Below are 72089 nucleotides of genomic sequence, written 5' to 3'. Positions count from 1 at the left end.
CCCCCGCCACACCTTCCATGGAATCATGTGGCACCATGCAATCGTGCACCCCGGAACCCTTCTCGCCAACTAACTTACTGTGGATAAAATTAATTCGAGAAGTACTCGCCGACCCGTGGTCACCAAATCATTGCCCCCAAGATGCACTATGATTACAGACGGCGGTGACCTTGTCCGCCCTAACAGACCCTCCATAAAATTTTGAAACTGGTCAATACAGAGCCCGCCCCTTCCGTAGAAGGTCACCCTGTACCCGTATTCCCCAGCCACGTGAATCATGTCACCTGCTTTGAATACGTCTGCGGCACGCCTCACGTATGAGTGGCCGACGACCCACACCACTCTTCTCTCAGCCGGTGATCTTTGACCGCTGGTTCCCAGGTGTCGGGTCAACTGCACAGTCCGCCCCGCAAAGCCTGCTCGCGAAACTGAAAACCAAACAAAAACAAGAAGCGTGAGTGCATGACATTAGCTTCACAACATGTGCAACCGCACATACCTCTTATAACAATTCGAGGACCAACGCCCCAACTGTTTCACTTTATCCACACTCAAACCCCTGGCTGTAGCTTCTGTAGCAGCACCTATCCGGAATGAGTGGGTCCCAAAATCGCCCGGGTTCAAGCCCGCTGCCGCGATTGCCATTGTCAACACCCGCTGAAACTGAAACCTGGTCAGTGGGGTGGCGTCGGTATGTCTCAGCAAGCTCCCCCCCCATGATGCCGCCCTCTGCGCTAAATACTCCTCCACGCATTTCACCGGGCACATGGGAGACCCAGGAATCCGCTGAACTATCACACTGTCTCCGATCGCTCCCTGATCGCTCTTGGATCTGGCAATTGAGACTACCATTGTCACCCCCTTAATTTGAATGTGTTTTCGACACAAACCTCCCCCCGTATCCTGCTTGTTCCTTGCTACCAATTCACTTACCCGCATAGCCCCATGGAATGCTAATGCAAAAGCGGCCCGGAACAGCACTGTCTCTGATTGAGATGAACATGTCGCAGGAAGTACGGACATTAATAGGGACAACCTTTCCAAACCTATCGGGTGCCTCTCATCCACTCTGCGACCCTCAAGGCGTTGCCACCCACGCAGCGCCTTCTGTACCAGAAAGGACGCTGTGGGGTCCTGAATGCCATGAGCCCGTGCCATGAAAGAAATGGCGGCCCGGTGCCTATTGGCCGTAGCCACTGATTTGCCTGCCTGATGTAAAGATACCAGAAAGTTCAGGACATACTCTTCCTGCCCTCAGTGCTCCCCCCTTGCTGAACCCAAAAAGGACCAATAAGAACGGAACGCCCCTTCATATGCCTTCCTTGTCCTGGGTGCTAGACTCTCTCCCACGAGGTTTTGTAATCCGGGGCACCGAGAGACCAGAGAGCTTCGGGAAATGGTGCCGCCACCGAGTCTGCTGAGGGCAGAAAACCCCGGAAGGCCTGCATATGGGAACGAGAGAGCGCATCAGCTGCCTGGTTTAGTACCCCTGGCACTTGTCTTGCCCTAAAGTGGACGTTTAGTCTCATACATAGCAGGACAATTTCCTTCAGTAATCTCAAAATCCATTTGCAGCGTGCTGCCTGACTATTGATACACTCAACCACGGTCATATTATCAGACCAGAATACCACAGAGCGATCACGAAACCCCTCTGGCCAAGTTTCCAAGGCCACCAGAATGGGGGAGAGTTCCAGAAACCCAATGTTACCAGTGAGTCCATTATCGTGCCACCACTCAGGCCAGGTTCGTGCCGACCATTGATTGCCGAATATTGCACCAAAACCTACACTCCCCGCCGAGTCGGTCCACAATCCCAGTTCTTCCGATGAAACTGGTGGTTCGGTCCACACAACTCGACTGTTGAAATCCGCCAGAAATGCCAGCCATATAAGCATATCCTGGTGAACCTCAGTTGACAGTCTCGTGCGGTGGTGCCCTTCCCTGAGGCCCACCATGGCTTGTGCGATAGAACGGGAAAAGGGGCGAGCCATCGGTATTACTCTCAGGGCAAAGTTAAGCTGACCCACAGCCTGTTGTAACTGATGGAGAGTTACTTTCCTTTCGCCGAGACAAGTCTTTAGCGAGGCCCTGAACTTCATCACCTTCTCTCTGGGCAAGCGGAAGCACCCCTCTACAGAATCGAGCTCAATTCCAAGAAACTTGAGTGTAGTGGATGGCCCTACCGTCTTACCGGGTGCCAGCGGCACGCCAAACTCCTCCATCAGATTACAGAATTCCCTCAAGGCCTGTGCACATTCAGTGTCCCCGGCTGCCCCCAGAAACAGAAAATCATCAAGATAATGCATAACATGCGTAAAGCCCGTGGCTCTTGTGAACGCCCATTGCAAAAAACTACTGAATTTCTCAAAATACGCACAAGAGATGCAGCAACCCATTGGCATACATTTATCCATGTAATAGCGTCCCTGAAACATAAAACCTAGGAGACGCTGATCATCTGGGTGTACCGGGAGCAATCGGAACACTGACTCGATGTCTGATTTAGCCATCAGCGCTCCGGGCCCCAGGCGATTCAAAATGGCGACGGCCTCATCAAAGGATGCGTACCGCACCGAACAGACTCCTGGGTCAATCGCATCGTTCACCGAAAGGCCCCTAGGAGCTGACAAATTATGTATTAACCTGAACTCCCCTGGGTCCTTTTTGGGGACCACTCCCAAAGGTGAACAAACAAAATTGCCAACCGGTGGTATGTCATATGGTCCAGCAACCCGACCTCGGGCCACTTCCTTCCCAATCTTTGCCTGTACCACCGCCGTATTCTGTTGAACCGATAGTTGGTTCTTACATTGTGCTTCCCCCCGAAAATTCCCCGCCGGGATGCGGAAACCATATGAGAAACCGTCTCGCAACACCCCGGCGGAGATATGATCAAGGTATTCGTTCAGCCAAGGGATCAGTGCCATAATATCAACCGGGGTAGGTAATAACGCCCCTTGGTCTACTTTAGACCTGTTTGGCGCCTCCTCTACCTCCTGTATCACCAGTCTTGGCCCTGCACATACTCTCGGGGATCGAGGACTGTCCACACCCTGCACACTCATGCCTGAACCTGCAAGAACCTTGTGGCCTGGAACACTTGCCTCTGTTAAAGCTCTAGCAGACCCCTTTCCTACCCGAGTTGCCATTATTCTTTGTGTTCTGATCACTGCTTGTACCCGCCCGAAAGGGCGCCCCCAAAGAATGGCGGGAAGGCTCAACCCCGTTTCCGCCTAAAGATGGCGACTTCGCCGTGCTGGACCTCTCAATTTTTTGCCAGGAAATGGAGTCAAAACAATCCCACGTCAGGGATGAGTCGTGCTCCTTGGACTTACGGAATATGCTATCATAACAACACCATTGATTGCCCCCGTATCTTTCATAAAATTCCATGATACGTGTCTGATAAACGGCTAGTTCAACCAATAATTCGGGCCTACGTTCCCCCATAATTGCAGTGAACATTCCAAACCCTCTGGCCCAATTGGCGATCGTTTCATCTACTCTGAAACCCGCCATCTTTGCGCGCCATACACTAGGATGCAAAAACTCTTTCTGGTTTTTTACATGCTCAATCTCATAGTGATCGGTCAACAAGGAAAACATGTTCACATATTTATCCGCCCAAATCCTCTCTTTCACATCAATTGGGATATATTGAACGACTTTTTCCCTCCTTGAGGGTACCGATCCCTCCCCCGCCATTGGCAATGGCTGCTTACCTGGACCGGTAGCTGTGACCGTTGTCGCTGCCGACCCAACGCCCGATACTGGTTGTTCCACTGGAGCCTGCGGGGAAACAAGAGGACAGGGTGCCTTCACAGCATCTTTCGATTGCCGCAACTGCTTCATTATCGACCTGGCTTCCTCAGCCGTGGCCCCCTCATTCTCTCTGCCCAACCATGCCGCCAACTGGGCAGCCAGCTCAGGAGGCATATCTTCCTCGTTCACAGGAGTGACCACCACAGGGATCGGTTGTCCCGCGTTCGGGACCGGAACTGGGGCCTCGATCGGGGTGACCGGGTTCGCTGGAGGTGATTCGGGAACTGGGGCTTCCCCACCCGATGCCCCCTTCTTGGCCCTTCTACCTCTCCCGTTAGGGACCACTCCTGGCAATGCTGGTCCGATGACTCTCTTTGGTCCACCCGCACCATTCATTGCCGCCATCTGCTTCTTCATGTCCGCCATGTCCTTTATCAGCATACGAAGCATCTGGTCGGTTCCGACCCTCTTTCCGACCTTCTTGCCAGGCATCGTCCACAGATACTCCTCGAGGTCCTAGGTCAGGAAGCTTCGAACTCGCTGAAAGAAGAAACACAAAATTAAATTCTCAAAATTGGCTCTTCGTTCCGTCTCGAGCTCACGTGCAACGGGGAGGTGCAGCTTCAGAGCACAGGAACAAGAGGATGCTTCCTTGGCTTGTTGCTCCTTTTATCCTTCTTCGGGCGGGCGTGTACCCTCCTCCAATCCGCCTATGGGGTGTGGCCAACGGCGTAGGTGTCTAGGACAGCCCCCTCTTGGGCGGGAAAAGGCGCGCCCCGGCTACGCCGCTTCGGGCATACCAGCCGAGACTCGCCTCCCGCCCAAAATGGCTTCCCGGGGGGATCGGGGTACTCCACCATACGTTCGGGGGGACCGAGCGGTCGCCCCTTTCCATTCTGCATTGCCACAGCAGAGAGTTTATAGAGCATGCTATTAAGTGCTGCAATATTCCTGGATACGCCACAGTAATCAGAATAACATAGTATAGAGCCTTGTCTTTGAAAACAGTTCTTAACCTACGAATTAGTAATCAATGGGGAAAGAGCATACACTATGCATGTGTGGCTACAAAATTGTAAGGAAATCTGTTTCAGCACAACATCGTGCAACGAGCATCGTAATAATATTGGAGAGGCACCCTATGATAATATTTTGTTTTCTTTGTCAGAAGTCAGTTGAAATGCAAAATACTGATTAACAGATTAATCCTGCACGTAGCGTCTGTGTCGACTGCCTTGGAACATGTCTTGATTAAACTTCCAGAAATGTACCTATATAAAATAATTCAAACTGGGACATTATTTAATGATTTCAAATACCAAAGCTTTCGAACAGACCTGATTGTTGGTTGGAGTTTAATGCCAAAGAGAAGTTAGCATCCTGGAGAAGGATTGGGTTACATAGGCCTGTTGCTAGGAGATCCATATAAGTCAAGACTGTTGTAGTAAAGGCGAGCTACCTTCGGAAGAACAAAACACGATCTGTATCAAGATATCCGTCAACCATTTCCTGAGCACGAAAAAAACATATCTGTCGCTATCAGTGAATCATCCCTTCATAAATATATGAAATTTTATCGAGCATGTTTTCTAGAATTCTGAGAACATACCATTTGCCGAAACTGACAAGCATTGAAATCTCAGTTACGATTTTTGTTCTTCAAAAGGTATAAGCTCGGTGTGAATTTTTGAAAGATTTTTTTTTAGAGAAATTTTATATCATACTCCTGCGAGTTTTAATTATGTACATGAGAGTTTTTAACTGAATATATTTTTTTTATTGCAATGGTTTTAATTAACTATGCAAATAAAGTAAACTTGAAACTTGATATCATACTCATGCACAAGAAGTGACTTCATTCAGTTCTTGCCAAAAACATCTTTGAGGGAAGAAGCCAAGCAAGAGGATTTCATCCTGCATCATTAATTTCCTCAAGAAGTGACATCACTGAATTTCCCATCATCCATTGACACAGCAGTTCCTAAATTTTTCCTGCTTTAATCAACTTTTCAGGATGTTCCATCACCCAAGAACCCACAGCAAAGGGCAGACAATCGCATTGCATGTTTGGGCCTGTTAGGACGAGGAAGTGCTTTTAGCCTGAAGCCCTAATCCACTGGAATTTACTTATTAAATATAGTCATGTGCACCACCCAGCACTCCATACCGCCAATTCCCATACTCACACCCAGACCTAGACAACACAAATAGCCAGATAGTATTTCCACAACACATAGACCCAAACGTATACATATTCCTTTAACTACCACAAACCATGAAACTACAGAACACACATTCCAACTCATGCTCATTACCACTCGTTCTGCAGCGCTTCACACACCAGACACTGGAGATCTCATCACCTAGCACAAGCTTGATGCTCTCTTTTCACAGGAATATGATTCAACCCCACATCCTTGTACATCCTAGATACCATTCTTTATACAAGTTGCAGTGTCCATTGTATGGCCCTTGCACGTAAAAATTGAGGAGGCCTCCCTGTCATCCATGTTCTCTATTTGTCCTACACCTCAGGAAAGCAAGTAACACTCAACTCCATGACCTTTCCTGTTCTCTGCAACTCAGGCCCTTACCTTCCATCTCTTATACAGGCGTCTCTGGCAGAAAAACACGCCATTGATTATTTCTCAAATCCCCTCACCTCCTCATCCAGCCAACAATCCAACAGTACTCGCCTAGGTGACTTCAACCTCCCGAGCAACACAACTTAAAAAAAGAAAAGACGCCCTTCTCAATGTAATCGTACCACTCAACATGAAACAGCATGACATGTAACACACACACTGTCACATTCTCTGGATCAATAACAATCCAATGCAAACTATCCGTATTCCTCAACTTTACCAACCACTTCACCATCCCTATCTCCTCGCTCACTGTCCTAACAACAAACCAAAGTCAACCCAAAAGAGAAGGCCAAGACTTCAAATCTTTCAAGGGTTTCTCCATAGACATCCTAAAATATGAACTCATCTCTCACCCTACCACATCCAAGTCTGGCCCCACTTACCTTTTAACAATTTCAACACTTTTTTGGAAATGTATGTTAGCATTCAGATCCCATTTAACCCCTTCCCTGCTCATGACGAGCTCAGCTCGTCATGAGGCACAGTTGAGCTGTGCTGATGACGAGCTGAGCTTGTCATAAAACTATGATGATCAAGTATTTTCAGCACAGGAGGAAAATATCAATAGCAGCCAAGGTGTTAAATCAAGTGCATGCCAAACCCTACCTCAACCTGGTACTCTAACGACCTTGCTGACAAAAAATTAAATATAACTCTGCATGAAAAGAGAATACTGAAGGGCTTCCAGGAAACATGGAGGGAGCTCATCACATCATACAAAGGAAAGTGGTGTACCAACAGCATCAATGAAGTTAACAAATAAAGCAGAGCCAGACAATCAGGTGCTGCGCCAAAGTGCAATGTCATCAACCTCCTCTTATGTGAATAAATACAGAACACTGACACCACCAAGCCTGCTTTATTTCTATGCCCACACTCTCTTTCGAATACCACAGTGGTCATCCTTCATAGTACTATCTCTTGCAGATCTCCCGACTCATTCAACTTAGTCAAGCCACTTCTTACGAAGATGATGTCTTACCCTGGTCCTTCATGAAAGCTCTCTCTGGGGAATCTCTCTCACAGCTGCTCACCATTGTCAATATCTCCATCACTCAAGGCATCTTCCCAGGCGCTCTGAAAAGAGGACACATCCTCATACCCCTAAAGAAACATTTACTAGGCCATGATCACCTTGCTAAGTACTGGTCCATCATTCATCGGCATTTCATTGGCAAGGAGATTGTAAAAAAGCACTTCTATATTCAACTTGAAGATCACATGAATATGAACTACCTCCTGCACGACTACCAGTCTGGCATCAAATCATGCTGCAGCATGGAGACCACTACCTTTTACATACTAGATGATGCCCTCTAGACTTAAAATGATGATGTCCACTGCCTTCTAATATAGCTGTACCTGCCACCTGCCTTCAACACAGTCTATTACCATCAGACGCACTCTGGAGTTATGAAATATAATGCAATGTCTGTCACATGTTACTCTCCTACCTTTCTAACTGACACCAGTTTGACAAGGATTAGATACATTCCTTGTCACGTTAAACCTCCACATGGAGCCGCTTGGTGCTCTACTCACAGATAAAAGAATCAACATTCACAACTATGCAGATGATATACAAATCAATGTATATGTCTCCTCTGCTTCAGCCATCCAATGTCTGAAATATATTGCCTGCACAACATTCTTACCTGGATGCCCAGTGCCTACAGATGTTCAACCTTGCCAAGACGCACTTCCTGCTAGAAGACCATAAAGCATGTTTTGTCTTTTAATGAAAGTGAAACTCTTTCTTCCAGAAAGTGACTTCAGAATTGCTGTTCAAGCTCTCACACTCTTGCATCGAGATGGTAGGCACCCCTGATCCATGGCCTAACAGACCCCACACTGACACCTCTTAAAGGCATTCTACATGTCACTGCATGTCGCATCTTGGGCCTGAAGAAATGTGATCACATCAGTGTTAGAGACTGAATGTTCTGGTTGGCAAAGGTATGCATCCGGTCCAACCAGGAAACACAATCCTAGTCAGGGTAAGTCACAAACAAATCCTAAATTAACCTGTGCTCACCACCTGGTAGCTTGGCACAGAACTGTCAGGCTTATGTTAAGAGCCAATGTGTAAAGGAGTGCTTCACACAGTGAAAACACCACAAAAAAGATACCACACCTGGTTGGACCAATGGAGCTTAACTGATCAAACAAAACAGGACCAAAATGACAAATATCCAATGAGTAGAACAGGAGTTATGAATTTTTAAAGAATAAACTGAAATGTAGTGCTTAAAAGCTTAATGCCTAACCAGGGCTATCTAGTTGCTCTGGACTGGATCAAATCTGAGAGTTAATGCTTTGATTTGATTGATTTAAATATTTATATAGCGCAGCAGTCACTCAAGGGCATCAAGGCGCTAGAGAAAGACCACAAATACCACGAGGTCCAGAAGCAAAATTGCAGAACTTCAGCTCACAGTTTACCTGAGAAAAGCCAGGTCTTAAGGGCTTTTCTAAACAGGAGCAGAAGAGGAATAGATCTGAGCACCAAGGTTATGGAGTTCCAGAGCTTACACGCTGCCACTGGGAAGGCCTTATCCCCCCAATTCTTTTTCCTGGTTCTTGGTACCAGAAGTTGCATTTGAGGTGAGGAGCGAAGTAATCGACCTGGGGAATACCATTTAAACATGGACTTCAGACTTAGAGGATAGGAGGCATGCAATGACTTATGGACCATAGGCGCTTACTCTGAACGCCGTTCTGATGCAATGAGGAGCACTCTCCGATGCTTGGATATACATCAATAGATCAAATGAATTCTTACCTTCGACTTGGGCAGCTAAATGGAATATAGAGCGAGCTGTGTTAAAATCTGATACAGCGACATTTTTTCTTCCTACGTTACGGACTACTTGGTAATTTTGGAATTGAAGGAACATCCTGATAGCCCTGAAGAAGTCAGAGATGCGGATGCATTGTTATTGACGAAACACGTGTTGGCTTTGGATGAAATGTTAGATTGCCATATATAATTGAAAAGAAGATTTTATCAGACTTGATGAATAAAATCACCATAAACGAAGATTAACTGGACTTCTTTATACTCCGAGTAAAAGTTGTGCTCAGAACATTCTTTCTAATTTTCATATTGGACTGGTTTACTGGTTCATATCAGGGGATACAAATGGCTGTCCCTGTCCTTGGGAGCACACTGTAATTGTGGACTGTTTTTGATTTTTGGGAGTGTAAATATTGTCTTTTGCGCAAGAAAGCCTTGCCACTTTTCTATTTTTCGACTTATGGACCATACACAGTGCTTTAAAACTGATACGTTGGTCAATGCTGACCACGATGGAGTGCGGGTCAGATATAAGGAAGCTTTGACCCTCTGCCTTGGACCTTGTTTGCATCAACATCAAGGGAGATGCGAGGAGCAGAGGAGGTGATGCTTTTTGTTGATCCTTAGGCTGGAGGCGAAGCATCGGCTCCGAGGCGCAAAAAGTCAGAGATGCATCTGAGATGGAGGAGATGTGCCGCATAGTCGGTGATGCAATGCACTCGAACCTCAAAGCAGCAGTGAAGCATTGTTGACAATGGAGATGCAAAGGTTCAAGCGGAGGCAGTATGTGAATTTTTGCTGGAGAAGAACTTCATACCCACTTCCAAGGGTCCAGAACTTGGTTGGCACAACTTGGCAGGGCAAGACTCACAGATGGCATATCTAGGTGCTGTAGCAGGGTGGTTGGAAGTCTTTGAGGTCCCGGAGATGTCAGAACAGGAGGCAAGCCAGCAAGCCCTTGGAGTCACTCTGGTTTTAGGTTCAAGTGATGTGGGTCCAGTCCTTCTCATCAATGCAAGGAGGGTGGCATACAGCAGGTCCGCACAGTAAGAAATCAGTTCTTCCAGAGCAGCAGTCCATTAGAGTGACAGTCCTTCAACAGCACAGAGTATCCAAAGTTCCAGAAGTGTCCTAAAGTTGTATGGTCAGAAGTACAACTCTTATAACCAGTGGTGCCTTTGATGTGGGGGAAATTTCAAAGAAGGATTTTTAAGTACACAGAGGTTGTCCTTTCCTGCCCTGGCTCCAGACTCACTACATCGGGTTAAGCAGTTCTTTTTGTGGGCATAGGACACAGACGGTTGAGATGTAAGTGTGAGGTTGTTCCCAGCTCCTCCCTTCCTTCCTGCCCAGGATAGCCCATCAGGATGTGGATAGCCCATCAAGTCATACCTAATCTCCCTTTGTGTGTGACTTTCTGGAGGGAATGAACAAAAGCCCAGCTGTCACCCACCCCAGACGTGTATTGGAGACAGGGTGCAGTCACACAGATCTAAGAGAAGAACAGTGCCATCTTTCGTAAAGTGCAATTTGTTTGTATTATAATAATACATTTGACTACATCATTAATGAGGATTTATGATTGCAATTCCATAGGTACCAAACATGACAGATCAACCTCCTTCTTATTGGGAACCACAGCATATTTGAAAGGCATCCCCAATTTTAACCTATGGGAGGTGTAGGCCTCACAGTGAAAAAGGAATTTGGGAGTTTTTCCTTACCGGGACATGTAAAACTCAAATGTACATGTCTACCTTTTAATTACACAGCATCCTGCCCTATGGGGTACCTAGGGCCTACCTTAGGGATGACTGATAAGTAATAAAAGGGGAGTTTAAGGCTTGGCAAGGGATTTTAAATGCCAAGTCGACATGGCACTGCAACTGCACACACAGCCTCTGCAGTGCCAGGCCAGAGGTATGTTTTAAATAGCTACTTAGGTAGGTGGCAAAATCACTGCTGTCTCCCACTAGTGCAAAAACAACAGTTGATAGACAGAATGCAGAACAATGTCATACATTCACTCCAGTACAGAGATCTGGGCCTAAATCCATCGTTTTTTTGCACTCCACACCACCCCGGTTCAAACATGGCCATATGCAAATTAGCCTTGACCCTGTGCCTTATGGGAACAGTCCAGCCCCGAACTGCCAAGCCATGTCTTTCCTGGACCGGAATCAAGCATCCTAGGACCAGTTTCTGGCTATCAGCTGTCTTCAGCCAGGATAGCTTGACTCCAGTGGTGTGAAGAGCATGGGACTCACATCTGAGCATACCCATCCCACTCGGGGTGACAAATGCAAAAACAACAGTTGATGGACAGAATGCAGAACAATGTCATACATTCACCCCAGTACAGAGATCTGGGCCTAAATCTATCATTTTTTTGCACTCCACACCACCCCAGTTCAAACGTGGCCATATACAAATCAGCCTTGACCCTGTGCCTCATGGGAACAGTACAGGCCTTGGGCACATGTAGTGAACTTTACTAGGGACATTTAGGTACATTAAATAAGCAATTGTGGCTACCCCAATCAATCCTTGTTTATGGAGAGAGCACATTCACTTTAGCACTGGTTGGCAGTGGTACAGTTCCCAGAGTCCTAAAGCCAACCTAAAAAAATTATTCAAAAAGTAGGAGAAGGAAGGCAAAATGTTTGGGGGGGCTTCGCATAAATTCCCATTTCCGGAAATCAACCTCATCCTAATGGAACTCCATTGTACTTCTTTGCTGGCCTGCAGAATCTTTAAAACGGGCTGCATCATTTACAAAGCCATCACAACCAGAACCCTATCTTGCAGACAATTCACCATCTCCAGTGTTTCTCAGCACACCTGAAGCCAGTACACCATCAGACTGCAGAAAAAGAAGAGTAAAAATAAAAAAAAGCACAGCACAGTAGGCCCTTTATAGCCATGCACCCAGATTATGGGACGACTTAACCCCCACAATAATTAGGAGCACCAAACATTGCTCAAAATTAGGAAAGAGTGGAAGACCCACCTTCTTATAAAACTTTACATTACAGTGCATTAAACATTCTCAAGACAGGTACTTCTCCTATTGCTCATTCACTGTATGCTTGTCTCTGACCCTGTACAGCCCTTTGTGGCCGTTTGGATAGGCCCACCCTGCAAAATACCACATACATGCATACATACATGCATGCATGCATGAATACATACATACATACATACATACATACATACATACATACATACAGTATACACACAGAGGTTTGTCCCACAACATCTATCTTGTGAGAACATTGGTTTACACAAAAATAGATTTTGTGGGACATTATTTCTAACATATTTTTTTGCAAAAAATATTGACTTTTTTATTTTATTTCACTAACTTTATGGTGTTGAAGAAGCTGCCAAAGTTCCCAAAGCCACATGCAGCAGTGCTTTAAGAAATGCTCGAATTAATCTTTAGGGTTGTATTCTAGTCCAATTGTTGTGTCCACTGTCCCACTCTAGACAGGGAACAGCCAGGCAAACCCGTCAAGGTCTACTCCAAACAGAACAGTTCAGTCTGAAATGTCAAGCCAGATTTCCTCAAGATGGGAATATAAACAGATTTAAGGACTAATTGAATGTTTTATTGGAAAATAATGCTGTATGTTTTTGAGAAGAAAAATAAGCCTGTTAAGAACAGCATTAAGTGCAAGTGGCAAATTATTTCATAACCTTGTCCCACCACCATTGCAGAGCTGCTACCCCATCTGATACATTGAAACGTAAGTGGTTGTATAGGATACAAGAGTTTAGGCCAGCTAGACCTAAGAGCTCTATCTGGAATATACAGGATCAAAATATTATGCAGACCATTGGGACCTGTTTTATAAATACCTCTATGAATGTGCAGTAATGCTTTAAATTCCTTTTAGCACCAGCTGCCAACGGAAATATTTCAAACTGGTGAAAATCGATCTATTCCTGGGAGTATTAAAAAGAAACCCCACAGCTGCGTACTGAACAGTATAAAGCCTATCCACAAGCTTTTTTGGAGCCACCTGTTATAGGGCATTTGAATAGTCTAGACTAGAGGTGACTAGCAACTAGGCCACAGTTTTCCTGACCATAGAAGGTAAACTAGAGAGAATTTTGTGAAAAACTTTCATCATACAAAAACAGGTAGATGTTGCTGTCTGGACCTGCCTTTTAAAAGATAGCTGGTAATCAAATCTAGATCCCAGATTACATACCAAATCAACCTTGCAATCAGTTGACCCAAGCTCCCTTGGCCATCAGTCACTCATCCAGGCTTGATGGTTTGGGCCTGCAATCAGCAGCTCTGTCTTATCAAAATTAAATTTTATATGGTCCTCTGTCATCCATGCTGCAACAGTTATCATACATTGTTTGAATCAGCTTTTGATCATGCCATCATCCTTACTCTATGGGATGATAAATTAGGTGGCTGGGCAGTTCCTAAAAGAAGAAGAAAGGGACGGTCACTAAGGTGTAAGGGGTAGTGCTCATAGGAGAGCTAACCCTGGGTATCCATTGTGTTGGATATAATGACCTCACGCACCCTTGCGAGTGTCATGCTTCATCATAGGCAAGGCTCCTCGTTGGGTAGGCGGTGCAACACCCAACGGGCACACCTCAAGGAGGGGCTCTTTATCAGAGATCTTTTTATCCAACTGCCTATGGGTGAAGTGTGGGTGAGGGGCCAGAACAAGGTAGACAGTGTGGGTGGGGATAAAATGAGGCACAAGGTACCGGAAAACAATTTTATTCTGGTGGTCCTCTGCCGCAATTAAAATCAGGATTAGTCTGTACTCGCTGGAACTTAAGTTTCCAAGAGCGGGACAGTACTAAAGGGTGGAAATTGTGGTCACCATGTTTATCGCTTGAAGTTCATTGACATGCGATTCTTCAGGACCTAAAATAATACAAATCTACTATCTACAGTAACATGACCTATGGAAAGTGTCAGTTTACAAAAAGCACACAAGTTGTACTACCTGTTTAACACCTGCTCTTGCCTAAATTGGGAGACAAAAGAGACCATTACCACAGGTGAGTGACAAAATGCAGTCCCTGTAGTGATCACTATGGTTTCTCCCCTGATGTCAGACCTGCCAGGTACTGATGACACCTGTTAACTTTAGCTACTAGGTGAGTAATTGCTTCTACTCATTTAGTTACCTTACCAGATATGAATGCGGCTGCATACAATTGGTTTTATTGTTTTTAAGATATCCAACAGTGGATTTGTCACTTTGGTTTTAACCACATACTAGTCACACCCTTCATTAGTATGTCACATTTTCACTGCGTGCTCATGGTCACTACAGGGACTGCTTTTTGTCACTCAGCTGTGGTAACGGTCTCTTTTGTCTCCCAACTGACACTTTCCATAGGTCATGTTACTGTAGATAGTAGATTTGTATTATTTTAGGTCCTGAAGAATCGCATGTCAATGAACTTCAAGCGAGAAACATGTTGACCATACTTTCCACCCTTTAGTACTGTCCTGCTCTTGGAAACTTAAGTTCCAGCGAGTACAGACTAATCCGGATTTTAATTGCGGCAGAGGACCACCAGAATAACATTGTTTTCCGGTACCTTGTGCCTCATTTTATCCCCACCCACACTGTCTACCTTGTTCTGGCCCCTCACCCACACTTCACGCATAGGCAGTTGGATAAAAAGATATCTGATAAAGAGCCCCTCCTTGAGGTGTGCCCGTTGGGTGTTGCACCGCCTACCCAACGAGGAGCATTGCTTATAATGATGCATGACACTCGCAAGTGTGTGTGAGGCCCTTATATCTAACACAATGGATACCCAGGGTTAGCGCTCCTATGAGCATTACCCCTTACACCTTAGTGACCGTCCCTTTCTTCTTCTTTTAGGAACAGCCCAGCCTCCTTTTGTTGTCCATTACTTTCAGGGCTACGACTGTGGCTGGACCTTCCACTCATCCTCCTTGAGTGGTTATCTCAGCCCTGTTGGATCATAATTGATCCTTTCCTTCCCCTCCTTTTGTCATATTATAAATTAGGTCTCATTTGTAAAGACAATACTTCAAAGCCATACGCCCTGATAAGCTTGTCCACATTGTAGGAGAGTAGGATCTGCTTCTTATGGTTACCCCCACTTTTTGCTGATGTATCTCTGTGCTTTACTTAGACTGACTGGGATCCTGCTATCCAGGACCACAGTCTATCTGCTTTCTCCTCTAAATTGATTGCATGTACTTTAGGTATACTCCAGATTGGAAACTGGGGTACCCTTATCAGTCCCTAGTATATGGTACACCATGTACCCAGGGCATAGGTACCCCAGAGGCCTCCCAGGGGCTGAAGCATGTATGGTGCCACCCCTGAGAGACCATTCAAAATGGCACCACATGTCTGCTACTGCATCCTGTGTAAGGTGGAGCATGCACACCTTACTTAGATATAGGTCGTCTATATCTATTCTAAATCACTGAACATATATGGCTATCAGTCACCCCTATGGCAGGCCTCATCAATCCTGAAGGCAGGGTGCTTTTTTTGTGAGAGGTTTCCCCTGCATGAGCAGAGCCCCTCTGCAGCCTGTCTGTGATGCTGCCAACCATATATATTTAAGTGCATTATAACCTTGTGGTAAATGCTCACTTTAAAACGGCTGCATAGAATCATGTCATGTTTGATGTCAAACACCTTGGACCTTGGAATCATACTTCCATACCAGTAACTGATGTGGGAGATATGATGCCTCCCTTCTAGAACCACTACTATGCATCACCGGTGTACCCAGTACCAGGACATCACAAAATGGATGCTGCTAGCCACAGACACGAGTCTGCCCTCCTGCTGCTGAGCTGAGCTGAGCTCGAGCAGGGGAAGGCCGGACAATCGGTTTCCTGTCACACGGAGGTGTGGCCACCTCTCAGACAGTCTTTAGTGTTTTGGGGCTTGGGGGGTGCACTCTGAGAGTGCCAGAAAGTCTGAACTGGGGTCACATTTGGTGTCCTTGTGCATAGTCCAGCTCAAACCAGTTGCAGGAGCCATTTGTTCCTGCTCTGGTGTGAAACTGGACAAGGACATGGGTGTAGCCACCACTACGTCCTGTCCCTCCCCTAGGAGGATTCCCCAGAGTTAGTCCAACCCCTTCCCTGTGTATAAAGTGAGAAACCTGACTACAGGACTTTGAATTCTACCTGGACTAAACACTGCAAGCAGAAGCCAAGTACTTCGACGGTCTACACTTCGCTGGACGACAAAAGAATCTCCCTTTGAGTAAAGGAATTACTCCCCTGCAGTGGCAGGCACCTAAACGCATCTGACCAGTTTGAATCTCCCGAGCTCCTAAGGACTCTGAAGATTTCTGCAACGCAGGAGATGGATTCCCGAGTGTCTATGAGGTCGATCTGTTCTTTCAGCAATCCTGAGACCAGTACCCCTTGTGGGAACCGTGCAACCCGAACCCCTGTGCGTCATGTACTTTTGCAGCAGAATATGCTTTTTGGCAACTCCTGAGGCTGTGCATTGAACTACATGTAGTCCGGACCCCAAGCAGTATTTCCACTGAAGATTTCCGGCCTCCACACCACAAGTGTTCTGTGGGCTGGTGCTTTGTGATTCAGTTCGAGGTCCCTCCGCAATCCCTGGTTCGTTAGCCTGTGGGTCCTGGTGAGGGTAACTTTGATTTCCTGTGGGATTCCCTGGTACCTCCAGATATGTCCTAACTCCCCATAGCTTGGAGAGTCTCCTGGACCTTGTTGGTCCTCACTGTAACTTGTTTCCTCTGCACTCATGGGTTGCATTTACCAAGACTTGTTGGTGTTCAATCCGGACACTGACCCCTCAGGGTAAACAACGTTTACCACAAATCTTTTTGCCCACAGGGTATCACAACGCGGTTGTTACAACTAAAGCGTTGTGATTCCGCATACCATTACACCGCAGGTCTGAACAACGACTTGCGGAGGAGGGGGAAAGGTGTTGGATTTAAAATCCAAAACCTTCCCTATTGTCCGCACAGACTACAGTTGGAATATTAAATTATACTATTCCAACTTTCAATGCCCCCCTCTGCAATTCGCTGTTCTGACTTACGGAGTAATTGTATGCAGAATCACAACGAGGTCGTTGTAACGACCGCGTTGTGATTCTTTGCGTGGAAACAGACTGCGGGATAGCAACATACAGTCACCCCTCAGCACTCAACATCCTTTGGTCATTGTTGAAGTCTCCTGGTCCCGGTGGCTGCAGAGTCAAGCATCCTATCTTCACACCTGAAGCACTTGACGTTGGTGGGCATTCGTCTACTGAGCCCCTGGTCACCCTGAAGTGACCTAGACTCTATCCCCTCTGCTTTCAGGTTCTTCCTACCTCGGATCTAGGCTTGGGTTCTGCCAGACACTTTTCATCTTCCCGGCAGCAGCACTTCTTTGCATCACCAAAGTAGGAGGTCCTAACTTTAGAACAGAAGGAGGGTATGGATCATGTGGTGATCCTGCAGTCTACGTCACTCCACTGTACAACATCCTACTCCAAGCTACGTCCCTCCACAACACTCTACTCCACTCTATCTATGTCAATCTATGCCGTTCCACTTTACACCACTCTATGGCACTGCACTCTATGAGTCTCAACTCTATAACACTCAACGTTATGACCGTCTACAAAACTTTCCTCCGCTCTAATCCACTTTACACCACTCCACTGTATGCCACTCCACTCTGCCCCACTTCACGTAACTCCACTCTATTTCACTCTACTCTACTTCATGCTAAGCCACTCCAATCTACTACACTCCACTCTATGACATTATACTTTATTACACTCTACACCAATCTAGTCTATTCCACTCCACTCTACTCCACTCTAATCCACTATACGGCACTACACTCTACGCCACATCACCAAGCTTCACTCTTTGCTTTTCCACTTTACGACTATCCAAAGTATGAAGTACTACTCCACTTAATTTTACATCCGTTTAACAACTTTAAGCCACTCTACTCTACTCCAGTCTATGCCTTTCCACTCTATACCACTTTGCATGACTCTACGCTCCTGCTCTCTATGCCATTCTAATCCACCCTACAGCACTATACACCACTTTACTCCACTCTTCTCCACTCTATGACACTCCACTCTACAACACTCCAATCCACTCTATGCCACTTCACCCCACTCCATGACACTCCACTTTGTGCCGCTCTAAGTTCCTCCACTCTATGGCACTCTACTCCATTCCACGCCACTCCATGCTACTTTACTCTGCACCACTCCACACTACCCAACTCCAAGCCCCTCCACCCTACACCACCCTACACCAGTCTACTCCATGCCACACATTGCCACTCTTTGCAACTCCACCTTAAGCCACTCCATGCCATTTGACTCAACTCTGTGCCACTCCACTCTACTCTACAACAATCTACTCTATACACTCTACTCCAATCTTAGCCACTCTGTGACACTCTGCTCCACTCTACACCACTTCACTCTACACCACTCTACTCTATGGCACCCTACTCATGGCACTCCACTCTATACCATTCAATGCTACTAAATTCAATGACTCTACAAAACTCCACTATAGGGCATTCCACTCTATGACATTCCACTCTCTGTCACTCCCCTATGTCCCACTCCACTCTATCCAGGCCCAAATCACCAAACCTCTATGCCAATCCCCTCTATAACACTACATTACACTACTCAACAATACTCTACCCTCTCTCCACTGTACACCTCTATGCCACTTCACTCTAGGTCACTCTATTCCATTCTACTTTACTTTACGATATTCAAAGCATCTCCACTGTATGACAGTCTACTCCATTCCAATCTACGACACTCTATGCCACTCCACTCCATTCCACTCTATGACACTCCACTCTACAACATTCTACTCCATTTGAGGCCACTCAATTCTATAGCACTCTACTTCATTCTATACCACTCCAGTCCACTCTACCACCCTCTATGCCACTCCACTTTACTCCACTCTATGAAACTCAACTCTATGCCACTCCACAACTCCACTCCACTATTCGCCACACTTACAACACTCCACTCTACGCTACTCCACTCTACGACACTCCACTCTATGACACTCTACTGAACCCAACTTCATTCTATGCCACTCCGGTCCATTCTACCACCCTCTATGCCACTCCACTCTACTTCACTCACCTCTAAGCCACTCCACAGCTCTACTCTGCTATACACCACTCCTCTATACAATACTCCACTCTACACCATGCCACTTTATGACACTCAACTTCACTCCACCGAACTCTACTCCATTCTACACTACTCCACACCACTCAACAATACCCTGCTCCACTCTACGAAACACCACTCCGTGGCACTCTACGATGCTCTATGCCACTCCACTCTACGACATTCTACTCAACTCCACTATACAACATTCTACTCTAGTTTTTGCCACTCCAATCTACTCAATTTCATTCTACACCACTTAATTCTGTGACCCTCTAATCCACTCTACACCACTCTGTTCTTCAAATTTCTAAGAGAGCTAAAAACGATGGATTTAGGCCCAGATATTGGTACTGGGGTGAATGTAAGACATTGTTCTGCATTCTGTCCATCAACTGTGTTTTTTGCAATTTTCACCCCGAGTGGGCTGGGTATGCTCAGACATGAGTCCCCGGCTCTCCACATCACTGGAGTCAAGCTATCCAGGCTGAAAAAGGCTGATAACCAGAAACGGTCGTTGGATGCTTGATTCCGGTCTAGGAAAGACATGGCTTGGTAGTTCGGGCTGGACTGTTCCCATGAGGCACAGGGTCAAGGCTGATTTGCATATAGTCAGTGTCTGACCTAGGGTGGTGTGGAGAGAAAAAACATGATGGATTTAGGCCCAGATCTTTGTACTGGGGTGAATGTAAGACATTGTTCTGTATTCTGTCCATCAACTGTGTTTTTTGCAATTTTCACCCCGAGTGGGCTGGTATGCTCAGACGTGAGTCCCAGGCTCTCCACATCACTGGAGTCAAGCTATCCAGGCTGAAGAAGGCTGATAGCCATAAACCGGTCCTTGGATGCTTGATTCCGGTCTAGGAAAGACATGGCTGGGTAGTTCGGGCTGGACTGTTCCCATGAGGCACAGGGTCAAGGCTGATTTGCATATAGCCAGTGTCTGACCTAGGGTGGTGTGGAGAGCAAAAAAACGCTGGATTTAGGCCCAGATCTTTGTACTGGGGTCAATGTAAGACATTGTTCTGCATTCTGTCCGTCAACTGTGTTTTTTGCCATTTTCTCCCCGAGTGGGCTGGGTATGCTCAGACGTGAGTCCCAGGCTCTCCACATCACTGGAGTCAAGCTATCCAGGCTGAAGAAGGCTGATAGCCAGAAACCGGTCCTTGGATGCTTGATTCCGGTCTAGTAAAGACATGGCTTGGTAGTTCGGGCTGGACTGTTCCTATGAGGCACAGGGTTAAGGCTGATTTGCATATAGCCAGTGTCTGACCTATGGTGGTGTGGAGAGCAAATAAACAATGGATTTAGGCCCAGATCTTTGTACTGGGGCGAATGTAAGACATTGTTCTGCATTCTGTCCATCAACTGTGTTTTTTGCAATCTTCAAATGTCTATGCCACTCCAATCTATGACACTTTATGACACTACGCCACTCTATGCAACTCCACTCTACTACACCCTATGCCACTCCACTGTCTAACACCCCAGTCGAAAGCACTCTAATCCACTCTATGTCACACCACTCTCCCCCACACTACTCCATTCTACATCACTCTCTGCCATTCTACACCACTCCACTCTATGCAACTGCCCTCTATGACACTCTATGACACCTTACTCCACTCGTAGCTACTCCCGCCTACACCATTCGACTCTACACCACTTTACACTACTCTGCAACACTACTCCTATCTACGAAACTCCACTGTGTTCTAGTCATTCTACAACTTTCCTTTCTTTGACACTATATGCCTTCTACATCCTTCCACATTACATCACTCCCCTGTATGATAATCTACTCCAGTCTATGCCACTCTATACCTCCACTATAGGACAATCTACTCCACTTCATTCCACAACACTCCACTCTGTAATACTCAACTCCACTCTATACCACTCTACTCCCTCCATTCTAGGACACACTACTCCTATCTGTGCCACTCCATCTACAACACTCTATGCTACTCCACTTTACAACACTCTATGAAAGCACTCCACTATATGACACCCTACGCCGCTGCAGTCTGTGACACCCCAGTCTACTCCACTCTGTGCCACTCTACGCTATTCTACACCACTCCACTATATGCCAGTCCACTCCATTCTATGCCATCTCACTCAACATCAGTTCACTCCACTCAACTCAACGACAATCCTCTCCTCTCTACAAAACTCCACTCTATAACTCTATCCAAAATTCCACTCTATGACACTTTTCGCCACTCTGCACCACTCCACTTTATGCCACTCCAGTCTACTCCACTCCTCAAACATCCACTCTACTCCACCTTACCACACTATATGTCACTCCACTCTGTTACACTCTATGCCAATCTACTCCATGCCACTCTATGCCACAGCACGCCACTCCAGTCTATGCCACCCAATCCTATACCATTCTACTCTACGACATGACACTGAATGACACAGTACTCCACTCTAAGAAACTCCACTCTACAAAAGTCCACTTTGGACCATTCTACTCCACTCTATGAAATTCCACAGTACAACATCCTACGATGCTCTACGACAGTCCTTGACACTCCTCTCTATGGCACTCTAAGCCACTCCACTCTACTATATCCCACTCCACTATCCAAAACTACACTCACCACTACCCCACTCCTTCCTATGTCCTCACACTCAACAAAACTCCACCTCTGCACATTCTACTCCACTCATCTGTACGGCACTCTACTCCAATTCACTACAATACTCCACTCCTCTCCGCTCTATGTCACTTCACTCTACACCACTCCCCTCTACTCTGCGCCACTCAATGGTACTCTATTCTATGTCAATCTACTCCACTCAACTCCTGTGTCCGTCACTACAGGCCACACTCCTCTTCACCACTAACTGTTCGCCATACTGAACAGCAGCTATTTTGGTGTGCAACATGGCTAAAACAAATCGGCAAAGCCAACAGCTCTAGCATAGGCAAGACATGTTGGCTTTGCCAGTGATTGTTTTTTTCTTAGGGATATACCCAAATTATGATTGATATGCCAAGATGTGAGTCTCAGGATTATTTTGGCATCGGACTAAGCTGGATCTCACTAAGGAGGCCCATAAGCCAGAAACTTGTTTAGAGTTGTATGGATTTCCATATGGAGGAGTCCTGGCCCGGCAGTTCAGGCTGGACTTTTCCTACTGCTGCAGTATTAATGCCTCTATGGCTAGTCTCAGTCTACAATAGAGTACTGGGCAAAAAACAGTGGACTTGATGGTAGCCCACAGTATTTACAGTGGCTAAGGTTATTTTTTTGGTTTCTAAATGAGGCACCATAATTATTATGGGAATGCCTGTCGGTCTCATGTCATAAGACCATTGGATGCAAGGTGTGATATATGAATGAGGCCTAAAATGCTGAACCCAATCTTGGGTTGACTATGCTCCCTCCAAAGTGGACCTGACCTCTTAGTTCAGACATCTGGGGCCCATGCAGGTAAGAGCGGTGGGGGGTGGAGCCGGGTGGGGGGGATTCCAACAGACCTCGACGAAGGAAAATGTATTATTTATTTTATTTTCCTTAATGGTCATCTGTGAATCCCTCCCAGTTACCCCCCCCCCCCCCCCAACTGGACCCACCGCTCTTACCTGCACATGCCGCAGCTGAGTTCAGTTTTCACTGTTCCTATTAGAGAGGAGTTAGACTGATATCCACATAGTCTGTCTCGAGAAGCATAGTGAGCGGAAAAATGGACTAGAAAAGACCCCATGTAATTCCCTGTGTCTGTGATTTATTGAAACGTTCCATTTATCACTTTATTGTTTTCCTAAGTGACTCTTTCGAAGCATTTCACGTGTGTTCATACATGAGTCTCTTGGTCACTGTCTTATTGGACTAAAACTACACCACATCGACAAGACACAAAATGCTTCTCTGGGGTTCTTTGTATTCCAGTCTGGCTGTGGCCGGGCCTTTCAACTGGGGCAGGAGGGTCCCTGTAGGAGCTGGACCAATTTTATGTGTACTTAGGTCTCTGGCTAAAGTAGCAAACTAGGCAAAAAAAACAACCGATTGGAAATCCTTGGGAAAAAATGTGCAGGTAATTCTTACTAAAAACCAGGTTTTGCATTTTAGAACAGAGAACAACATGTAATTAGTGAACTACTTTCCTTTTTGGGGGTGAGAAATTAGGAATTGGGTGCTAATTGCACACCCAGTAAATACAGAACCTGCACAACTTCAACTTCCACCTGAACCCATAATAAAATCAGGGACTACCCTGGAAATGTTCTTACTTCTCTCTCTGTAGAATATCAGTGGAACCGCACATATTTTCCTCTTTTGCATGGGAGTGTAATCGCATCGATAGGAATCTGTATGATATATGCAGCATTTCAATAATTCCTCTATATTGTTTATGATCACTGAATTCTGTCTGTAACTGTTCTGGTCTACTGTTCACTGAAAAGGGTCTATTCGTTGGATAACTTTTGTAATCGTTCACTTCCTTGAAGTTTTCTAAAGTGGAATTAATGGATGTCATGAAAAGTAGACTGCACTCATTGAAAGTAGAAAGTGATGTATAACCCCCAAGTACAAAAGTCCCTTAGTAGTTTTAACTCTCAGCTCTGTCACAGAGCTATGTAATTAGCAAGAGCCGCGGACAAGAGGACAACAGGAAATAGTTAAGGTAATAATTTGAGCATTTTTTTCAGGTCACTGTAATCTACCCAAAGATAACTAATTGTTCAAAGTAAACATTCCTCTTTAACCGCAAAAAGAATCCGTTACACAAACATATAATTCACAGTCATTTTTAGTGGGCTGTAAACAGTTTGGAATGAACATAAAATGGGACAAAAATCAAAGTGAGCATTTTGAAATGAAAAAGTGTTTGCAACAAAAGGTCAGTTCCTTTACTTGGCTAACTCCGCAGAAAAGCCTGGGAAAGTGCTGATCACACAAGCAGTGAGGGGATTTTAAAGCCAACAACCTCCCTGTTTCTTTAAACAGAACCTATAACTGGATCCTGTCAAACAAACGACAGCAAAAAATATAACAGCTGTTTAGAAGCACGGTCAAGTGATAAAGCTTTCTGAGCAGAGGCTTTTCAGAAAAGAGGCTGATTGGCTCGGCTGATGCCTTTGAGAGAAGTTATGGAGGCCAGAACAACTTTTGGGCATTGGCCCAAGTCTACCTTTTTTGGTCCACCCAATGTGTAAAGAAATTCATGAAGGGCACCTATGGCTTTTATTGGAGACTGACTCCAAAGCCGCTGAATTCCACAGTTGCTGAATTGCAAGGTATCCTAGTATTGAACCCGCCTCATGCCTGTTGCTATCACCAATGCACCTTCTTTATCATTGTGTTTCACTTTTACACTGTTTCCGGATCTTTTCTTCTCCTTACTTCTCCATCTTTCAACCTTTCTCTGGATCAAAATCTGATGATGAAAAAATAAGTCCCAGTTAGTCTTCAAAATGTAGTGCTTATGCCCAACAACAGCAACCACTACCTAAAAGTAGCACTTAAAGGCATATTTACAAGGAGTTAACATCACCAGAAAATCACTTTTGCCATTGTTCTGGTGGCTGTAACTCCTTCCTACTATTTACAAGGTTGCGTGAAGCCCCCTTGTAAATAATGCTCCTATTCGCGCAACACTTAGCATGTATGGGGTGTGCAGTGGGTGTTGTGGTGGGAGTTCGCCACAACACCATTGCATTTCTTACACTGCTCCATGTTTACAATGTATGTGGCAGCGCAACATATACTGCCAGGGAATACCTGGTCCTAAGCTGGCGATACAAGGAGAAATGTTTTATTTCTTCTTGTATTTTGCTCTTCCACGTGTGCTGCAGCACACATAGATGGAGCTAATTGCCTGTAAAGATTGTTTATGTGCAGGAAAAGGTCCCTTACTGCACATTAACAATTGCCCCTGCAACACAGGGACCCTAGCAAAATGGCACTAGAGTGCCTGGACTGGCGCTAGGCAGCTTTTTTAGTGCTAGGGGTAATGCAGGGGTGTGCCTCATTCTTGTGAATACGGCACATCCTAGTGTTCTGAAACTGTCGGAGTACAACGGTACCAATTTTTGCTTAAAACACTCTCTGCCAAGTTTTTGTAAATATACCCCTGTATGTTTTGAAGTAACATGCATATGCCGAGAAGAACAATCTCAGCTCAACATTTGGGAAAGCCTCTGAACTGCTGGAGAGTTTGAAAAAGGTCCCAAGCAAAACTCACTTTTCCTAGCCTCACCTAGCAGTTAATATGCAAGAAGCACAAGCAATATTGTGCTATCATATGGCAAAGACAAATGTGCGTAAAGATCATTTTAACTCCTAATTTTTGCAAACTTTGGTTATTTCTTCTCATGAGGATGAAGAATTGAGACGTTCCCAATGCTTTGCAAGCGTATATAATTTGACTTTCTCTCGGAAGTGTTGAGCCCCTCATGAGGAAAAGCTGTTCACAGTATTCTATCCCACTCAACACCCTCTTGAGTTACTGGCAGAAAACAGTTTCAGAGCACTTATGAGTAAAGACACCTAATGCCGGTGCCAAAAAAACCGTGGTGCAGGATCGGACTGGCCTTTAGTCTGAAAGGCCAGTGTGTGTGTCGGATCTATGGCTGTGCATGAGACAGCTTTGTGGTGTGGTGGCCGCTTTTGTGTCAGTATGTGGGCTGGTTTTCGGGTGTGATGGGCCAGTTTTGTGGATGTGTGTGGGTTGGTGTTGTCAAAATATTTAAATAAAAACTAAGCAGCAGAAGCAGGCAGCACTGTGCATGTTGTGGAGGCTGTTTTCTCTTGTCAAGCAGCACACAAGGACTAATCGCACTTTGTGGGCAGAAGAGCAAGGCTATGCCAATATTTTACGTTTTCAATCGGAAACAACTTAGTGAATTTCACCACCTCATTTCTTGAATATTGCCATACACATTGCCTGCAGCAAGTACAAACATATCTTTTTTCCCACCCTCAGACACCACCGAGGAAGCATATCTTGAAACGAAGAGGGTAGCTCGAATTGAAAATTGCGGTTACTTTTGTTTTTTACACAGTACACACATGTAGGCTTCTTTAATGTTGGTGCCTGGGCCTATTTTCTACTCTGGTCTAACCATGCTCAAGTGTCGGAAATGGAAAATATCTTCACAAACAACTTGAAACTTTGCATGTGTAATTGAAAGTTAGCACAATTGAGGTCAATACATTCACCGGGTACAGAAAATAAGGTAAATTACTGCTCCCCGTGCCTCGTTAACTGGTAATAAGACTACTGCTTTACCACTGTAAGGGCCTGATTAGGATGCCGGTGGACCTCCACTGACAGGCCGGAGGTGGCAGTGCGCTCGACAGCCAGGATAGTGGTCCAACTGCCTCATTATTATGCAGTCGGTTGGAGAGTAGTGGTTGGAAAGACTGACCGTTGCCTCCGACAGGCTCAGTGGTGTTGGTCCAACTGTAATCCCGTAGGCACCACTGTGGGAGTTACCATGTTCGCTTTCCCTCTGCATTTACATGGTGGTAAGAATGCCATTAAAGGCAGATGGAAAGGGACTTTGGGGGCCCCTAGCATGGCTCCCTCCCCAGTGGGCCTACGCAATAGGGCTAGTGGAGTACATGTGGTGCCCCCAAAGGTAAACAGCCTTTACAATGAAACTTTTACAACGCACTACCATTACAACGCGGTCATTACAACGCAAACCATTACAACGCATTGCGCTGGGGGGCGCTCTAGGATAGGGAATAAGTTTAATCTTCTATCCAACACCTTCCCTAGTGTCCACGGGGACTGGAGTTGGAATAGAAAATTAAACTTTTCACTTTCCAGCACCTCTAAGCGCTATGCGTTGTAAAGGTATGCGATGTAAAAACCGCGTTGTAAAGGCAGGCGTTGTAATTGCCTGCGTTGTAACGTCATACATCCGCCCCCAAACATCCATGCATCATGTGCCAGGCACCAAATGATTTTTCCATTGCAGTTTGTGCTGCAGTCCTTTTCAAGACTGCATCAAAAGCCGCAATTTAAAAAGCCATTTTTTTGACCAGCTACATAGCGGTGGCACCGTATGTAGGTAGGATGAACTGCCAACTACATGTCGGGCAGTTCCATTCCCGTGGCGATGTCCGACCACCATCTTAATCAGGCTGTGGGGAACTGTACATTTAACAAGAAACTCGACAGAGAATGTTATGTTACATTCCATCCTCTTTTACTGGCCATTACACGACCAGCCATTGAGATTTGACTGTCCAAGTATCCTGTTTAGACACAAATCTCATCACAATCCAAACAATTGTCTTACTCTTACTGTATATCTGGATATGCAGGGGATTTTATTTTTGCATGTTATGTATATATGAAAAATCAACGCATGCTGAGCCGCATGTGTTCTCCCTTAATTCTGAATACTGGTTGATTTTAATAAATTCTGACTGTGTGGCAGATCGTGCCATCAATATGGTTAGTCAGGTTTGGGTCAAACTGTGTTATGTGTGTGAGGTATTTGAATATGTGGTTGAATAATTGCACTGTGTTTGAGGTTATACCAAATTACACCATATTATATATTATTTTGTTGTTGTTAATGGAAGCATCTAATTAAATAATATTTGGAGTAATTATAAACTGCCAACTCTGCTAAAAACTGCAAGCCCAATTCCACAAATATACATTGGGGGAAAAAAATGAAGAAGCAATAGCATAAGACTTATCGGTGATATATCTTACACCTCAAAATTAGAAAATGAGTTCCACTTTCTACTTATGAAGCTACTCAATTAAATCTCAAGCCTCATGACAAATTCCTCTATTTTAACAAAACAGAAATCAGTAACATTACATAGACAACAATAAATTCGATGTTAACATATGTTAAAATGGCACAGATAAAATATAGCCTTACAGCCAGCTGCCAAAGGCTGTACCAGTTGTTAAAAGCCCTGAGCCCGAGCCTCAGGTGAGGGCCTAGAGCGAGGGAGAGGGCCTTTAACAACCGGTATAGCAGGAGGCAGAAGGGCTATAAGGCTATTAGAAAATTCTACCCACTAAGGGTAAAAAAAATTCTAAATTCAAAATGGAAAAACATGAAAACATACATTAGAATGTTGGAGCACGTGCTTATACCAGCAATTATAAGCCCGGAGCTACTCCATTGTCTTCAATGGAGATCTCAACATTTCAATGTTCTAAGGCATTTGATATGTTCCTGCTACTAGTGTAACCAGACAGTTAGGAAATTATGCAGTGTTTGGGAAAAACCTTTGCAAATTCCTTCACTTATAGTCCAAAACACCAAAGGCCTGATTGGGAGTAAAGGTGAGGGGTATTCCTAGGTGGTATATTTTGCTGCCTCATCACGAATGGCCCAGTGGTCCCTCACCCGCTTTTTGCTCTCCTAACATTGGCTCTCACCATTTCTCCAAATGGAAATCATCCAACATCAAGATGAACAGCTGTATTGTAAGATAAGGTTCTATCTCTAGGGTCACATATAAACATATTTGCAAAATATTCAGCAACTAATGTCATAAATAAAAATGTCCATTCGGTTGGCATCTATGCATGATCACCTAGGAATGAAACGTTTACCTGCACAAATAGTTGCAGTCTGTGCTATAGCAGTAGCCTCTACTCTCTCTTTGAGAATAACACATCGCTCACCCTTGCGAAAAACAGACGTGTCTTCGCGTCTCTCATTCCTGAAAGGAACAAAAATGTGTCCTTCTTCTGGCTGCACTGCACACGCAAATCTCGATTGAAGTGCCTACAGATTGTGTTGAGTCATTAAGAAGGTACCCTCATAACAAACTGCTCAAAACCTCAGTCTTTTTAACATACATGCTACTACCTCAGTATGGCAGACTGAAGATAGTTGTCTTCCAGAACTCTTACCGAAAACACTTGGGGGCATATTTATGAGCCCTGTTGCATAGCTCTTGCACTACACAATATAGTGCAAGAGCGAAGCGAGCCCAAAATGAGATTTATAAAGCCGTGCAAGAACACTTTGGGGCTTCATAAATCTGGAGTAACACACTTCAGTGCAAATAGCTTCATTGCGTTTGTTTGCCCGGGAAGGCCTTTCATGGGTTTTTACCAGAAGTGGTAAACCTGGGAATGCACCAAAATGCTACACCTTCCCACAAAGGAACATTTCTTTATTTCTTCCTGTTACTTCCTCCTATTCTCAGTGCTTCATTAAACAGCACACATAGAAAGAGGAATATGGCTCAGGGGATGTTTTTTGTGTAAGGATGTGTCCTTTTTCAGCACAAAAACAATTCTGCATGCAACTGAGGCACCCTTACACCATGGGTCAAGGGTGTCTATGTTGGAGCTAGGCTGCCAAAAGGGCGCCAACACAGGGACAAAGGTAGGAATGCACTGTATTCTTTTAAAGATGGTGCATTCCTGCTCTTTCCCTGTGATTCAGCACAGCAGGTGACTTGCTGTGCTTCGCCACTTGGCCATACATTTGGTCCTTAGTTTTAACAAATTGATGAAAATTCACCTTTTTCTATAATCTCATTTCAAGACCATTTTAGAACAATAATTCATCTCATGGTGCAAACAAATGTTTTGGGGCCTCATTTAAAGTTTGGAAGAGTGGGTGGATCATCATAAATTGTTGGGGAGGCACCACGTTTTGGTGGGCAAGTGAACCACCAAAAACTGGTGGTTAACTCACCAGCAAAAACCCATGGTTCCTTTCCCGCTTGGATGTAGGAGAGCTGCAGGGTTTCCACCAGTGGAGCCTCCTCAATTCATAACTTGCACCCTTGCAGCAGTCTGCCACAGGGCTGCCAGGTGATGGTGATCTTTGTCCCACTTTTTTTAGGATGGGATTGCTTTCATTAGATTGACTTTCTCAGAATCGCAATGGAAGGGAAAATTCCTTGATCACCAGGGACATGGCTTTTTTTAGATTTAAATGCTAGCTCCCAATTTGGGAATTTGTTATTGAAAAGCTTGCAGAGTGGGCATGTTCTGTGATCTCTTCTGCCTTCAGAGCTGCCACCACATCAGTGGTTGTTCTGTAGACATTGAGCTCTCCGGAAGGCAGTGGGGAAACTCACAATAGTGTTGGTGGTACTGTGGTATGGAGGACTAGGTCGTACCTCTGCTGCCATGGGTTTTGGTAGGCCACCTACTCAACATCACAAATTCCATCACAGGACTATGAGCACAGCTTTGGAGATATCTATATTCAATATGTACAACCTTATGTGGTAAATTAAATTACCAACCATTGAGGTAAAAACCAAAACCTAGAAAACCTAACCAGGGAAGTCTTGTTTAGATGAGTTGGTAACAGCATTGTGGCTAGAGAAACATGCCCATCAACTCTTGCTTCAGGTATTAAGGTGGGATTCAGCTCTTCAAAATTACACCAGTCACCTATCTGAATTATAGAAGGTACATTGTGGATGTCAGAAAAAGACATTCTGGTAATCATTGTCTTGTATCACTGTGTACAAGGGTGGCTGTTTACCGAAACGCAGAATCGAGCCGATGCACAGCCTTTAAAAAGTCTTGCCTATTTACAGTGAAAAATTCAAGTATTAAATGAATACATGGAAAGTGAAAGAAGGGCAGGAAAACAACCAGAAATGTCGTGCTGGGCTACAGTAGCAGGCACAACCGTTGACTGTTCAAAAAAATGCACTTTTATAACATCTGTTCAGAAACATACATTTTCCTGTTACTGGCTAAGATGTCAAGTTTTAATGGATTGCAAAATAAATCATGTTTAGTATGGTCTAATGAGAGCTGTATTTGTAATAAATGTTTGGAAATGTGGACAGGGGCGGCGCCTCTCTGCTTGTCTTCCTGGAACTCTTACCAGTGTTGGACACAATTTATAATTGACGAACTCCTTAAGTGACAGCTTGGCTTATGGAGCTAGAATGGAGACTGATAAATTTGCCGGTGTCAATTTGTATTTCACAACACACAGTTCTTTGTGTGAAATGTCTGGATAACAAACTAGACAGACTGTTTTATCAGGATTTTAAGGCTACCCATTAGATTTGTGCCTGTCAACTTTTCAGGGTGTTGTTTCGCTACAGTGAAGTCATTGACAGCAGCCATTCCCAACATTGCATCATCCTAGTCCATCATTATTCTGCTCACCACCCCACCTCATTCTAGACCCAGGCATATGCAAATCAGTCTTGATCCTGTCCAATGGGAACAGTCCAGTCCAAACTGCCAGGCCCCTCCTCCCTGAATTGGAACACAAGCAGCCCAAGACTAGTTTCTTGATTTTCAATAGGTTTACGAAAATGTCTGCATTAAATCAAACCAGTAGTTCCCTCCCACTTCGATCTCTGGCTGTGTTTTTTTGTAATAGCAAAATATTTCAATTTGATTTTGGTATGAATCATTATATTGACACATAACTTAATGTAATTCAATTATCTTAGACGTGCAAAAACAATCGCTCAAATATATCGTATTATTAATTTTACAATGTGCTTTAAACACATATGCTGCGGAATTTGGCATTTCTGATGGTTAAATCTGCACAATTAAGTGGTTGAACGTAATTTAACTGTAAAAAGTGTGCGGCGCTCAAATGCCTGGACTGGGATGGTCTTCGCTGAACAAAACTGTAAAATAAATAAATCTTAAAATTATGTTAAAATTACAGGTTAGTACGCCGACATTGCAAATTTACTCAGCCTCCTCCACTTCACAGTATATCTTTGAAAAATTATAGAAAGAGCACGGTGTAATGGGAACTGTGGCGGTTAGAATAAAAATGAATCAAGCCTGTGAGAAAAACCATTCAAGGGAAGCAGTTTAATGTTCAAACAATGAGGCCATATTATCATCATTTACAGAAGGAGACATTCTCTGCCTACCTTTCCAATAATATGCATATCATGTTTAACAAAAGGTACTTAATAAACTCTCCATACGAGATGAATTGCACAGTTGTCTATAGAAGCTGATAGAACTCATTGTTCTGGAGAACCCATTAAATTACAGAGTGAAAATATTGACAAAAGGTTGAGAATACCTTACAATAATGCACAATCATGACATTATAAGACTACGTATAGTCGATTATATTCTAACCAGTCTGCTAAGCTATGAAAACAGACACATTAATTTTGCATGAATTCTCGAATTTTTCCTGCACAGACATTGTATTTTCTCACTGCTATTCTGCAAGGAGGGGTTAAAATTAATATTTTGGATAAATTATCTTTTTACTGCACACGTTATAGATGAGGATAGCCCTAGCATGGTTCGAAAAACAAAGATAGTAGTATCATTAAAATGGATAATAATAATAATAATGCTAAAAGTTCCTAGAGGAAATTCAGTTTCGAGTGTGCTGTATACTTCCAAACATTAATATTGTGATGTCGGTCGTGTATTGTAAGCTTCTATGTACTCAATAGACACTCCTTTATATTAACAAGTGTTGCAAAACAAATCGGTTTCGTCTCTAGAAGGCTAAGCTAAGCTTGGCCTATGATTTTTATTGGGCTTTTGAGAACGTCAAACAGACACGAAGGCATGGTTGGGATTTTTTTATTGAGTTTTCTATTAAATAATCTCATTGCAAAATTGCTGTTTATGCATGCATCAAGAGGTACGTACACACAGGGAGACATTCACAAAGAAGTGGCAGTGAGAGGAGTTAACCTTCTTGGCTTAATGCCTCTCAGCTCCACTTCGGAAATACCAGGCTGCACCCTATTCACAAGAATGTGGTGCAGCCTGGTGTTTCCTCCATCGACGGCGCTAAGTCTCACAACTTAACGCCAAAACAGTCAGTCTTGCACCAGAGCACAAGGGTGTCTGCAGGCAGGGAGGTTTGCTAATGCACAGGAAGGTGTCCCTGATTTTCCTAGGTCTTAAGTTTGGCGCTGCCACCTATTATCGCTGCCCTTGATAATAGGTGGTAGCGTAAAACTCAATGGTTGTTGTGGTGGTGCGCCCACCGCAACACCCACTACACGCCCCCTTTCACGCAAAGTTTAGCATGGAAGGGGCCCTATTCTCTAGGCAGCATTAAGCCACTTAACGTGGCATAAAGCCAGGTTAAATTGGTTAACGCTGTCTTAAAAATAGGGCTCTGGCCCTATCGCCAGAGGAACGTCAAAAAAAGTGCCGTTCCCGTGGCGAAAGGGGCTTGTGAATATGCCCCACTGTATCTTAGCACATGTGTGTAGTGATGCATGGCAGCCATTTTAAATTCATTATTCTGACTTGGAAGACGTCCATGTTAGAATGGGGAATGACAAGAAAATTAGAAAGGAAAACTAACTGTGTGCAAGCACAAAATAAAGGGAATTGAGCGCTTTCTGCTGCTAGGTCCTCCTGTGGCGTAACCTGGGATGAAGGGCACCTTTGCATAATGTGGCAAATTTGCCACAATAGGATTTGGTCACATATACATAGTTTTGATTACACAGTCCTGGTTACTTACAATCTACAACTGCATTTATTTACAAAATACATAGAACTTTTGTTAGCATCACCCAAAACTTGTTTCACTGCAGTTGTTGGCCTGTCTCATCCTCGGGCTTATGTATTGTTATTGTTACCTCGTGTCTGAGGGTCGTCCATTGTAGTGCAAGTGCATCAAATTACGAGGTTAGTATGGGAAGGTAAACCAAGAAGTCAGGATCAGACTACTGCTTGCACACAAGGTTCAAAAGCTCTACTTCTTATGCGCTTTGTCTGTAAGTTTCTGTGCCTGTTTTGGCGTTAAGTCGTGAGGCGCCACAATTGCCAATCAGTGTTGGTACAATACACTCGCATAGAAAACAATGGAGGAAGAGAATTAAACTAACACCCCATAGGTAAAGGTGTTAAGTTAAATAAATTAATTCAAAACCTAAATTAAAAACATATATTTAATGTTTAGTGAAAAATTACATATAAAAATGATCATTGCTTTTTAAACAAAATAGCATACATAATTAAAGAATAAACTGTTTAAATTATATTGGGAAACAACCTTTACAACGCAAGCCGTTACTACGACTTGCACTGGAGGTGCTCTATTCTAAGAAAAAGTGTGATTTACTATTTCTACACCTTCCCTACTGTACGTAGACTGGAGTTGGAATAGTAAATCGCACTATTCTTAAGTCCAGCACCCTCTAGCAAAAGTCGTTGTAACAACTTGTAATGTACTATGATCAAAATGATCTCGCTGATTGTTCATACATCCAATTATTTTTAAAATAGTAAACCTCATACATTAATTATATACATAACTTTTGTTATTGCTTATTACAAATCAAAAAATAAAAATGTTAATGAGGAGGTAGTGTGTTGTATCATTTTATTTTATTAGTACTAGTTTAACATTATTTAATTTCTCCTACGCTTTCCTATGAGGAAGATCTCGGGCCCAGTGGTGGACATGTCCTTCATCAGGTAGAAAGTAGTTAAGAGTAATTTTACACTCATAAATTCATATCTTTTGCCAGTCCAACTGACAACAGTAAGTCTTGATGTGGCACTATTCATTCCATTCAAACCAACCCCTTCAGAGAACCGACTCACAACTACAGAGCCATAAATAGAGAAAACCTCACACACATCAACTTATTGTAGACTACTCTCTCCCATTCGACTTGCAAGATGAAGTGTACTCTCATTAATTGCAGATCTTCTAGCAAACATGCTCCTGACATTTTCAACCTCATCATCAATAATGATGTAAACATTATTGTCCTTACTGAGACATGGCTAAATAGTTCCTCCTCTCCCATCCTCGACCTTCTGGTTCCTCCTAGTCATGACTTATTCCGCCTTGACAGAAACTTGCAACCCGGTGTCTGGCTAGCCTTCATTTATCGAAACACAATCTCAGGTAATCAAGCAGACTTAATCTCTCTATCCTCATGCGAATATCTCTGTATCAACATCTCTGAAGACAAGCGTCTCACCAGCAAACTTCACATATTTTACCACCCCCCGGGTGATAATCTGACGTTCCTCGATGAGTTAATGGAGGTCCTTTCAAACAATGAAAACTCACAAGTGCCACAAATTTTCCTGGGTAACTTCAATCTCCACTGGAACAACTCAAACGATCATGGTGTAAGCTGCCTTAAATCTTTTCTGTCAGATCAGGATCTGTCCCAATTCTGTGACAGTCAAACCCACAACAAGGGAGAGACATTAGACCTCATCATAGAGAGAACGAACTCTCTATCATTAGAATCCATCACTCCATGTGACTGAACGGACCATTACAACATTCTCTTCTCTATTAATATCGAGGTAATCCCAGCAAGGGGTCAACCCACTAAAAATAAGCAATGGAAAAGGAATATTCACAATATTAGCCCTATCTCTCTGGTAAACCGATGCAACTCCACCCTGACCCCCACAACAGTCATGGTTGACGTCCATGTCCTCACTGTCTTTTACAAATCCAATACGCTTGAAATAATTGACTGTACAGCGCCACTCCAAGTAAAAAATGTTTCCCCCAAAATCTCCAAACCATCATTCAATGAGACCCTGAACTCTGATCGGCGCAAGCTAAGATCAGCTGAGCGACTTTGGAAATCAGCACTCTCCGCTGATCACCTATAACACCTTAGAGTGATGAGGAATTCATACAACAGGAAGATTCTAAAGGCCAAGGCAGACTTTTTCCAAACTCAACTGAACCAAGCCATCAACCGCCCCAAAAAACTATTCGAAATCGTCAAACAACAAGCGTGCAACATGCCTAACTCTATGGAACTGAACGATTTGGCTACACCCAACTGCGATGAGCTTGCCAATTTTTTCCTAGAAAAGACAAAGTCCAATGAACTCGACATCCAATCTAAGAAGGCCCTCCCACAACCTATTGCTCATGATAATAAACTTTACTCTCTGATTAAGGTCCAGGTTACTACTCCTATGGAAACCACAAAACAATGCCTCTTGGCACACCTTCTCGCCCATCCCTGAACAAGAAATCTATAACACTCTTCTAGCAATCAACACCTCCAATCACTTCTCTGACCCCTACCTCCCTCTTTATTCAAAATTATAAAAACATCTATTCTACCCTTATGGGCAAAGATTGTTAATGCCTCTCTGAGACAACGGTCCATATCGGACTGTCTGAAAGTAGGGCAGGTCACACCTATAGTAAAGAAATCCGACTCCCTCCCCTCAGATCTCAACAACTACCGCCCTATATCCAACATCCCCACTTAAGCGAAATTGCTGGAGAAATGTGTACCAATACAATTATGTAACCACATTGAGAACCACAACCTCCTAGACATACAACAATCCGGCTTCCGTCAAGGTCACAGCACGGAACCTGCACTCACTCACATAATGGATGACACACTAAAAATTCTAGACCACAATAACAAGATCCCTGGCATTTATTTTTCAGACATTAACCACTTCCTCTCTGAATCAAATGTCTGAGAGTTAGGGTGCTAATATCAATCTAGGGCTAAAATTTGCTCTTCGTAATTTGTCTGGGATTTCAGTGTTATTCCATGATAAAAAATATCTTTGGCACAAAGCCATTTTAGCACATATATGCTGATGACACCCACGTCACCCGATTCCCACCTTTTCACTACTGTTGTAGTCATGCATATTTCACAGCCACAGTCTCACTGTAATTTGATGGAATTCCAGGACATTCTAGAATACATCCATGAAACACGTCCTAGGCATATTGTTTTCGGACACACTAACATTCCCCATCGTAAACTAGAAATATTGGTTTGTATTAAGTCCCATCATGCAGATAGAATCTTACACCACCAACAGAACCTCTGCAACAAGTTATTTTGGCCTGAGCATATAAAGCATATGCCCTCACATCCCTTTCGATACAGCCAAGGCAGTAATCAATTCACTAGTAATATGGATACTTGACAATTGTAATATTCTAGTAGTAACCCTTGCTCATCATCCATTTTCGCTGGACTAACTATTCAATCTCATCAATGAAACTTACGTAACCCTACCAGACACAGACCCTCTTCACGTAATCCTCACCAGAGCCCTGTACAAGTTTGTAATACTTGTTTTTGTATCTTAAAATATACCTCTGTGACATCCCCAGATCACTTTCTGATATTCTGCCAGCTAACCTCTCACCCAAATCCTATGATATGCTAATTAGCACCTTCTTGCCTCTCTCATGCTGCCCTGCCCTAGTTCTGAATAATACTCCCCTTTTGTCTCATGACTCATGACTAGCATTCATTTCCGATTTAGAAAAGGGGGTGGTGATGAACAGAGTGTCTGAGTTAAACAGACCACTCTTACCCAGTCCAAAGATCAGGGCTTGATCCATCACCGTTATTTATCTCACTGCCCCATCCCAGCTCAGAACCTGGCTATATGCAAATCAGTCTGTCCCTGGCCCAGTACATCATGGGAACAGGGCAGACTAAACTACCAAGCCAATTCTTCACCAGAAAGGAGACAAGCTACCAAAAACGATTTAGAAAAGGGGGTGGTGATGAACAGAGTGTCTGAGTTAAACAGACCACTCTTACCCAGTCCAAAGATCAGGGCTTGATCCATCACCGTTATAGCATTCATTTCCACCCGATATAGGAGATCAGAACAAACCTAACAACGTTCATTCTACTTAAAGATAAAGAGGATTTATCTCACACTGTCAAGCAACCACACAATGTAAAAACTGCAATATGTAAATAAGCCAAATATGAAAATTAAACCTGCTTTCTGTGCCATCGTGTGTGTGCCACATGATTTAGTGTGCAATGTGCTTAGCTTCTTTTTGCCTATACAGCATTGTTTTAAACAACATCAATTCTAACTCACATAGTATTCTACCATGTTGGTATACATATGCAACAGTGGGCCTTATTCAAAAGGACCTATGCACTCTTGGCAGAGCCCCTAGTAGGGTAACTCTCACATGACTGTGGGGCCTCAGGCACAAGTGTGGAGGCCTATATGAATCAGGCCCAGAGCAGTCTGCCTATTTGCTGGCTTCTTTGTTTCCTAAGACTCAGATTCTCCATAGTGATCCTACCTTGGTTGCACATCTAGCAAAACAATCTAATGCTCCCAAATAAGGAGATTCCTGCCTCCACCATGGCACCTAACAAACATAGGGATGCATATCTGAAGAAATATCATGTGTGCATCTCTACGAATGAGCCAGTGAGAACTTACAACATAATAGTGTAAATCACTCTTTCTGCTTACTGTCCACTACACCCTTGGGCAGGCTTGCTATGCAACATTCGAATTTTACTCATTGCTTCTGTAATGACAAATACACAGTTGTGTTTCTGATTAATTCAAACTGTAGATGCATGGAGTGCATTGTGGTTCCCAAACATTTTCCTGTTTGTTTTTGCAGGCTTTAGAAGGCTTTTTGCTATGCCACTTCTAGACAGAGGACCAGTGTGTGTGCTTCCCCCAAAAACACACATACTGGGTTCGCTTAAGTGGCTTACTTAGATTTACTGGTACCTGGCGAAAGAACTTCACCAGTAGCATGAAAGCTAAATGTCTTATTTAGGATGCAGGGTATATTTACACCATCCACTAATTCAAACAAAATTATATGGATTCAGCGAGTACCGCATGCTCTTGTTGGACTACAACTTAATATAAAAGCACTGCTGTAACACATGGCAAGAAAAAGTTCCTGTGCCGAGTAGAAATACTAAACCCTCTAAAACACCAGGGCTGATTGTCTAGCATCCAAATAAGGCATGCTCCCCATTGGGAAATCTATGCCCTAATAGTCTACAAAAACCCCAAAAATCTGTTTCCAATGTGTAGGTAAAGTTCTATTTTCTATGAACAGCAGAACCTATTATTAACATTTATAAAGTGAAAATACTCGGTGAGGTATTCAATTCTGTTTTTTACTCAGTTTTAAAAATCGAGTTCAATTTTAAACGTATATTTTTCATCAGTGGAGATGTAACTGTGCACAAGAATTGTGCTGTTTGACTCAAAACCAGCATAAAACTGGGTTAGCTCTCAAACCTACTACTCCAGACACACATCACACATCCTGGACTAACTGATAATGACCCATCCCCGGAAAGCAATGGCTTGTCCTCAGGGCCCAGAAAGGTAGTTTGCCCCCTGGGTCTAGAAAAACAATGGTATTGGAAACACATGGGTTGTTATCAGGTATTGGTCATCTAGGAGGGGCCCAGGAACCATTTCCAGTACAAATGGCATCTTTCAGAGTTCTTCCTGTGACTTGAAGATGTCAAATTGAACTGTCAAGAACTGTTACATTTCGTATTTTGGGCCCGCCAGACTTTCTACCCCAGGAATAATGCAAGAAAGTAGTCAGTACGAGGTGTAAGGAGTTAACTAATCACTGGCAGCTGCATATGATATTACTGGTGCCTTATTACAACATCCTGAAGACCCTCATAGACTTAGGAAGAAGACATTTTGAGGAACAATGCATTGTATAGTTGCTGGAAGTACAAAACCTAAGGCCGCTTGGCTACTGTTGATACGTATGGACTGGAACTGATTTCTATGCATGTATGTGCATTTCTATAGTACAAACTTAATGCAAGATGCATAGTACTGTACAGGTTCAAAATCAAGCATTAAACAAATGAGTGGTAGGAGAGGTAGCTGATTAGTGGACTATCTATGAATTGTAAATGTGAAGTTTTTAAATAAGTATACCCTAAATGTGAACAGAGATGGAAAAGGCTTTGCTTTGTATTTTCTTTTTTACCTCTCTTACTTAGGGTCAGATGTAGGTGGCCAAATACCGACCGGTATTTGGCTGAGTGCAATGTAGGTAAGTTGAAACCTACTTGCAAAATAAGGAATCTCAAAATAGTGATTCCTTATTTTGCTGTAGTATTTAAGGAATCAGAAATGTCGATTCCTTACATGCAATGTATGTAGCACTAAAAATAGTGCACTTCAGCCTTAAGGAATCACTAATTACCATTGGTGGTAAGTAGCGATTTCCTTTGAAAAATCACTTATTTGCTTTGTTAAATGTGCCATGTGGCACACATCAATGCATCCATGCCCTTAGGCCATGGATGTGCGCCACATGTGCCAACATGCACATTTCAGGGGTGCAACAGGGTGTCCTCTGGACACCCTGGTACCCTTGATATAGCTCCCTCTATTAGCGATTCGGTAATACCGAATCGCTAATAGTGAATGTTATGTTACGGTAATTTATTATGCGCACAGATACTCCAGCCAAGGAGCGTCCCGGCGCAGAGACAAGGTAGAACATAACACAACAGGAGAATAAAAACAAAACAGCTAAAACAAGAAGGTTTTTATAGCCCTCCGGAAGGTCAAAAGGTCCTCCATCAGACGGATTTCAACAGGCAGGGAGTTCCATGCTGACGCGGCCATTACCCTAAACGAGCGGCCTCCCATGCGACTGAGCCTGAATCTGGGGACCACCGCGAGGGCCAAACCCTGGGAACGGAGGCTACGGGTGGGAACATAAAAGGAAAGACAGCTCGACAGGATTTCCGGGCCAATACCTCTCAAGATCTTAAAGGCAAGACACAGAACCTTAAAGAGGATGCGCTTCCTAACCGGAAGCCAATGTAGGGAGCGAAGGACACCTGTCACCGAGCTGAATCTGGGCAGGCCAACAATCGCCCTCGCCGCAGCATTCTGAACCCGTTGCAAGCGGGTTAGCTCGGCCTGGTTAGCCCCAGCCAGGAGAGAGCTGGCATAGTCCAGGTGAGAGATGATAGTAGCCTGGATCACCAGCTGCCTGGTTGGGGCGTCAAAGAACTTGAGAACAGGTCTCAAGCCCCTTAGGAGTCCAAAACAGCAGGCCGCAGTTTTTTTAGTGTGCCCTACAAAGGAGAGGCCCGCATCCAGCCATACCCCCAGGTTTTTCACCTCCGATACCGGGATCGGAGTAGGTCCCAACTCTGAGGGCCACCAGTGGTCACCCCACAGCTCCACTCCCTTACCGACGACCATCACCTTCAATTTTGTGGCATTTAGATGAAGGCAATTGCCTGTCAGCCAGCTAGCCACCGCCTTCAGTCCAGACTGAAACCTGGGGGCCTCAATCTCCGCATCCCCGCTGAGAGTAACCGCCAGCTGTGTGTCGTCGGCATATGAGACCAAAGTTAGGCCCCACTGCCTAGCGACATCAGCCAGCGGTCTCACGTAAAGGTTGAACAACGTGGGGCTCAGCGAGGACCCTTGCGGAACCCCCATGGTCAGCGGTTGGTAATTGGACTTGAAGGGAGGGATGGCAACACAGAAGGAGCGGTCATCTAAGAAGGAGCGGAACCATTGCAGCGCTGACCGCCAATGCCAGTCTCCTCGAGCCGATGCAGGAGGATGCTGTGGTCTACCGTGTCAAAGGCGGCGCTAAGGTCTAACAAAATAAGCGCCGCCGTTTGACCAGCATCCAACCTTGCCCGGAGATGTTCCACCATCACAAGTAACGCGGTTTCCGTACTGTGCCCAGCACGGAATCCGTTTTGTGTGGGGTCGAGGGCATTGGTCCGTACCAGATGTTCAGACAGGGCCAGATTGACATGGGCCTCAGTGATCTTGGCTGGCCAGGGTAGCAACGAAATGGGGTGATAACTTTCAGGCTTGGATGGGTCCAGGGTGGGCTTTTTGATAATTGGGGACACCACGGCTTGTTTCCACTTAGCTGGAACAACTCCCGTTTCCAAGGAAAGGTTGACGAGGGAACATACAGCTGGACGCCCCATAAAAGCCTGATCTCGGAAGAGAGCAGGCCTTACTGGATCGGATGGAGATCCAGATTTGACTTGCAACGCAAGTTTGTCAAAGCCGTCCAAGGTAAGGGGGGGGAAGACAAGCAGAGTAGTCTGATGGTGGGCCCCATTAGTACTTTCCCCACTGGACCCTATGCTAGGGAATGTCCGATAAATAGCTTGGACCTTCCCCAAGAAGTAGGATGCAAGGGATTCACAGTGGGAAAGGGAGCTTACGGTCATAGAGGTAGTCTGCTTCGTCATAAGATCTTTTACGGCCTTAAAGATGGCTTTCGACGGATTAGAACTGTTCCGGAATTCAGTGGCGTAAAAAGCCGCACAAGCTCGGCAGATGGCTCGATGGTAGAGCTTGACGGACCTGGCGTATGCAGCTTTTAGATCAGCCCCATAGGTTTTCCTCCAAGCCCTCTCAGCCCGTCTGCAGGCACCCTTTAGGGCCCAAAGTGCGCCATCGTACCAGGGACTCGACTCTCTGGAGTTGATTTTAGTTGATACAATAGGTATCAGAGAGTCTAAGGCCCTAGTGATCCAAGAACAGAAGAGGTCATACCCCTTTTCTACATCCGTCAAAGGGCCCAGCGGCTCCTCTAATAGAAGACGATGAAAGTCTTCTGACCTAAGCTTTTTCCAAGCCCTCTTCTGAACCCGTCTAGCCGTAGAGATGGAAGGAGTGGCAGAGACAGGGCATAGGGTGGACACCAAGAAGTGGTCTGTCCATTCCACCGGAGAAACAGAGGTGATTTGAATCCCCGGCAGATTGGTGAACAAGGGATCCAGAATATGCCCCCCCAAATGGGTAGGCTGGGAAACCATCTGGGGAAGTTGAAAGGCCTCTAGGTCAGAGGAGATGGAACGCACTGTCAAGCCAGAGAGGGTGTCGAAATGCAGGTTTAAATCACCCATGATAGAAAAGTTTGCACAGTCTGCGACCAGAGGGCCAACAATATCGGGGAAAGCACTTCTGAACGCCACATCACTGCCGGGTGGACGATAAACGACCATCCCAGACAGGGTAAACTCAGGGTTGACAGAGACCTTGAACAAGGCACTTTCACACCCAGAGATGCTTAGGGCACTCCAGACACAGGAATAGATGGATTTTACCACTAACGATACACCCCTACCCCTAGACAGCCTATTCAAGGTGTACATAGAATAGCCGGGTGGGCAGGCTAGATTTGTAATAGCGGTGTCAGCATCCTGTAGCCATGTTTCAGTCATGGCAAATATGTCCGGAGCTTCCTCCTCAATAAGGTCATAGATGTTCTGATAGTGTTTCAGCGCAGACCTAACATTCAGATTCAGGATCCTCAGGGTAGTAGGAATGTCTGTAGTACGGCGGGTCTCCGAGGAAATAATCCTTGGGAGAGGACGTGGAGAGTCAAGAGCCCACCCATTACAAGGGCAGTGATATGGGCCACGCAATGGGTGTACCGGTGGAAGGGTACAACAGCGGCTTACCTGACCGATGGCAAACAGGCACTCCCGCGAGTAAGTCAGCATGGTGGCCCCAGGATGGAATAATAGTCCTTAACCAGAGTACCGCGACGTCCAGCGCGTCCTTAGCGCAGACGGGCGCAGACGGGCAGGACTCTGGCACGACTCCGGCCACGCGAGGACACGCCCGCTGCGCGATCCCGCTGCGCTAGGGGAGGAGCTTTAAGTAGGTGTTCCCAGGCTGCTCCTGTGCACTGAAGCGCTGGAGGGTAGAGACACCTCTATCCACTCACCCCACTCCAATATGGCGGCCAAAAACGGACAGGGCACCCACCCCAGAACCAGATCCGCCAAAACGGCAGTGCGGGGGCCTATTATAGTGCAAGTGAGGGGCGATTTTAAAAACAGGGGTTAAACAACCAAAAATACGAAATTAAAATAGTTAAAACAGCAAAGTTGAGAAATGCGCGCAGAGCGCTCACGCAGCTTGCAGCTACCTTGTCAGGGGCAGTATCAGGAGGGACTCGCCTTAAGTAGGTGTTCCCAGGCTGCTCCTGCGCACTGAAGCGCTGGAGGGTAGAGACACCTCTTTCCACTCGCCCCACTCCAATATGGCGGCCAAAAACGGACAGGGCACCCACCCCAGAACCAGATCCGCCAAAACGGCAGTGCGGGGGCCTATTATAGTGCAAGTGAGGGGCGATTTTAAAAACAGGGGTTAAACAACCAAACATACGAAATTAAAATAGTTAAAACAGCAAAGTTGAGAAATGCGCGCAGAGCGCTCACGCAGCTTGCAGCTACCTTGTCAGGGGCAGTATCAGGAGGGACTCGCCTTAAGTAGGTGTTCCCAGGCTGCTCCTGCGCACTGAAGCGCTGGAGGGTAGAGACACCTCTTTCCACTCACCCCACTCCAATATGGCGGCCAAAAACGGACAGGGCACCCACCCCAGAACCAGATCCGCCAAAACGGCAGTGCGGGGGCCTATTATAGTGCAAGTGAGGGGCGATTTTAAAAACAGGGGTTAAACAACCAAAAATACAAAATTAAAATAGTTAAAACAGCAAAGTTGAGAAATGCGCGCAGAGCGCTCACGCAGCTTGCAGCTACCTTGTCATACCTTGAATATCTTCCCATTCATTCCTATGGGCCTCCTAGCCCATCGGAATGAATGGCTATGGTATTCCTTCACAACGAATCTCAATTACTGATTCGTTATTAAGGAATGTTACGGATCTCTAATATTTTAGCAATTCCTACCTACATTCCATTTAGCGAGTCCTTAATAGCTATTCGGTAAAAATAGCTATAAAGGACTCGCTAAATTGAAGTTACCTACATCTGGCCCAAGTCTGCAATCTGATGATATTTTGACTGAGTGTGTCCTGAGAACCACCACAGATGAAAAGCTTGATTCCAAGATTAGAAGCGGTGGTTGTCATCATGGTTAATGACACAGTTTTGAAAATGGTGTGGACAGCAAGGGAAGCCAATAAATGCCCATCAGAATAGGGATGACTTGATCATATTTCTTCAGGCCTTGGATGAGACATGCTGCTGCATGTAGGATGCGCTCAATGGCTGCTATTGTGGAGTTTAGGAGGCCATGGATCAAGGTGTTCCCACTATTCAGGTGTAAGATTATGAGGGTTTGAACAACAATTTTGAGTTTTTTTCTTGAAGAAACAGTTATACTTACTTTAGAACAGAGAACAGGGCCGACTATGCTTTGTTTGGCAGTATGTTCATTGGGGTGAGACTGATGTCTAAGGTGAATCCAAGTGACCTGGTATTAAGTGAGTTTTGAGGTTCAAAGCCACCAAGGTACATGTCATTGAGCAAGATTTGCAATGTTTCTTATTTGTTGGTTGTGGCAATTAAAAGGAATTCTCTCTTGGTTAGGTTAAGCTTCAGGAAGGGTCTAGACATCTACGTGTGTATGATGTTCAGGCAGTTTTTAAAACATTGATGTCTGAAGCAGAGGAGACTAGAGTTGTGTATCAACAGCATATTGGTGAATTGCTGTTTTCTGTGAGTTACTGCAATGAAAAAGTGATAGATGCAATGTTTGAATTAGTTTAAGCCACTGGCAGTTTCTCTGGGCCTCATTTCAGACCACCATTTCTCACCGACAATGGCACTCTAGACAAAGGCCCACATTTTGCAAATCAGTACTGACACAGCTCCTCATGGGAACAGTCCATCTAAAACTGCCACGTGAGGCACTCTTCAGACGGGACCAAGGTCAACCTGGGCCGGGTTTGCCCTACTTAGGGCTCGCCAGCAGGGTGTTGATTGAGTCCTATGTCATAAGGAGACTCTTTCACTAGATTGGCACAGTGGATGAAAAATTATGGTCTGAAATAAGGTGGTTGAGATCAATTCGTGATTTCCTTCCACACCGTGATGATTTTTGCAGTAGATTCCCTACGTGCGATGGGTATGGCCAGATATGGGTCTCATGCTCTCTGTGCCATAGGAATCAGCTACACCTCCCTGATGAGACCTAGGCAGATCAAAACTGGTCTAGGGTAGCTGTGTTTCCACCTTGAGAGGACTTAGCCTGGCAATTTGGTCTGGACTTATCATGTAGGAGCAGAACCAAGACTAACTAGGATAAGGTGGGTCTTTGGCATCTAAAATGGCACAATGGGCAAAAAAGGTGATTGCCTAGAATGGAGCCCAGAACAATTGCCAGTGACAGAAATATATTTGAGTATTCTTTCTATTACCTTGTTGTTTTTGCAGTTATCTGTCAATAGAGCACCTAGTAGCTCCAATTAGAGTTTGAATATGAGAGGGCACAATATGGATCCTTGTGTGATAGGGATCTTTTGAGATCTGGAGGGGTCCATGTGAACAAAATGGTTTTGTTTGGGAAGATGGGAGGATACCTGTGAAGGATATTGTAGGTGAATGCCATTCAAGACTTCATGGTGCATTCGAGGGTAGGATGGCGGCGATCAATGGTCTATTGGTTGGCTTACCCTTACCCTTTCCTACAGTATATAACAAAAAGCAGTATTGTTAAAATGTATTACGTAATAGTAGAAGGCCATAGAAAATTAGAGGACCTGTTGTTTTTAACAATGAGCACAAATAATCAACTCAAAATTCATTTTAAGTAGAATTTTTATTCGAGTGGACCATTCGGGTAACTTTTCTAGAGTGAAATACAGCTTATTTATTTATTTGTTTACATTTGAACTGAAAACACTTCCCTGTTCTTTGTCCAGCCCTTGGTCATTTTTAATTTGGATTCTAGAGGGAAAGAAACAATCATCCTTTATCTGCAATCTTTGTTGCGTAAACCAACCTTGAAATTTGCACAATTGTTTTGGAGAATCAAGCAAGTTCAGTGCTAGTGCAGAGCATGCAGAATGATTTTTCAGGGACATGATCAACATCATGACATTGTGGGATGTTGAAGGGTGTGATTATTTACAATTTCTTCTTATCCATATGTTTTTGAGAGATTTGCAACTATACCACAGTTTTCTCTTTTGGGCCGGAGACTGTTGTAGGCCAATAAAGTTATTTTTAATCGATTTTTAAAATGCACACTGCTCTTGTACTAGAGATGTTTTTGGGACCTGTGGACTGCCTTGATGTCATCCCAAATGCATTTTGTTTTTATTGTCTGCATGCACCTTTTGGTAACTCAGTTGTAGTTAGGTCTAGGCGTCCTGCCTATGTAGCAGAATTCCCCCCCTTGTGGTCGCCCACACACTTTTATTAATGTTTTTATGTGTGTGTGTGTGTGTGCATGCGTGCATGTGTGTGTGTGTATAGAACGTGTAGATTTTTAGGTGTGGCATTAGCTAAGACCTTTTCATTTGATCAAAATGATATATATATATATATATATTATGTGTCATTCACATTCATTTAATGTGCATTTTTGCACCTAAAAGTATATGGCTTTCGACATTGTAGCCCAGGGCTGTTTGCATTTGGAGCAATTTAAACATATTTTAGTAATTTTCCACAATGCTGTTGTGTTAGTTTTTTATCTTGGTTGATTTTTTATAGCCGTATCAGCCGCAGTCGGCAGTAGGAGTTCCTGCAGGGCGGTGACGTGGAGAGGGGCAGGGTGGGGGTTAGTAATGTATGGATTATGGAGTTTAACAGGTAAGTAAACATATAAATAAATAAAACAAATTTCTTTGTGTGCACTGCCTCACCAAATGCGATGCAGCGCGCGCAATGAAATTCGTTTTATTTATTTATATGTTTACTTACCTGTTAAACTCCGTAATCAATACATTACTACCCACCACCCTGTCCCTCCGCCTCCCCAAATCACCGCCCTGCAGGAACTCCTACTGCCGACCGCTGCTAAGTCGTATTACTCCTTTACTGGTGGTTTGTAGGCTGCTCAACAGGTCAAGCACATTTTGGTTACATACTTGTGCAATACCTTCCATGTAATACTGCAAATGTTTTTCGATGGATGGGGAAAGAAGTGGCTTCATTGAAGGCAGGACGCTATGCTCTGTTTGTCCTCTCTGCCTCCTTCTTGCTTGCCATGTTCACTTCAACCATTTTCTGATACCAGTATTTTGTGTCTAATCATTGGTTATTAATCATTTTATATCCCTTTTAAAAGTCTTATCCAGGGAGAATTTTATATTATAGCGCTTTAGCCAATTTACTTGCACAATCTATCTATGTATCTATCTATGTATCCATCTATGTATCTATCTATGTATGTATGTATGTATGTATGTATGTATGTATGTATCTATCTATCTATCTATCTATCTATCTATCTATCTATCTATCTATCTATCTATCTATCTATCTATCTATCTATCTATCTATCTATCTATCTATCTATCTATCTATCTATCTATCTATCTATCTATCTATTAATCTATCTATCTATCTATCTATCTATCTATCTATCTATCTATCTATCTATCTATCTATCTATCTATCTATCTATCTATCTATCTATCTATCTATCTATCTATCTATCTATCTATCTATCTATCTAATATATCCATGTATTTATCTATCAATCTATCTACATATACACACACTCATACACACACATATATATGCACACTCATATGTACACACATATTCACACACACACGCATACACTCACAAACACACATGTATATATATGTTAAATTAATTACAGAGCAGGTATAGTTAAGGTAACCAGAGACAGGAATTCCTTAGATATTTCACCAATATTAGTGTTTGCTCCCATTGACAATGGACTTATTCTTCATTCAGCATTAGCAGATGATCCAAAGTTTCCCAGTCATTGGTGCAAGGGGTGCAAAGATGCGTGCCTTTCCACCAATGCATTTTCCATAGACTTTTATATCTCAAGGAGCGTGAAAATGGCTGAATGGATTTAGATGACATTAGGCAGGATTACACATTAGGGTGTGTAGATGATCTTTTGGGGGGCTACAGGTAAGTAGGGTAGTTTTTTCTTAAAGGTATAATACATTTAAACTAAGGGATATTTGCTGTTGCTGTTCTTTGTGAAATGTTGCTGTATTTTGAGATATTTCATGAGAGCACTGCGCTACATAGGGAATGACAAGTCGCCTTTCTCTTCCCCATACTGGTTTCTACAGATCTACTGCTGTGCACAAAAGTTTCAATCAAGAAAAGACCACGCCCACTGTAGGATGCAGAGTCAGAGATGCTGAAAATATGATATTCAAATGTTTATCCACTCACCACTTCCAAAATCAAACGTAAGAGGGGGGTCTAGCCCAGTGTCTTCTGGTCAATGATTGGTGCAGGATGGGCCCACCCTTGGCCCAGGATTTGCCCGGGCTCTGCCAGCACGTGTACCACGCCACAGGAACTGCAGCAGTGATTTAAGCACATCCGGATGCAGCGGTCATGTCACGCAGGGATGGGGAGTCGGGGGCTTGTGGTCCTCTCCCCTGGCAGCCTATGGAAGGCTGTGGAGGTTTCCAGTAGAGTGGGAACAGTGATTCTGAGTGCCTCCGGGCATGGCGGTGATGTCACACGCAGCCGGGGAGTCTGGGGCTTGTGGTCCTCTCCACTGGCAGTCTGAGGCAGGCTGTGCTGGCTGAGTAAACTAAAACTGTACCTTCAGTCCACAATGGATGGAGAGCATTTCTCTGAAATTGCAATATGTTGAAGCCTAGGGACAGTGTCACATCTCTTTAGTGCCACTGATTCACAATGTTCCAAGTCACAATTAAAATTTGCTTGCATCCACTTCAGTTATCTGACAAGTCATTATGAGACTGAGTAATGACTGCCTTTAAAGGAGCTAAAGGCAGACATGTATTTTAGGTACACTTTGTTTATGTTCTGCGTTTTGCCCTTAGATCTAGGAAAGGTAAGGCTTGATATTTTTCCTCTACTTTAATAAAGTGGTAATAGGTAGGGAAATATATTTTTAAGATGTTATATATTTTTAAAAAACATTAACAGACCACCATAATACTGCCTTGAGAGTACCTTAGTGCCAAAAATAAATAAAATATATAATGAATATGTTAAAAAATTTGAAAAACTCTATGCAGCACTGCAGTAAACATTAAAAAATAATGCACTAGGAAAAAAACAAAACGTTCACCCTAACCTGCTGTAAAAATATATATAAAACTAGAAATATATTTCTTTAACCAATTAACACTGGTAATAGGTAGGGAACACCAATAAAACCAACTGCTTACCTACATCTAAGACCCTAATCCAGAATGCACACAAAATGTGTTGAAAATAAAATTCCTGTCTTTTACATTTGGTAAAACAGCCACTCGCCAATGACATACTACCTTCTCATGCACCCTGATATACCGATACATTACCCTGGTATACTGCAGTGAGAAATGACTAAGTATTTTAAGAAATATAACTTTAACACTTCTTACACTATTCACACATGATACCAGAAATGACAATTTACACAACCTAATTTATGTTCCTGCTAAGTTACATCTACATCTTTTATCACACTTTCAAGCTACATCTGTTTCAATTACCACACTCCACTGAACACCACTCAACTCTATGCCACTCCTCTCTATGTTATAATCTCTGCTCCACTCCACTCTACATCATTCCACTATCCACTCTAGACTATAAATCTCTCCAGAGTACGCTAATACACTGTACGCCCTTCTATTTTACACTATTCTACTGTATGTAGCTCCAATCTACAACAGTACACTTTACGCTATTCCACTCTATGCTACTCCACTCTATGCCACTTCAATGTACACCAGTGCATGCTATTTCTCTGTACACCACTCCACTGAATGCCATTCCACAGTATGCCAGTCCACTATACGCAACTTCACTCTGCAACAATCCACAGTACACAATAATATCGTACATTACTCCATTCTACAGCACTACACTCTATGCCACCCTACTCTATGCCAATCCACTCTTCAGTACTACACTCTAAGTTATTCTGCTGTACGATATTCAACTCTACGCCACTCTACTGTACACTATTCCACTGTATTCCACTATAATCTAGTCACTACACTGTATGCCAGGGACACTCAACTCTATTCCAGTCTACAGTACTCCACTGCATGCCACTCCACTGTATGCCATTCCACTCTACATCACTTAACTCTATGCAACTCCACTCTACGCTATTCCACCATATGCCCCTCCACAACTCTAAACCATTCAACAGTGTGCTATTACACAGTATGCCACCACAGTCTACCCCACTATACTATACCCTGCTCTATCTACAACACTCCACTATATGGTATTCCACTCAACAACACTCCAATGTACGCCACCACCACGCTGCATGTCAATCCACTCTATACCACTCCAGTCTATGCTATTTCACTGAACACCAACTGTACCTCACTCCACTGTATGCCATCTAATCTACCCTACTCCACAGTACGCCGCTCCAATCTAAACAATTACACTCTATGCCTCCCCACTTTACGACATTCCAATGTACACTACTACACTCTACCTCACTACACTCTCTGCCAGTCAACTGTACAACACTCCACTCAATGCCAATCCACTGTATGCCACTCCATTCTAACACACTCCAGTGTATGCCACTTCACTGTACACCACTACACTGTACGCAATTCCACTGTTTTCTGCTCAACTCTAAGATACTCCAATGTATTTCACTCCACTGTATGACACCATATCATACACCAATACACTCTTCAGTATTGCACTGTATGAAGACTGCAAGTACCTCAACTTGGCACAAACTAAGAAAAAATCATGGTCACCTTAAAGCATTCAGATGCTCTGTCCATCACCACCCCCTTTTGTACCACCTTAAAGCATCCAAGCAGAATTACTCGATGGAGATTACTGAGAAGTGGGATAATCACAATAAAAACAAACAGAAAAATCCTCCCTCAAAGTTTTGTCCTGCAAGGGTGCACCATACCACCGAATCTAGTTCTTCTGCCATTTATAGAGTGAACAATTAGCTGAATTCCTTCTAAAACCTGAATGCAGTAGCTGCAAAAAAGGGAGATTGTCAATGTACATTATCTCTATCATCTGTATCTCCATTCTCTCTCGTCTCCATCTCCTTCTACTCTGCTTTTCTCGTTCCCACCTTCTTTGCTTGTTCTTATCTATTTTCTCCTTTTCACAATTTTTCCATGACTTGCCCCCGTTTACCATCTTCTTTTTCCTGTCTCCTTTCTCTAAGCAAGTCCTCTCTTTTTTTTTATTTTTTTTTTAAATTTCAGTAGATTTTTATTGAAAATTATATTTACATGGTGCAGAGGATATACAGGATATACATGGGAGATAACTAAGGACAAGGGAAAGGGACCCGGGGGGGGGAGGGTTAGGTAGTGATTTGCAGCCGTTTGTCCACTTTATTCTCACTTCTTCTTCAGTGTCTCTTGGCGTTCCCCCTTCCCCCTTGCTGAATTGTCTGATTGTCTTCCGTTCCCCCGGTGGCGTAGAGAGAGAGGTATAGAGAAAGAGAGTAGAGAGAGTAGAGAGAGTAGAGAGTAGAGAGGCTCGGCTGGTTAACGGAGTAGGCGATCTCAGTAGTCTATTCAGTGGTGTCTCATCTTGCTTGGGGCTTATTTCCCGGTTGTCTCTCTGGCGTTCAAGGTGGCTTGTGTGAGGACAGGTAGTTGTCCAGCGAGAGCCACATTTCGCTTTTCTTCCCTGCGTTCGGTAGGTTGTTGGTTGTTATGTTGTCAGCCCCCCGCAGGAAAATGACCCAGTTAAACCAGGCTTTGAAGGTGGCTTTCGCTGTGTCTTTCCAGTTGGTTAAAACCGTCTTGACCGCGGCTGTGAGCAGGAGGTCGATCAGGTCCCTGTCCGTTTCGGATCTTATGGAAGGGTCGGTGTACCCCAGTGCTAGATGGTGGAAGTCAAGTGCTAGGGTGGCCCCTGTGACATCGTTTACCAGTGTGTTAACCGAGTCCCAAAATTTCCTGACCTTGATGCAGTGAAAGAGGAGGTGTGCCAGGCCCCCTTTCTGATTGTTACAGTTCCAGCAGGAGTCATTTTCTCTAATACCCATGGATGCTAGTCTGGCTGGGGTCCAGTAGGCCTTGTGTAGCAGCCAGAAGTTTGTCTGATCTAGTGTTGTTGTCACCTTCCTTCTTGATGTGGATGACCAGAGGTCGGCGTTCTTGTCAGTTAGTTTCCTCCCTGCCGCTGTTCCCCAATGGGCTGTGATTCTGTTGTTAAGTTTAGAGGTCATGGGGCACAGGGCTTTGTACATGTGTGCTACTTGGTGTCGTAATATGTTTAGGCTCGTGGCATATTGCAGTATTGAGGGTGTGTGCTCAGTTACGTTTGCTTTGGTGATTGCTACTCTTATCTTTAGGAAGTTATAAAGCTCTGCGCTTTCAAACTTGTGTTGTTCCTTGAGTGTGTCGAAGGTGGCTTGAGTTCCCTTATGCTGTAGCTGGCTTACTGTGGTTATGCCGTGTCCGTACCAAGTGGGCATGTCTAGTGTGTTGTTCCTGTATTTTATTTTGGGGTTGTGCCAGAGGGATTCTAGCTGCGTTTGCCTGATGCTGGTGTCTAGTAGCTTATCTATTCTTAGTAGGGCTTGCCTTGTGTTCCTTAGTATTGGGTTCTGTTTTATTGCAGGGTGGTTCGTTGCCGTGAGTAGGGCCACTGGTTCCATCCCGCCTAATATTCTCCTTTCCAGCGAGAGCCAGTCCTTCTTCGGCGTTAGCCAGTACAGGCCTTGTTTTGCTATGCATGCTGTTTGGAATAGCTGAAAGTTTGTCAGGTTGAGGCCTCCTAGTGTCTTGGGCAATCTGAGCTTTTGAAGGCTGATTCTGGGTTTCTTCCCTCTCCAGAGGAATATGTTGATTAGCTTGTCTAGCTTTTTGAGGAAGTCTGTTGTAGTGGTTAGCGGTAGCATGTTGAGCAAGTAGTTAACCATTGAGGTGACCATCATTTTGATGGTTTCTATCCTCCCCCACCATGTAGTGAATTTTGGAGACCACCCCTCGAGCTTCTCCTTAATTTTGTTTAGGATGGCTTGTTCGTTCTGGTCTAATGTGGCGTGCAGGTCTCTCTCAAAAAGGAGGCCCAGGTATTTTATGGCTTTCTTTTGCCAGGTCAGTCCAGAGGACCCCAGCATCGTCTTGTTGGTGTGGATATTTAGTGGTTTGTACTCCGATTTTTCCCTGTTCAATTTATATCCTGATACCTGGGCGTATTGATCTATAGTGTCCATTAGGGCCGCGATGGATCTTTCTGGGTCTTCTGTTACAATGAGGACATCGTCAGCATAAGGTGCTAACTTGAAGGTCTCTCCCTCTATGGGTATCCCTTTTATGTCTGGGTTTGCTCGTATCATGCTTAAAAGGGGCTCTATGGCCAATAGGAAGAGGGCTGGTGAGAGCGGGCATCCCTGCCTCGTTCCTCTTTTGAGGTTTAAGAGCTCTGACGTGCCTCCGTTCACTACTACGCGCGCCTTGGGTTCGTTATATAGGGCCATTACCATCTTCCTAAAGTTGTCGCCTAAGCCGAATTTTTTCATGCATTGGTCTAGGTACGGCCATGATACCCTGTCGAAGGCCTTTTCTGCATCCAGGGCAATCATGACCGCCGCATTGTTGCTTTTGGCTGCGTGGTTGATTATGTGGCAGAGTAGTCTTGTGTTATCGTGCGACATCCTGTTCTTCAGATAACCCACTTGAGCGCAGTGTATGAGGGATGGTAGGTATGAGTTGAGTCTGGTTGCTAGTATCTTGGCGTATATCTTACAATCCACATTTATGAGTGAGATTGGCCTGTAATTTTTGGGGTGTTGTGTGTCTTTGCCTTCCTTAGGGATTACGATGATGTTGGCCTCTGCCATCGATTGAGTCATCCGCCCTTGAGTACACAGCTTGTGAATACCGATGTCATTGTTGGCCTGAGTGTGGCGATAAAGTGTTTGTAGAACTTGGCTGTGAATCCGTCTGGGCCCGGGGCCTTGTTATCCTTTAAGCTTTTGGCTGCTCTTTCTATCTCCTCGCTTGTTATTTCAGTGTCCAGCCTCTCTCTTTGGGTTTCTGTCAGCTCTGGGGTCGTGATGCGGTCTAGCAGGTCCTTGCCCCCATCTGCACTTAGTGTTTCGTCCTCCCTGTACAGCTGCGCGTAGAAGTCTTTTAAAGTGTCAAGTATCCCTTTGTTCGTCGTATGTGATTTGTTTACCCTGTCTCTGACAGCTGCTATTGTGTGTTGTCTCTGCTTACCTTTGAGGTATGACGCCAGAGCCTTCCCTGCCTTATTGGCTGAGCATAGGTTTATTGCTTTGTATTTGTTGACCCAGGTCCCTGCCCTCTCACTCAAGATCTTGTTCAGTTCGTATTTTTTCCTTGTTAGGGTCGTGAGGGTGTTCCTGTCCTCTAGATTGAATATGTGTCCTGATTCTAGTGTCTTGATTTCTCTCTCCAGGTCTGTTATCTTCCTGCCTCTTTCCCTGTTCTGTCTTCCTTTAATGCTTATTATCGTGCCTCGCACCGTGGCTTTTAGCGCTTCCCATAGGGTCTCCCTATCTGTGTCTGGGCTGTCGTTGTTTGAGAGGTATTCCTTTATGGCTAGTTCTATTTTAGTACTGCTGTTTGTATTTTTTAGTAAGTCATCATCAAATCTCCATCTCCGCGTTGGCCGTTCGTTGTGTTTGCCTGTCAATGTTAGGCAGATGTGTGAATGATCTGAGATGGCCCTTGGGCCTATCTCCGTATGGTCTATGAGGTGCGTGTGCGTGTCCGATATGAGGATGTAATCAATTCTACTGTACGAGTTGTGTGGGGTTGAGTAGAAGGTGTATTCTCTCTGGTCTGGGTTTTGCAGTCTCCATGGGTCTCCGAACCTTAGTTTTGTGCATAGGTTCCGCAGTGTGTTGCCTTTCTGTGTACTCTGGCTGTGTCTATGTGGGTGTCTGTCTATGGCTGGGTCTAGGACCTGGTTCATGTCCCCGGCAACTATTAGCAGCTCTCCTAGTGGCAGTGTCTCCAACTCCTTGCTAGTCTGTTCCCAGAATGCCTTATCCTTGGTGTTGGGGCCGTAGATGTTTGCCACATGTATGGGTTCCTCCCCTCTGAGCAGGCTGGTAACTAGTAATCTCCCCTCTGTGTCCCCTTTTGACTTAGCTAGTGTAAGTTTCGACTTTTTGCTGAGTATTGTTATCACCCCGTTTTTCTTGTTCTTTGCAGGTGACCCTATTACCTGACCTATCCAGCTGGCCTTCAGGCGGTCTATGTCCCCTTCCTCTAGTCTTGTCTCCTGCAGGACGTAGATGTCGCTCTTAAGCTTGGCCAGGTGGTCTAGGACCTTCCTTCTCTTTACTGGGTGGTTAAGCCCCTTAACGTTCATCGACACTATCTTGATGTCGGTCGTGAGATTATGGTCTGAGTTGTGTGTCATCTTTCGTTTTCTCTGGGCTGGCTGTTAGTCTGGTTAGCTTCCGATCGTGTGCCTGTCTTGGCACTGTGTTTAGTCTTCCGTTGTGCGCTCTCTAGGGATAGGTGATAGATGTGATAAGATAGAAAAAGAGAAAGGAGTAGTATCAGCCCATGTGTGTTCTCCTCGCACCCCCCTCCCCCCTCCATGCCCTCCTCCCTGCCCTTCCCCCACCCCCCCTTACTTGCATAGTGGGTGTGCGACAACAAAATTCCTTTGCTCCGCATCTTCCCTGAGGTAGGTTGCTGATTTCTTATTCCTTCCGTGGTCCGTGATCAGCGTTCGTCTGTTCGTCTGTTCTGTAGTCTTTAGTCTCTAAGTCTCTTAGTCTTTAAAGCCTGTGCAAATTCTTGAGGTTAGCGTTGGTTGTAGTGGTGTGGGTCCTGGTGTTTCTGAGGTAGTTGGTGGTGTATTTCTTCATTAGCCAAGGATGGTTAGTCCCTCGTACCTTAGTTCTGTGCCTTCTCTTCAGGCTTGCTCTACAGAGTTCTTTTGCGGGAGCTGTGAGGTTTTTTCAGTCTGCTTTACCCTCATTGCTTGGTGAGGCACTTCTTTTTGGGGCGCTTTGGCCCTGGCCTTGGCCTCTCACCTCCATCTCCTCGGCAAGTCCTCTCAAAACGATCCCTCATAATCTGTCAGCTCTTGACCTCCTTTCCTTTTGCAACACATGCATTTTCCCTTTGGGAAGTTAACCTCGGGATTTAAATGTGTTGCATGTTGGCATATGGAAGCACAGCAAGGTGCCTTTCTTGCGCTGCTATAAGGCAAGTGTCCATGCATGAGGCCCTTAATGGGCAAATAAAAACACTTTTGTTTACTGATGACTTATTTAGAACAAAAGTTGTCCAGTGGCACCAGCCAGAGTTAATAGACGTGACGACTCAAACGAGCCAGACAAGCGTTATGAGATCTTTAGTTTCTGACTGTGAAGACATTTTGCGGTATAGAACAGCATCTCTATGAAAGTGTGTCCAAAATGTTAGCACTTTCGAACCAAAAAAATGACCTACTGTTCTATAGTTGTATACTGTTCCTCTGCAGTTTTACCCCATGTTAAAATGCGGCGTTATGATGATTGTTTACATTTATTAGTGGCTGAACACACAAGAGCATTACTGAATCCAAAATAGTTAGTTGTCTGCAAGGCCCTTCTGTGGTTTATTAGTTTTGGCAAAAGCTGATTATTCCCAGAAATGCATTGCCAATTCCAAAGGATAATAACACTTTTTCGAAAGAGGGCCATGGAAGCTTACTATCGAGAGTCCTGACATATAAAGAATGTGTTTCCTAAGATTATGTTGGTTCAACGAAAAAGCGGCTGTTTCACCCTAAATCCATGGAATAATATCTCAAACTAAATGCTCTCTACTGACCTGCCATTCTCCAACCACGGACCAGCTGACCCTGCAGCTGTACCAGGGGGATATTGGTACTGAGGCCTACTTGAAGCCATGGTTTTTGACCAAGTCTAAATTAGAGCCTAAATGCTAACATAGCACAATCTAACATGAATTACCCCTGGAGAAGGGCAGTAATGGATTTGGAAACTGGTCAGCATTTGATTATGGTTGCTTTCTACAGTGGCACAAATGTGGCTTGCGGCCTATCACTAAGTAATTAATTGATGCAATTAACAAGTAAAATTTATATTGGCACCCTTTTTAAATAGTGAAATGTAGCGATGTATTTATGTATTTAATATTTTACTTGACACCTTTCTGTACCCAACTAATTTTTTAGTTAGGTGCAATTGTTGGTAAATATTTACACACCTAAAATTCACTATGATGGCAGCTGAAAAGTGTTTTGCATAAGAGCGCTTTTTGATGTTCCAGAGACTCTTTAACATATAGAACATTACAGGTGTTCTTGAATACCAGTGCTCAGTTCCCATAAATTTAACTACAGAACTGGGAATGACAAAGCCTTGAAACTGTGTGCTTAGGTGATATATGATAGCGGCCTCCGTTTAGAAATGAGGGTTTGACTCTCAAAGGCTTTAGCACACACAAGGTGAATTTAGATGTGCAAATTACCTATTTCATAAGTATCATTTCACATGTCGTTTTTTCAAAATGTGGAGATTTTGTTTATTTTTTTTAATTTTATTTTTAAATATCAGCTTTCAGAAAAATAGATGCCCTATCAGCGGAGGACACTCCATTAGGGCGGAGGAGCTCTGCCACCACCAGTACATAAAATGATAATAAAACAGGTTTTAATCCCGTTTTAATTTGATCCCCTGGACCCGCCCCCAGGACTCTGACAAGTCATAGGGGGGGTGGGTCCAGGGGATGAGACTGCTGATGCCATAAACTTACCTTAATGCTACCCCAGAACCAGGGAGATGTGTGGCGCAGGACAAGGTGCTGGCAGCAGCAGCAGTAGCATTAAGGTAAGTTTATTAATGTATTTTTTGTGCCCAAACCCTGAGCTGGCCTGCCCCCCCCCCCCCCCCCCCCACCCCCCCTCACCACCACTTTGGCAGTGGATGGGTCGCTACAGTGCCTTACAGTTAAAACAGACAGGTCTCAAATCGTTTATGAAAATTCAGATAATAATCTCTTGCACATGTACAGGGAGAAAATCACACCACTTTGTCATCTGAAAGAATAAGAATGAGCCACCTTAGTGTATTTTTCTTATATTCAAAACAGCCAGAAGTCTAGTCCAAGCAGATATCAATGTTTCTGCACAATCGTAAGATTTAAAAATGTTCTTGAGTAAAATGGAGTTTGTGACAGTGATGGCTCTGTGACAAACTAATAAGATACTAAATATAGAGGGTTTGACCCCTGGCAATCAGTTTTGTATGAATAAGTGGAGGAGAAAGAGACTTGATGAGGAAGACCAACCAAAGTCTGGCCACCAAGTTCTATATCAGCTATAAGCGATTTGTCAAGTATGTGAGAAGGCTGGTGTATTGGGAATTACAGTAGCCCAAGAAAGATTCTATACAGCGTGAATCACTGTGAAATAACATTTGAGTGGAGTAATGTAATATGGTTGTAATCATTTTTAAAAAGCCAAACAAAAGAAATCTAATTAATCTATTGAACAACTGTGAAAGAGTGATACAAAATAAAACTCAGGATGGAAAGTTTCTGATCGGATAGATGGAGAGTCAAGGTCAGTTGGCCACCAATTAACAGACCACAATGAAGTAGAACAGCCAAAAACGAGATAACTCATCCTGCCAAAGTAGACTTAGCTTTTCTAGAAGTTTGCTCAGGCAGAGTGAACATTTCCATCCAGTCGTAGTATGTGAGTGTCGTCTGTATAACATATAAAAAAGTCCATAGGATCTTATCAGGACAACCAGCAGAGACACAGAGATATTAAATAAAGTTAGGCTCAGAGGTGACCATTGGGTAACTCTACTTAAAAAAGACCTACATTTGGATTGAAAAGGAAACATAGATTTGAAAGGATCCAATTCTGCTCTGTCTCAAATGACAGCAAAATGGAGTGAAGACCAAAGGAGACAGTGTATGTATTGAAAGCAGTGAACAGGCCTGTTAGAATTAGGGTATTAAATCACCTTAGTAGATTAATTGCCAGCTTTCTTCTTTCATCATTGCTTATAATATCCTCCAGTTTTCTGAGACCGATTTCCAGACCTCCCACACAGTCTCTTTTCTTGACCTTGACAGTTGTATTGAATAGAGATTAAAGTGGGCTCTCTAAGTCATGCATGCGACACAGAAATGGAAGCGCAGATGGCTTGCCTGCTCATCCCCTGCAACTGTTAAACCATCAGTATGCTTATTTCCTCAGTGAGCAGGACATCTTGGTGCACTATACTTGCTGCACAGTTCCATCCTGGTCACGAGGAGGCAACGTTAACATGTCTTACTGCATAATTTTCTTTTAATAGTGAAAATATTTGAATGACCTTATGGTGAACATCCTCCACACCAATGTCCTCACCTCACAAGGGCTATGTTCACAGAAGGCAATTTTTTCACATCGTAGAGCCCAATTTTAAAGATCTTAGGAAGACTTCAAGTGCTAGTGCTAAGATCTAGTACTGTCACATAAGTGATCACACAAATCAATGCAGTAACCCAAGGGTTTATATCAAAAATATATTCAATTTATTTTTGATTTTGCAATTAGAATTATGCACAGAAAGAATATATCAAGACTGGCAACATACAGACTAACATAACATGTAAACTAGATGGTAGTCTACATACACCTGCAGCGTAGTGTGTGGCTACGTGCTCTAAACCACGACAAAGTAAGTATATACACAGAGAAATTCACAAATCAATTTGCACAGTGAATTATACAATGTGTTGCATGTCAGGTGTTAGGCGTCGACGTTTCGGTCCATGCTGGTCAAATAGATCCGTCGGACCATCTTCAGGACAACAGACGTTGCACAGTAATGTCTAGTGTAAACACAACAATAACAGTAATAAACCCTGAGGCACAAGGAGACCAATATCCAGCTTAATACCAACCAACACAAAAAACCAACAAAGTGAAGAAAAGGGCACGTGACTAATAACAAACTTACACCAACTAAAGCAATCAGCCCATACACCCGGTGAGCATGTGGGTCAAACAGTCCATAGGGTGGTGTCTATTTAAAATCTACGTAAAGAAGATAAAAAGAGATGACTAAAGGAGGTGTCTATAACTCTAAATGCCTTAAAACCAATTCAGGGGCATCCAAATATCCAGAAGTCTGAGACATACTCACGAGAAATACAAACGCCCACCAGGTCGTTCTGTGTATGAAACATATAACACATGAAGCATTAATCCCCAATAACGCTTGTAATAGCGTGATCAAGTGCCGTTAGAGACATGCACCAATACACCAAATGACTGAAGTCAACTTACATGCCACAAATGTCGCCACGTAATCTAAAATAAATAATGTGGGGAAGCGTTAGCGAATACGCCTGCACAATCAGGCATCACAAAATGCGTAACACGGAACGGGCTCCAGAAACGGAGCGGCGGTGTCAGACTTACTTAATCAGCAGCAATGCGCCGGCTCATCGGAGTCCGTGCTCGTTCACCGGTAACTACTCGGGAAGCCCAAACTTCAAAACCATCACGTGGTTAAATAAACATATGACGCTAACGCGACCCATCAGGGCGGCGGCCATCTTAGCCTAGTCAGAGGCCAGGGGATAACGTGCAGTAACACATTGACCAACAATTATAACAACAACAACTATAACAACAATAACGCAGTGAAAGACACCCTTTCAAAAATGCAACTCAAATCAAACATTATATAAAAAAATTAAAAAAATTATGAAAAATAAGCATCTCGGAAATTTCAGAACAGCCACCTAGGGCTAGAAAGCCTACACAGTTGATTAGAGACCATGAGAGAGCAATAGGTATCAATAATCAGATATCGTATACATCAACAGGCGCACAAGTTGTCAGATGAGAGTTGCCAAATTGTGCCATTCAATAAAGCTATTGAGCCCGTTCTCGACTGTGTCGCACAACCAAATCAGTTTGTTTTCCCTTTGTGTCAGTAGTTTTTCGACATTGGGTCTTCTCCTTGTGCCTCTTACACACTCCATTACATACCATTTCATATCAGTAGGAGCATGTGATAATTGAGTAAAGTGTTCAACTAATGGTGCTGTCATAACTTTACATCTGATACGTGATTGATGTTGGGTGATACGTTTTCTTATTTCTTGTGATGTTTTACCTATGTAATGGAGGTCACAAGGGCATTGAATGCAGTAAACCACATTTTTGGTCAGGCAGTTAGAGTGGTGTTTGAAAACAAGTGTTTTATTGTTGATACAACAACTTTTTGTGGCCTGAGTGGTGGCGCAAGCGGTGCAGCTGCCACACGGGAAGTGTCCCACAACAGGGGACAATCCCCACATGTTAGGGAGGGTATTGGGTTTAGCCTCAGTATAGGCTTTAACCAGGTGATCCCTTAGGTTTCTTCCCCTTTTGAACGCAAATCTTGGTAAAGCCAACTGGGGTTCAACCTTTTTAATCAGATGCCAATTGTGTTTGATAATGTTGGTTATTGCTGTCGATTCTGTACCAAAAGTAAGGACGCAAGTGGTCTGTTCAGTATTGGGATCAGAGGTTATAGGTTGCTTTTTCTGCAATAGGGCCTGTCGGTCATAAAACCAGGCACGCTTCATTGCGTGTTTAACCAAACGATAGGGATATGTACGCATCACCAGTTTTTCTTGCAATACTTTAGCCTCTCGAAAATAGTCCTCCCTTCTGGTACAATTCCTCCGGATCCGAAGGAATTGGCCAAAAGGGAGGTTGTCTCGCAGACTGCGGGGATGGTGACTGTTGTATTTTAATAAGGTGTTACGAGCCGTTGGTTTAGTGTATAAGCTAACGGCCAGTGTCCCATCCACATGCATGATATTCAAATCCAGGAAGCTAATGCTGTTAGTGTTATTTTCTAAGGTGAATTGTAAATTTGTATCCTTAGTATTCAGCCAGCGATGGAAATCTTTTAATTCGGATTGTGTCCCTTCCCAAACTATACAAACGTCATCGATATACCTTAGGTACTTTGCCAGGTGTGTTAGGTAGGGGTTGTTCTCAAATACCACTCGCTCCTCAAAGTCTGCAACAAACAAATTCGCTATTGTGGGGGCAAAAACCGCCCCCATGGCCACGCCCTTTAGTTGTACAAAAAAGTCATTATTAAAAAGAAAATAATTTTCATAAAGTGCAATCCTAGCACACTCTGTAATGAACCAGGTGGGTACTTGGTGTGGGCGTGTACGTGTCTCCAAGATATTGAAAATCATTTCTACTGCCTCTGCCTGTTGTATGTTGGTGTATAGACTCTCGATGTCCATTGTAGCCAGAATGTAGGATTCTGGACTATAATGGACACCTTCGAGTTTGACAATTACGTCCCTACTGTCTTGTGTAAAAGATCTAGTATTCGGGACGAAGGGTTTCAAAAAATGGTCAACATACTCTGCCAATGGCTGCAACACTGACTGGCAGCCAGCCACTATAGGTCTTCCGGGGGGATGTTGGCTGTTCTTATGGATCTTAGGCAGCGTATAAAACGCTGGAATGCTGAAATCATCTTTGTTCATGTATTCGTATTCCTTTTTACTGATCCATAATCCCTCATAGCCCTTCGTTGTTAGGGTCAGAATAAGTTTTCTAATTCTAGCCGTGGGGTCACAGGGGAGCTTTTTATAGTGTTCAGGATTAGCAAGCTGTCTTAAAGCCTCTTGATCATAAGAGGTTTTGTCTTGTAAAATGATCCCACCACCCTTATCGGCTGGCTTGACCACTAGGTCATCACGTTCCGCCAATGTTTTAATGGTAGACATGTCATCTTTGGACAAGTTGAACTTCACAAACTTTCTGTTTTGGAAGAGCTGCTCTATTTCTGTCAAAACCACATTCTCGAAAGTGATTATTTCTTTAGAAACCAAGTTATTTGCCGGGAAAAAGGTAGAAGGGCATTTCAAACCACTAATATTTACCGGTGTAATAGTGGTATTTTTATGAAAGAAGTTTTTTAATCTTAGAGTTCTAAAGAATCTATGTGTTTCAACCAAAATAGAAAAGAGATCATTGCGGTTCGTCGGTACAAACGAAAGGCCATGGCTCAACACTTCAACTTCTCTAGTACTTAATTGATATGAGGACAGATTAAAAATAGGTACAATCTCAGTATTAGAGTGGTTTCTCATGATGGTATTAGTCATTGTATTTGGAGTAGTGCTTACCACTCGTAATAATTGTTCCGGGTTTGTCTGAACCCTGGAGTATATTGATTGCGAAACCAACCTCGTCTGGGGTTCCGAGCCCGTCCCCTGTGTGGTGCCTGACCTCTTCCTAAAAAAGGAGTAGAACTATTACCTCTATTTGACCTGAAAGAGGAGGTGGATCTGTTCAGATTATCCTCCGAATTAGAGGAGCCTGAGTCCGAAAAGGTGGTGTGTTTTGGTCCCTGGTACCCTGGGTTGTTAGTTTGCTGAAAAAAATCTTTTTTTAGGTACGGGTAAGTGCGTTCCCGGTTGTAATTTCTCAGATCTTTTTGTAACTTTTCTGTTTTCTTAAGGATATTAGTCCGTTGAAATTCAGCTACAGTGGTATCAAGTTTGCTCAAGAAATCATTCGCATCAGTAATTGCAGGATCTTCTCGTATTTGTTTTTCCAAATCAGCGATTTCCGTTTTGAGTTTCTCTATGAGTCGTGTGGCTGTCTCTATGCTCAGCACCATCCAACTTATTGAACATTTATTAGAGACAAAGCTAAAACCGGTCTTGTATTGCTCGTCTTCTACAAAAATGCAAGGAATATTCCTTACTTGTAGACCAATTGGGATGATGTTATTCGCAAGGCAGTCTCTTAGGAACTTTGCGTGCAATTCTGTGCGAATTAGTTTCTTGTGCAATCTTTCTAGGTTATTACGTAGTGTACTTTGTGCAGAGCTAGGGCCAACAGTGTTTGATTGGGGACCTAGAAGTGACGGTCCTCCTGAAATCGTTTTAATATAATCATCTGTGTAGGAGATGGTTTCAAGTTCCGACATTTAAATGATAACACCCTAATCTAGTGCATAAAACAAATCAAATATGAAATATAAAATTTGCAATATAACATGTAACAGACAGATAGGTTTAAGCTGACATATATACTCAAACATAAACGACAAACCACTTCAGTAAGGGCCCTTGCAGACAATGTCTGCGCTAATTAACAGTGTATAGAATAGAGCCACCCAGTAATCCCACCGGGACTGGGTAATATTAGATAGATAAGCCAAATGTCCAGGTAGGAATCATTCAAGTCAACCAATTTCCAATTAGCAGTGTCACATAAGTGATCACACAAATCAATGCAGTAACCCAAGGGTTTATATCAAAAATATATTCAATTATATTTCAATATATCAAGACTGGCAACATACAGACTAACATAACATGTAGTCTGTATGTTGCCAGTCTTGATATATTCTTTCTGTGCATAATTCTAATTGCAAAATCAAAAATAAATTGAATATATTTTTGATATAAACCCTTGGGTTACTGCATTGATTTGTGTGATCACTTATGTGACACTGCTAATTGGAAATTGGTTGACTTGAATGATTCCTACCTGGACATTTGGCTTATCTATCTAATATTACCCAGTCCCGGTGGGATTACTGGGTGGCTCTATTCTATACACTGTTAATTAGCGCAGACATTGTCTGCAAGGGCCCTTACTGAAGTGGTTTGTCGTTTATGTTTGAGTATATATGTCAGCTTAAACCTATCTGTCTGTTACATGTTATATTGCAAATTTTATATTTCATATTTGATTTGTTTTATGCACTAGATTGGGGTGTTATCATTTAAATGTCGGAACTTGAAACCATCTCCTACACAGATGATTATATTAAAACGATTTCAGGAGGACCGTCACTTCTAGGTCCCCAATCAAACACTGTTGGCCCTAGCTCTGCACAAAGTACACTACGTAATAACCTAGAAAGATTGCACAAGAAACTAATTCGCACAGAATTGCACGCAAAGTTCCTAAGAGACTGCCTTGCGAATAACATCATCCCAATTGGTCTACAAGTAAGGAATATTCCTTGCATTTTTGTAGAAGACGAGCAATACAAGACCGGTTTTAGCTTTGTCTCTAATAAATGTTCAATAAGTTGGATGGTGCTGAGCATAGAGACAGCCACACGACTCATAGAGAAACTCAAAACGGAAATCGCTGATTTGGAAAAACAAATACGAGAAGATCCTGCAATTACTGATGCGAATGATTTCTTGAGCAAACTTGATACCACTGTAGCTGAATTTCAACGGACTAATATCCTTAAGAAAACAGAAAAGTTACAAAAAGATCTGAGAAATTACAACCGGGAACGCACTTACCCGTACCTAAAAAAAGATTTTTTTCAGCAAACTAACAACCCAGGGTACCAGGGACCAAAACACACCACCTTTTCGGACTCAGGCTCCTCTAATTCGGAGGATAATCTGAACAGATCCACCTCCTCTTTCAGGTCAAATAGAGGTAATAGTTCTACTCCTTTTTTAGGAAGAGGTCAGGCACCACACAGGGGACGGGCTCGGAACCCCAGACGAGGTTGGTTTCGCAATCAATATACTCCAGGGTTCAGACAAACCCGGAACAATTATTACGAGTGGTAAGCACTACTCCAAATACAATGACTAATACCATCATGAGAAACCACTCTAATACTGAGATTGTACCTATTTTTAATCTGTCCTCATATCAATTAAGTACTAGAGAAGTTGAAGTGTTGAGCCATGGCCTTTCGTTTGTACCGACGAACCGCAATGATCTCTTTTCTATTTTGGTTGAAACACATAGATTCTTTAGAACTCTAAGATTAAAAAACTTCTTTCATAAAAATACCACTATTACACCGGTAAATATTAGTGGTTTGAAATGCCCTTCTACCTTTTTCCCGGCAAATAACTTGGTTTCTAAAGAAATAATCACTTTCGAGAATGTGGTTTTGACAGAAATAGAGCAGCTCTTCCAAAACAGAAAGTTTGTGAAGTTCAACTTGTCCAAAGATGACATGTCTACCATTAAAACATTGGCGGAACGTGATGACCTAGTGGTCAAGCCAGCCGATAAGGGTGGTGGGATCATTTTACAAGACAAAACCTCTTATGATCAAGAGGCTTTAAGACAGCTTGCTAATCCTGAACACTATAAAAAGCTCCCCTGTGACCCCACGGCTAGAATTAGAAAACTTATTCTGACCCTAACAACGAAGGGCTATGAGGGATTATGGATCAGTAAAAAGGAATACGAATACATGAACAAAGATGATTTCAGCATTCCAGCGTTTTATACGCTGCCTAAGATCCATAAGAACAGCCAACATCCCCCCGGAAGACCTATAGTGGCTGGCTGCCAGTCAGTGTTGCAGCCATTGGCAGAGTATGTTGACCATTTTTTGAAACCCTTCGTCCCGAATACTAGATCTTTTACACAAGACAGTAGGGACGTAATTGTCAAACTCGAAGGTGTCCATTATAGTCCAGAATCCTACATTCTGGCTACAATGGACATCGAGAGTCTATACACCAACATACAACAGGCAGAGGCAGTAGAAATGATTTTCAATATCTTGGAGACACGTACACGCCCACACCAAGTACCCACCTGGTTCATTACAGAGTGTGCTAGGATTGCACTTTATGAAAATTATTTTCTTTTTAATAATGACTTTTTTGTACAACTAAAGGGCGTGGCCATGGGGGCGGTTTTTGCCCCCACAATAGCGAATTTGTTTGTTGCAGACTTTGAGGAGCGAGTGGTATTTGAGAACAACCCCTACCTAACACACCTGGCAAAGTACCTAAGGTATATCGATGACGTTTGTATAGTTTGGGAAGGGACACAATCCGAATTAAAAGATTTCCATCGCTGGCTGAATACTAAGGATACAAATTTACAATTCACCTTAGAAAATAACACTAACAGCATTAGCTTCCTGGATTTGAATATCATGCATGTGGATGGGACACTGGCCGTTAGCTTATACACTAAACCAACGGCTCGTAACACCTTATTAAAATACAACAGTCACCATCCCCGCAGTCTGCGAGACAACCTCCCTTTTGGCCAATTCCTTCGGATCCGGAGGAATTGTACCAGAAGGGAGGACTATTTTCGAGAGGCTAAAGTATTGCAAGAAAAACTGGTGATGCGTACATATCCCTATCGTTTGGTTAAACACGCAATGAAGCGTGCCTGGTTTTATGACCGACAGGCCCTATTGCAGAAAAAGCAACCTATAACCTCTGATCCCAATACTGAACAGACCACTTGCGTCCTTACTTTTGGTACAGAATCGACAGCAATAACCAACATTATCAAACACAATTGGCATCTGATTAAAAAGGTTGAACCCCAGTTGGCTTTACCAAGATTTGCGTTCAAAAGGGGAAGAAACCTAAGGGATCACCTGGTTAAAGCCTATACTGAGGCTAAACCCAATACCCTCCCTAACATGTGGGGATTGTCCCCTGTTGTGGGACACTTCCCGTGTGGCAGCTGCACCGCTTGCGCCACCACTCAGGCCACAAAAAGTTGTTGTATCAACAATAAAACACTTGTTTTCAAACACCACTCTAACTGCCTGACCAAAAATGTGGTTTACTGCATTCAATGCCCTTGTGACCTCCATTACATAGGTAAAACATCACAAGAAATAAGAAAACGTATCACCCAACATCAATCACGTATCAGATGTAAAGTTATGACAGCACCATTAGTTGAACACTTTACTCAATTATCACATGCTCCTACTGATATGAAATGGTATGTAATGGAGTGTGTAAGAGGCACAAGGAGAAGACCCAATGTCGAAAAACTACTGACACAAAGGGAAAACAAACTGATTTGGTTGTGCGACACAGTCGAGAACGGGCTCAATAGCTTTATTGAATGGCACAATTTGGCAACTCTCATCTGACAACTTGTGCGCCTGTTGATGTATACGATATCTGATTATTGATACCTATTGCTCTCTCATGGTCTCTAATCAACTGTGTAGGCTTTCTAGCCCTAGGTGGCTGTTCTGAAATTTCCGAGATGCTTATTTTTCATAATTTTTTTAATTTTTTTATATAATGTTTGATTTGAGTTGCATTTTTGAAAGGGTGTCTTTCACTGCGTTATTGTTGTTATAGTTGTTGTTGTTATAATTGTTGGTCAATGTGTTACTGCACGTTATCCCCTGGCCTCTGACTAGGCTAAGATGGCCGCCGCCCTGATGGGTCGCGTTAGCGTCATATGTTTATTTAACCACGTGATGGTTTTGAAGTTTGGGCTTCCCGAGTAGTTACCGGTGAACGAGCACGGACTCCGATGAGCCGGCGCATTGCTGCTGATTAAGTAAGTCTGACACCGCCGCTCCGTTTCTGGAGCCCGTTCCGTGTTACGCATTTTGTGATGCCTGATTGTGCAGGCGTATTCGCTAACGCTTCCCCACATTATTTATTTTAGATTACGTGGCGACATTTGTGGCATGTAAGTTGACTTCAGTCATTTGGTGTATTGGTGCATGTCTCTAACGGCACTTGATCACGCTATTACAAGCGTTATTGGGGATTAATGCTTCATGTGTTATATGTTTCATACACAGAACGACCTGGTGGGCGTTTGTATTTCTCGTGAGTATGTCTCAGACTTCTGGATATTTGGATGCCCCTGAATTGGTTTTAAGGCATTTAGAGTTATAGACACCTCCTTTAGTCATCTCTTTTTATCTTCTTTACGTAGATTTTAAATAGACACCACCCTATGGACTGTTTGACCCACATGCTCACCGGGTGTATGGGCTGATTGCTTTAGTTGGTGTAAGTTTGTTATTAGTCACGTGCCCTTTTCTTCACTTTGTTGGTTTTTTGTGTTGGTTGGTATTAAGCTGGATATTGGTCTCCTTGTGCCTCAGGGTTTATTACTGTTATTGTTGTGTTTACACTAGACATTACTGTGCAACGTCTGTTGTCCTGAAGATGGTCCGACGGATCTATTTGACCAGCATGGACCGAAACGTCGACGCCTAACACCTGACATGCAACACATTGTATAATTCACTGTGCAAATTGATTTGTGAATTTCTCTGTGTATATACTTACTTTGTCGTGGTTTAGAGCACGTAGCCACACACTACGCTGCAGGTGTATGTAGACTACCATCTAGTTTACATGTTATGTTAGTCTGTATGTTGCCAGTCTTGATATATTCTTTCTGTGCATAATTCTAATTGCAAAATCAAAAATAAATTGAATATATTTTTGATATAAACCCTTGGGTTACTGCATTGATTTGTGTGATCACTTATGTGACACTGCTAATTGGAAATTGGTTGACTTGAATGATTCCTACCTGGACATTTGGCTTATCTATCTAATATTACCCAGTCCCGGTGGGATTACTGGGTGGCTCTATTCTATACACAAGATCTAGTACTAGCATCACAATGTAGGTTTATCGTTCAATGACAATAGCTATTTCAGTAACACTTTTCTAAAATACATCAGCCATGGAGTCACAATTCAAAAGATGTGAACCATTGTGCAGTCCTCCTTACTGATTTCATATGTTGCTTTGGTTATCCATACTAATATAATAAAGAGATAGCCCAAACCTTTGAGGCGGGTAATCTCAGGAACCACAGCACCAATCACAACACCCAATACAGCGTTGGAAAGGGCAGTTGCAGCAGAAGGACATAGGCTATGCAGACGCCCACCATATACATTTAAAAGGTAAAAGAACCGTGCCAGCAGAGTAGTCCCTTGTGGGAGTGTCAGCGTTGTGCTGTGGGCGTGTGCTGGGGGGCGTGACAAATGCTGGGGGCGTGTGGTATGTTCCGCCTTCATGCCATGTCTCATATCGTGTGCTAATCCCACCATGCTCCCTTTAAATACCCCTGCACCTTATAATCATAACCCACCCTTACTCCTTAAAATACCCCAACACCCTTAAACACTAACCCATCTTAACCCTATAAATATACCCTGTAGCCCAAAACCCAAACCTATTCCGAAACCCTAAAAATATCCCTGTACCCCAAACCCCAAAACTAGCCCGAACCCTATAAATACCCCTGTACCTCAAATCCCAAACCTACCCCTGAACCCTAAAAATACCCCTGTACCTCAAAACCCAAACCTAGCCCTGAGCCCTAAAAATACCACTGTACCCCAAAACCCGAACCTACCCCTGAACCCTAAAATACCCATGTACCCCAAAACTTAAACCTAGCCCTGAACCCTTAAAATACCCCTGTACCTCAAAACCCAAACCTACTCCTGAAACCTAAAAATACCCCTGTACCCCAAAACACAAACTTGACCTTGAACCCTAAAAATAACCCTGTGCCCCAAAACCCAAAACTACCCCTGAACCCTAAAATACCCCTGTACCCCAAACCCAAACCTAGCCCTGAACCCTAAAAAACCCTCTACCCCAAAACCAAAACCTAGCCCTGAACCCTTAAAATACCCCTGTACCTCAAAACCCAAACCTACCCCTGAACCCTAAAAATACCCCTGTACCCCAAAACCCAAACTTGACCTTGAACCCTAAAAAAACCATGTGCCACAAAACCCCAAAATACCCCTGAACCCTAAAATACCCCTGTACCCCAAAACCCAAACCTAGCCCTGAACCCTAAAAAACCCTCTACCCCAAAACCAAAACCTAGCCCTGAACCCTTAAAATACCCCTGTACCCCAAAACCCAAACCTACCCCTGAACCCTAAAAATACCCCTATACCCCAAAACCCAAATCTAGCCCTGAACCCTAAAAAACACCCTGTACCCCAAAACCCATACCTATCCCTAAACCCTAAAACTACCCTTGTACCCCATATCCCAAAACTATATCTGAACCCTTAAAATACCCAAACACCCCAAAACATATACCTCAGTACCCCTAAATATATACCCCTATACCCATACTTACCTTATCCAAACATTAAAAAAACATGCTTTTACCAGTCATGCATTTACAACGAATTTCGTTGTAAATGTATGCGAGGTAAAAGCATACAAAATGTAATGCCATGCGATATAATGGCATTGCGGAGTCATGGTACTTTCGTAAAGAAAGTATGCGGAGTGATGGTATGCGGAAAGAAAGTTGCGGAATATTGGGTGTTTACCCTC

The sequence above is a fragment of the Lissotriton vulgaris genome, chromosome 2_1 (assembly GCF_964263255.1).
Source record: "Lissotriton vulgaris chromosome 2_1, aLisVul1.2, whole genome shotgun sequence".
NCBI lineage: Eukaryota > Metazoa > Chordata > Amphibia > Caudata > Salamandridae > Lissotriton > Lissotriton vulgaris.
Note: the sequence above shows the minus strand (reverse complement) of the source record.